Genomic DNA, 72,089 nt, shown 5'->3' on the forward strand with positions numbered 1-72,089 from the left:
GTGAAGTAAGAACATAACGATATCCACTACATGCCTCAGCACTCATTGGACTGCACACATCAAAATGTATTACTTCCAACAAGTTGCTTTCTAGTTCCATTTTACTGAAAACGAGGCTTTCAGTCATCTTGCCCATGTGGTATGATTTGCATGTCTCAAGTGATTCAAAATCAAGTGAGTCCAAACGGTCCATTTGCATGGAGTTTCTTCATGCATATACACCAATAGACATGGTTCGCATGCCTCAAACTTTTCAAAAACGAGTGAGCCAAAAGATCCATCAACATGGAGCTTCTTCATGCGTTTTATACCGATATGACTTACGTGGCAGTGCCACAAGTAGGTGGTACTATCATTACTATCTTATATCTTTTGGCATGAACATGTGTATCACTATGATCGAGATTCAATGAACCATTCATTTTAGGTGCAAGACCATTGAAGGTATTATTCAAATAAACAGAGTAACCGTTATTCTCCTTAAATGAATAACCATATTGCGATAGACATAATCCAATCATGTCTATGCTCAACGCAAACACCAATCTCGATGGTAGAGGGAGCGTGCGATGCTTGATCATATCAACATTGGAAACACTTCCAACACATATCGTCAGCTCACCTTTAGCTAGTCTCCGTTTATTCCGTAGCTTTTATTTCGAGTTACTAACACTTAGCAACCGAACCAGTATCTAATACCCTGGTGCTACTAGGAGTACTAGTAAAGTACACATCAACACAATGTATATCCAATATACTTCTATCAACCTTGCCAGCCTTCTCATCTACCAAGTATCTAAAGTAATTCTGCTCCAGTGGTTGTTCCCCTTATTACAAAAGCACTTAGTCTCGGGTTTGGGTTCAACCTTGGGTTTCTTCACTAGAGCAGCAGCTGAATTGCCGTTTCATGAAGTATCCTTTCGTGCCCTTGCCCTTCTTGAAACTAGTGGTTTCACCAACCATCAACAATTGATGCTCCTTCTTGATTTCTACTTTTGTGGTGTCAAACATCGCGAATATCTCAAGGATCATCATATATGTCCCTGATATATTATAGTTCATTACGAAGCTCTAGCAGCTTGGTGGTAATGACTTCGGAGAACTATCACTATTTCATTTGGAAGATCAACTCCCACTTGATTCAAGTGATTGTTGTACTCAGACAATCTGAGCACAAGCTCAACAATTGAGCTTTTCTCCCTTAGTTTGCAGGCTAAGAAAATCGTCGGAGGTCTTATACCTCTTGACGTGGGCACGAGCCTGAAATCCCAATTTCAGCCCTCGAAACATCTCATATGTTTCGCGACGTCTCGAAATGTCTTCGGTGCCTCAACTCTAAACCGTTTAACTGAACTATCACGTAGTTATCAAAATGTGTATGTCAGATGTTCGCAACATCCACAGACAACGTTCGAGGTTCAGCACACTGAGTGGTGCATTAAGGACATAAGCCTTCTATGAAGCAATGAGGACAATCCTCAGTTTACGGACCTAGTCCGCATAATTGCTACTATCAACTTTCAACTAATTTTTTCTCTAGGAACATATCTAAACAGTAGAACTAAAGCGCGAGCTACGACATAATTTGCAAAATCCTTTTGACTATGTTCAGGATAAACAAGTTCATCTTATGAACTCCCACTCAGATAGACATCCCTCTAGTCATCTAAGTGATTACATGATCCGAGTCAACTAGGCCGTGTCCGATCATCACGTGAGACGGACTAGTCAAGATCGATGAACATCTTCATGTTGATCGTATCTACCATACGACTCATGCTCGACCTTTCGGTCTCTTGTGTTCCGAGGCCATGTCTGTACATGCTAGGCTCGTCAAGTTAACCTAAGTGTTCCACATGTGTTCCGAGGCCATGTCTGTACATGCTAGGCTCGTCAACACCCGTTGTATTCGAACGTAAGAATCTATCACACCCGATCATCACGTGGTGCTTCAAAACGATGAACTTTCGCAACGGTGCACATTTAGGGGGAACACTTTCTTGAAATTTTAGTGAGGGGTCATCTTATTTACTACCGTCTTTCTAAGCAAATAAGATGTATAAACATGATAAACATCACATGCAATCAAATAGTGACATGATATGGCCAATATCATATTGCTCCTTTTGATCTCCATCTTCGGGGCTCCATGATCATCATCATCACTGGCATGACACCATGATCTCCATCATCGTGTCTTCATGAAGTTGTCTCGCCAACTATTACTTCTACTACTACAGCTAACGGTTAGCAATAAAGTAAAGTAATTACATGACGTTTATGTTGACACGCAGGTCATAAATAAATTAAGACAACTCCTATGGCTCCTGCCGGTTGTCATACTCATCGACATGCAAGTCGTGATTCCTATTACAAGAACATGATCATCTCATACATCACATATATCATTTATCACATCCTTTGGCCATATCACATCACATAGCATACCCTGCAAAAACAAGTTAGACGTCCTCTAATTGTTGTTTGCATGTTTTACGTGGCTGCTATGGGTTTCTAGCAAGAACGTTTCTTACCTACGCAAAGACCACAACATGATATGCCAATTGCTATTTACCCTTCATAAGGACCCTTTTCATCGAATCCGATCTGACTAAAGTGGGAGAGACAGACACCCGCCAGCCACCTTATGCAACTAGTGCATGTCAGTCGGTGGAATCGGTCTCACGTAAGCGTACATGTAAGGTTGGTCCGGGCCGCTTCATCCCACAATGCCGCGAAATCAAGATTGGACTAGTAACGGTAAGCATATTGAACAAAATCAACGCCCACAACTACTTTGTGTTCTACTCGTGCATAGAATCTACGCAATAGACCTAGCTCATGATGCCACTGTTGGGGAACGTAGCATAAATTAAAAAAATTCCTACGTGTCACCAAGATCTATCTATGGAGTCATATAGCAACGAGGGAGGAGTGGATCTACATACCCTTGTAGATCGCGCGCGGAAGCGTTCAAGAGAACGGGGTTGATGGAGTCGTACTCGTCGTGATCCAAATCACCGATGATCCTAGCGCCGAATGGACGGCACCTCCGCGTTCAACACACGTATGGAGCAGCAACGTCTCCTCCTTCTTGATCCAGCAAGGGGGGAGGAGAGGTTGATGGAGATCCAGCAGCACGACGGTGCGGTGGTGGAAGTAGCGGGATTCCAACAGGGCTTCGCCAAGCGCTGTGGGAGGAGGGAGATGTGTCATGGGAGGGAGAGGGAGGCGCCAGGGCTTAGGTGTTACTGCCCTCCCTTCCCCCCACTATATATAGGGCCAAGGGAGAGGGGGGCGCAGCCTTGGCCCTTCCTCCAAGGAAGGGTGCGGCCAGGGAGGAGTCCATCCTCCCCAAGGCACCTAGGAGGTGCCTTCCCCCTTTAGGACTCTTCCTTTCCCATATCTCTTGGTGCATGGGCCTCTTGGGGCTGGTGCCCTTGTCCCATATAGGCCAAGGCGCACACCCTTACAGCCCATGTGGCCCCCCGGGGCAGGTGGACCCCTTTGGTGGACCCCCGGACCCCTTTTCACACTCCCGGTACAATACCGATAATGCGCGAAACTTTTCCGGCGACCAAAACAAGACTTCCCATATATAAATCTTTACCTCCGGACCATTCCGGAACTCCTCGTGACGTCCGGGATCTCATCCGGGACTCCGAACAACTTTCAGGTTACCGCATACTAATATCTCTATAACCCTAGCGTCATCGAACCTTAAGTGTGTAGACCCTACGGGTTCGGGAACAATGCAGACATGACCGAGATGACTCTCCGGTCAATAACCAACAGCGGGATCTGGATACCCATGTTTGCTCCCACATGTTCCACGATGATCTCATCGGATGAACCACGATGTCAAGGACTTAATCAATCCCGTATACAATTCCCTTTGTCTAGCGGTACGATACTTGCCCGAGATTCGATCGTCGGTATCCCGATACCTTGTTCAATCTCGTTACCGGCAAGTCTCTTTTACTCGTTCCGTAACACATCATCCCGTGATCAACTCCTTGATCACATTGTGCACATTATGATGATGTCCTACCGAGTGGGCCCAGAGATACCTCTCCGTTTACACGGAGTGACAAATCCCAGTCTCGATTCGTGCCAACCCAACAGACACTTTTGGAGATACCTGTAGTGTACCTTTATAGCCACCCAGTTACGTTGTGACATTTGGCACACCCAAAGTATTCCTACGGTATCCGGGAGTTGCACAATCTCATGGTCTAAGGAAATGATACTTGACATTAGAAAAGCTTTAGCATACGAACTACACGATCTTTGTGCTAGGCTTCAGATTGGGTCTTGTCCATCACATCATTCTCCCAATGATGTGATCCGGTTATCAACGACATCCAATGTCCATGGTCAGGAAACCATAACCATCTATTGATCAACGAGCTAGTCAACTAGATGCTTAATAGGGACATGGTGTTGTCTATGTATCCACACATGTATCCGAGTTTCCTATCAATACAATTCTAGCATGGATAATAAACGATTATCATGAACAAGTAAATATAATAATAACCAATTTATTATTGCCTCTAGGGAATATTTCCAACATAGGCATCATGTCCGTGACAAGTAGATCGAAACGATTCTGCATCTACTACTATTACTCCACTGATCGACCGCTATCCAACATGCATCTAGAGTATTAAGTTAAAAACATAGTAACGCCTTAAGCAAGATGACATGATGTAGAGAGATAAATTCATGCAATATGAAATAAACCCCATCTTGTTATCCTTGATGGCAACGATACAATACGTGCCTTGCTGCCCCTTCTATCACTGGGTAAGGACACCGCAAGATCGAACCCAAAGCTAAGCACTTCTCCCATGGCAAGAACTACCAATCTAGTTGGCCAAACCAAACGGATAATTCGAAGAGACTTGCAAAGATAACCAATCATACATAAAAGAATTCAGAGAAGATTCAAATATTATTCATAGATAGACTTGATCATAAACCCACAATTCATCGGTCTTAACAAACACACCACAAAAAGAAGATTACATCGAATAGATCTCCACAAGAGAGGGGGAGAACTTTGTATTGAGATTCAAAGAGAGAGAAGAATCCATCTAGCTACTAACTATGGGCCCGAAGGTCTGAGGTAAACTACTCACACTTCATCGGAGGGGCTAGGATGATGTAGAAGCCCTCCATGATGACGACACTCTTCCGGCGGAGCTCCGGAACAGGCCCCAAGATGGGATCTCGTGGATACAGAAAGTTGCGACGGTGGAATTAGGTTTTTGGCTCCTGTTTTGATCGTTTGGCGGTACGTGTGTATATATAGGAGGAAGAAGTACGTCGGTGGAGCACCGAGGGGCCCACGAGGCAGGGGGCACGCCCTAGGGGGGCACCCCCCACCCTCGTGACCTCCTCTTTAATCCCTTGCAGTAGGGTCCAAGTCTCCTAGATCACGTTCGGTGAGAAAATCACGTTTCCGAAGATTTTATTCCGTTTGATATTCTGTTTATCCGAAACACTGAAATAGGCAAAAAACAGCAATTCTGGGCTGGGCCTCCGGTTAATAGGTTAGTCCCAAAAATAATATAAAAGTGGAAAATAAAGCCCAATATATTCCAAAACAGTAGATAATATAGCATGGAGCAATCAAAAATTATAGATACGTTGGAGACGTATCAGGCATCCCCAAGCTTAATTCCTGCTCGTCCTCGAGTAGGTAAATGATAAAAAGAGAATTTTTGATGCGGAGTGCTACTTGGCATAATTTCAATGCAAATCTTCTTAATTGTGGTATGAATATTCAGATTCGAAAGATTCAAGACAAAAGTTTATGTTGACATAAAAAATAATAATACTTCAAGCATACTAACAAAGCAATTGTGTCTTCTCAAAATAACATGGCCAAAGAAAGTTATCCCTACAAAATCATATAGTCTGGATATGCTCCATCTTCACCACACAAAGTATCTAAATCATGCACAACCTCGATGACAAGCCAAGCAATTGTTTCATACTCGAAGTTTTTCAAAACTTTTTCAATCTTCACGCAATACATGAGTATCACTATAGGTGGAATAGAATGGTGGTTGTGGAGAAGACAAAAAGGAGAATATGGTCTCACATAACTAGGCATATCAATGGGATATGGAGATGCCCATCAATAGATATCAATGTGAGTGAGTAGGGATTGCCATGCAACGGACATACTAGAGCTATAAATGTATGAAAGCTCAACAAAAGAAACTAGTGGGTGTGCATCCAACTTGCTTGCTCACGAAGACCTAGGGCAATTTGAGGAAGCCCATCATTGGAATATACAAGCCAAGTTCTATAACGTAAAATTCCCACTAGTATATGAAAGTGACAACATATGGGACTCTCTATATGAAGAACATGGTGCTACTTTGAAGCACAATATATGAGACTCGCTATATCATGGTGCTACTTTGAAGCACAAGTGTGGAAAAAGGATAGTAGCATTGCCCCTTTTTTATTTATTTATATTTTTTTGGGCCTTCTTTTTTTTCTTTCGCCTTTTTTTGGGACAATGCTCTATTGAATGATGATCATCACACTTCTATTTATTAACATCTCAATGATTACAACTCGATACTAAAACAAAGTATGACTCTATATGAATGCCTCCGGTGGTGTACCGGGATATGCAATGAATCAAGAGTGACAAGTATGAAAGAATTATGAACGGTGGCTTTGCCACAAATACTATGTCAACTACATGATCATGCTAAGTAATATGACAATGATGAATGTGTCATGATGAACTAGATGGTGGAAAGTTGCATGGCAATATATCTCAGAATGGCTATGGAAATGCCATAATAGGTAGGTATGGTGGCTGTTTTGAGGAAGGTATATGGTAGGTGTATGATACCAGCGAAAGGTGCGCGGTATTAGAGAGGCTAGCAAGGGTGGAAGGGTGGGAGTGCGTATAATCGATGGACTCAACATTAGTCATAAAGAACTCATATACTTATTGCAAAATTCTAGAAGTTATCAAAGAAAAGTATTACGCGCATGCTCCTAGGGGGATATATTGGTAGGAAAAGACTATCGCTCGTCCCCGACCGCCACTCATAAGGAAGAAAATCAATAAATAAATCATTCTCTGACTTCATCACATAACGGTTCACCATACGTGCATGCTACAGGAATCACAAACTCTAACACAAGTATTCTTTAAATTCACAACTACTCATCTAGCATGACTTTAATATTCTCACCTCCATATCTCAAAACAATTATCATGCTTCGATCTTTTCTTAGTATTCAACACACTCAAAAGAAAGTTTCACAAATCTTGAATACCAAGCATATTATTATTAGGCAAATTACCATGCTATTAAGAGACTCTCAAACTAATTTAAGTGAAGCATGAGAGATCAATAGTTTCTTTAAAACGAATCCACCACCGTGCTCTAAAAGATCTAAGTGAAGCACATAGAGCAAAATTATAATGCTCAAAAGATATAAGTGAAGCACATAGAGCAAAACTACTTAGCTCAAAGGATATAAGTGACGCACATAGAGCAAAACTACTTATCTCAAAGGATATAAGTGAAGCACATAGAGCAAAACTACTTAGCTCAAAAGATATAAGTGAAGCACATAGAGTATTCTATCAAATTTTAATTCATATATGGCTCTCTCAAAAGGTGTGTATAGCAAGGATGATTGTGGAATACTAATATACAAAGACACAAATAATACAAGATGCTCCAAGCAAAACACATATCATGTTGGTGAATAAAAATATAGCTCCAAGTAAATTACCGATGGAAGTGGACGAAAAGAGGGGATGCCTTCCGGGGCATCCCCAAGCTTTGACTCTTTGGTGTACTTGGATTATCTTGGGGGTGCCATGGGCATACCCAAGCTTAGGCTCTTGCCACTCCTTGTTCCATGATCCATCAAAAGAATTCACCCAAAACTTGAAAACTTGACAACACAAAACTCAAAATAGAAAACTCGTGAGCTCCGTTAGCGAAAGAAAACAAAAGACCACTTCAAGGTACTGTAATGAACTCATTCTTTATTTATATTGGTGTTAAACCTACTGTATTCCATCTTATCTATGGATTATAAACTATTTTACTAGCCATAGATTCATCAAAATAAGCAAACAACACACGAAAAACAGAATCTGTCAAAAACAGAACAGTCTGTAGTAATCTGTAGCTAGCTCAGAATCTGGAACCCCAAAAATTCTAAAATAAACTTATGCACGTGAGGAATTTATCTATTAATCATCTTAAAAAAGAATTAACTAAATATCACTCCTCAAATAAAAATGACAGCAGTTCTTGTGAGCGCTAAAGTTTCTGTTTTTTACAACAAGTTCAACAAGACTTTCCCCAAGTCTTCCCAACGGTTCTACTTGGCACAAACACTAATTAAACACAGAAAACACAACCAAAACAGAGGCTAGATAGTTTATTTATTACTAAGCAGGAGCAAAAAGAAAGGAATAAAAATAAAATTGGGTTGCCTCCCAACAAGCGCTATCGTTTAACGCCCCTAGCTAGGCATAAAAGCGAGGATAGATCTAGGTATTGCCATAGTAATAAGGTAGATTGGTGAAACTAATTTCATATTATCTACGTTCGGCAGCAAGTTTTCTTTGAGGCAAGAAAAATTAATTGAAAGGATTAAATTTAATAGGACAAAAGTCCCCAAGATCAACCTTGGTAGGTATAGGTTCCTCCTTTGGTCCTTCATAATGCACCACCAATTCATCATTATAAGCATTCTTTTGACAGAACTTTGTCAGCCTATATTCAAGAGAATATCCTAGTTCATTATTTCGAATAGCCAAATCATCATTAAGATCAGAAATTCTATCAACTAAAACATTGGTAGGAACCTTTCTTCTAAGATTTTCATTGAAAGCAACATAATCTAGAGATTGAAAACGCATTATTTCTTCTTGATCAAAGAGGATAGCCTCTATGGGAGGACGGCAAGCGTCCACCCTATAATGTGCAAAGATTTCTTTGGCTTCTCTTATTATGAATCTAAACTCATGAGCCAAAAAGATAGTAGCAGCACGCTTAACAGAAGAATGCTCAATATTAGAAAATTCTAGAAAAATCCTTTGTATGGAAGGATGCATGTGCATGAATTGTCTTTCAAGTTCAACTACAAGCATGGCAATAGCATCCGCAAGACTACTAGTTCTGTGAAGGATAGAACTACCCATAGAAGGTAAAGCACCGGCACAAGTAAAGAAATCTTGAATAACTCCTTTTCCAATAATATTACCACTACCAACATGGAATTTTTTTGTATGAAAGATGGTACGTTCTTTAGCCGGAGTATCAGAATTTTCCATGATATTGTTATCGCCCAAATTGGCGATAACCTCCCCAGTTTCAGACATAACGACAAGCAGGCAAACAAACTACCACACAAGCAAATAAAGAGGCAAGCAGAGAGGGAGGATAGAGAGAGAGAGACAGGGCGAATAAAATGGCAAGGGTGAATTGGGGGGAGAGGAAAACGAGGGGCAAATGGCAAATAATGTAATGCGAGAGATAGGGATTGTGATGGGTACTTGGTATATTGACTTTTTGCGTAGACTCCCCGGCAACGGCGCCAGAAATCCTTCTTGCTACGTCTTGAGCTTGCGTTGGTTTTCCTCGAAGAGGAAGGGATGATGCAGCATAGTAGCGTAAGTATTTCCCTCAGTTTTTGAGAACCAAGGTATCAATCCAGTAGGAGGCCACGCTCAAGTCCCTCGTACCTGCACAAAACGATAGCTACTCGCAACCAACGCGATTAGGGGTTGTCAAGCCCTTCATGGTCACTTACGAGAGTGAGATCTGATAGATATAATATTTTTGGTATTTTTGATATAAAGATGCAAAGTAAAAAGTAAAAGCAAAGTAAAAAAGCAAAACAATATTAAAGTGATGGAGATTGATATGATGAGAATAGACCCGGAGGCCATAGGTTTCACTAGTGGCTTCTCTCAAGAGCATAAGTATTCTACGGTGGGTGAACAAATTACTGTTGAGCAATTGATAGAATTGAGCATAATTATGAGAATATCTAGACATGATCATGTATATAGGCATCATGTCCGTGACAAGTAGATCGAAATGATTCTGCATCTACTACTATTGCTCCACTCATCGACCGCTATCCAGCATGCATCTAGAGTATTAAGTTAAAAACAGAGTAACGCCTTAAGCAAGATGACATGATGTAGAGAGATAAATTCATGCAATATGAAATAAACCCCATCTTGTTATCCTCGATGGCAATGATACAATATGTGCCTTGTTGCCCCTTCTGTCACTGGGTAAGGACACCGCAAGATCGAACCCAAAGCTAAGAACTTCTCCCATGGCAAGAACTACCAATCTAGTTGGCCAAACCAAACGGATAATTCGAAGAGACTTGCAAAGATAACCAATCATACATAAAAAAATTCAGAGAAGATTCAAATATTATTCATAGATAGACTTGATCATAAACCCACAATTCATCGGTCTCAACAAACACACCACAAAAAGAAGATTACATCGAATAGATCTCCACAAGAGAGGGGGAGAACTTTGTATTGAGATTCAAAGAGAGAGAAGAAGCCATCTAGCTATTAACTATGGACCTGAGGGTCTGAGGTAAACTACTCACACTTCATTGGAGGGGCTAGGATGATGTAGAAGCCCTCCGTGATGACGGCCCTCTTCCAGCGGAGCTCCAGAACAGGGCCCAAGATGGGATCTCGTGGATACAAAAAGTTGCGGCGATGGAATTAGGTTTTTGGCTCCTGTTCTGATCGTTTGGGGGTACGTGTGTATATATAGGAGGAAGAAGTACATAGGTGGAGCACCGAGGGGCCCACGAGGCAGGGGACGTGCCCTAGGGGGGTGCCCCCACCCTCGTGGCCTCCTCTTTGATCCCTTGCAGTAGGGGCCAAGTCTCCTGGATGACGTTCGGTGAGAAAATCACGTTCCCGAAGATTTTATTCCGTTTGGACTCCGTTTGATATTCTGTTCACCGAAACACTAAAATAGGCAAAAATAGCAAGTCTGGGCTAGGCCTCCAGTTAATAGGTTAGTCCCAAAAATAATGTAAAAGTGGAAAATAAAGCCCAATATAGTCCAAAACAGTAGATAATATAGCATGGAGCAATCAAAAATTATAGATACGTTGGAGACGTATCAGGTTCCTCCTACGAATATACCACGGAAGAATTTGAATATAAGGATAGTGTCCGACCCTGCAAAATAAGTTCCACATACCACCGTAGAGAGAATAATATTTCCACAAATTTAATTTGCTGACTTGCTTTGGCAACACGACATTACGTCACGGCCCGGTGATTATTCAAACCGTTTGTTTTAACTAGCCCCGCACATAACGCAAGGCAGTTTTTTGACACGTCTCGTCAAAGCAGAGATCATGTCCCCTTATCACGGGATTCTCATCAATACGGGCGTGGGTAACCCAACCACATCTAGGACTCCTAGATTATAGGCAAGTCCCAAACGGCCATGGAGAGGATGCTTGGTATTCACCCTCTTTATAAAGGGCCAAGGCTTTCACTTTTTTCCCTCCCGTGCTCAATCGAATCCTTCCCCTGCCTCAAGTTCTAACACCCAAAGCCCAGGTCAGGTGCTCAATCATGTCCGGATCCAGCCTTCAAGGCCGATGGATGCCCTCCTCCATTATGGAAGAAGACATCAAGAAGTTGAGGGAGGCCAGATACCTGACCGCCGAGGTTTCGCATTGGCTGCCTGCCCGAGGGCAGGTCATCCCTACTCCTGAACCCAACGAAGACGTCGTGTTCACCTCCCACTTCCTCCGAGGTCTAGGCCTCGCTCTGGATCCCTTTGTAAGGGGTTTGATGTTTTACTACGGACTAGACTTCCACGATCTAGCCCCAGACTCCTTCCTTCACATCTCGGCATTTATTATCGTGTGTGAGGCCTTCCTCCGCATTACCCCCCACTTTGGCCTGTGGCTCAAGACCTTTGATGTGAAGCCGAAGACAATCGAGGGATAGCATGTAGCGTGCGGAGGAGCATTAATAAGCAGGATTGGGGGAGCTCCATGGACAAAAGGTTCCTTTCCAGAGGTGTCCGGATTATGGCAACATGAGTGGTTCTATGTCACAGCTCCCCGAAGTGCCAAGTGGGTGGCTCCCCCCGCTTTCTGCACGGGCCCCCCACCACAACTAATGTCATGGATTAGCAGAGGGCTGAGCTGGGGTCCAGCCAAGGACGTGCCCATACTGCAAAGCCGCATTCAAGATCTCTTCGAGGGAGATTTTAATTTGGTTATGGTAATGCAAGTCATGTTGGTTCGTCGAGTCCAGCCTTGCAAACGCCGGCCCCTTTGCTTGTGGGAGTTCAACCCAAAAGGACCACGCGCTATTCAAAGTTTCCTCGGCCTGACGCACAAGGAGATGTACAAGTCATTCTTCGGACCTCAAACAGAGTGTCCGGACACTACCGAGGACGTGGGCTTGAGTAGCAACCGCACCGCCGAACAAGTAAGTAATCCTCAAGCTGAACACACCGTCTTTTTTTTATCATGACGTCATTTCTGAGAAATCGCCCTTTGACCAGGACTTGCTGACCAAGGCAAAGATGATTCGGTGTTCGGCCCCCCTCCCTGAGGGTTTGGAAAATCCGGTACTGGAAAAGATGCTCGAGCGCGCACCTTGCCCGGAGCCCTCAAAGGAAGATGCGGAGGGGGATAATATGGGCGCAAGCGGGCCCCCATCGCTGACAGTTCCAACCGAGGGAATGAGCGCCTCCAGAAGGGAGGATAACCAAGGAGAAGATTATGGCCTTCTCTCGCTACGGGGGAGGAAGAGGATTGCCTCTGAGGATCCGGTAACCGAGGCCTCCAAACAGGAGAAGAAGTCTCCAACAGAGGGTCCTGCCTCGGGGGGTGCTCTTGCCGCACAAAGTCCGCGCGGGGACCAGCCCTCCAACGAGCCGTAAGTGATCAAAAATACTTTAATAGTGAAGGTATACTACCTTTCTTCTGAGAAAAATAACCGAAGCATATATCTTGCTGTTCGGATCTTAGCCCTTCTCAGCTGAGCTCGTCTTCGGGGGATCTTCTTCCGGAGATGATGGAGAGCGAAACGCCTCCCCCGGACTCCCCCGCTCAAGAAGCGGGCGACCTCGAAGTGTCGTCACGGAGGGCCTCTCCGGGTCCGGTGAGGCCAGAACACAATCCCATAGTCACCCGAAGTCCCCAGCGTTCGGCTCTCGAAGAGAGCAAACAGAAGAGTCTGGCACCGTCTGGTATGTGGTCGGACGTTCTGAGGGAGCTGTTGGAGCGAGCGGCCATCTCAGAAGAACACCATACGTTGATGAGTACGGTGATGGAAAGAATTTCGTCCGCTGAAAGCGGATTACATGAAGCCTTTATGAGTCTACTGACGGGCTTTGAGGTACGTGAAATGATATACTTTTTGATAGTACCGCACATGTTAGGTGTGCCCTGTGTAGATAGTAGCCCCTGAGACTCTGGTTGTCGTCGAGAACGGCGGCGAATAGAGGATCATAGTCTTAGGTAATAACCAGACTGCCTTTATGTGCAGGTGGTGGAGGCTTCGGTGGCTAGCCGGACTAGTGAGTTTGCCGAACTAAAGCGGCAATTGGATGCGGCGGACGCCGACATCGAGCTTGTTAACAAGCGGCTTGACGAGTCACACGGTAAGTAATGTTTTCTGGTGAATGTCACGTAATAAGAGCAGCATGATGCCAGTATCTTTAATATGTTGTGGCTGCAGACGGAGCTGCCACCGTGGAGACCCTTCGGGCGAAACTTGCCCGAGCGAAAGAACAAGCAAGAGCTAGTAATGCGACTGCTTTGAAGGCGGCCGAAGAGCTAAGAGCCGAGAAGGCTGCGCATTGCGAAAGCAAAGAGAAGATGGCCGTCAAATTAAAAAGCACTGCCGACCATTGCTAGTTCCTTGAAGAAGAAAACCGAGTGAAGGCGGCGGACCTTGAAAAGGTCACGATGGCAACTAAATACACTCGCTCTGCTATGAGGGCGAAGAAGGAGGAGCTGCGCGAAGCCAGGGATATTATGGCTGGGAAGCCCTTTCTGCTGCAGAGGAAGTTCGGAGATCCGGGGTATGCCCCTCTGGATCGGCTGTGGAGTTCGGCAGATGCATATATGGACTTGGCTGCAAGCGCTATCGATGCGGCTGAATACTTCTAAGATCAGACAGATCGTTAAGTGGACAAGCTGTTCTAGTCGCAATTTAACATTCCAGAGCGTCTGCTTCCCTTGACCGATCAGCTAGCCGAATGGGCCGAACTTAATATGTTGTCCGGGCTTGCCATGAGGTCCATCGTAGATCATTTGTGGCCAGAGAAGCCAAAGCCGAACAACTATTTCAGCTTAGTACAACAATTCCTTGGTGCGGTGCCGCGCATCAATGCGATGAAGAGGTCGGCGTACATAGAAGGCTCGCGGATGGCCTTTGCCCATGTCAAGGCATACTGGGCTGAGATGGATGCTACCATTGTTGCGGCGCAAGGTTCGGCCATAGGCCGAGTAGCTGCCGAGCACAATTTTGAAGAGGTTCTTGAGGGTGCTCGTCTGATAGAGTCCCAGTGCTCGAAGAATATTATGTTTGAGTGACATGTATTCCCATTGTAAACACAATGTTTTTATGAAATGTAGTAAGGATGTATTTATACTTTTGCCGGAAAGTAATATGATGCCTCTTGTGCGGCCGTTTATGTATATATGTATATAACCTGAAAGATTGTAGTCGTCGGCTTCAACCCCCATGCATATAATGCAGGGGTGCTCGCAAAAAACATGTGTTCACACTTAACCCAACGTCTTGGTCCTGTTAAGGAGGTGATAGCGCAGCGAACGAGGCAACCGGACTATGATGCTTTAACACTTTCACTTAGCCATAGGAGTTTGACGGTGGGGCTACTATATAGCCTCTGGTGGCTCCGCACTCTCCCGAACTCGGGGTGCGTATATGCCTGGCCGGGAAACGGCCCTTCGTTAAAGCGGAGGAATTCTAACATTCTGATAGGTCATCGAGTGGTTGACCAGTCTCGCGCTATATCATGACAGTCAGTTTTTGGCTTTCTCTACTGAGGTGCTCGTCCGGACGAACCAGGGCACAATCGCAGTAGTTCTCCTGGTGCTGCCTTAGCCGATAGAGCGGAACGTAAGGCACCAAAACACAGGAGCCGGGCAAACCCAACATTTGACCAAAGACATGATTCGGAGCTGATGCATATAAGGCCAAACTCGCGACGCCAAACACTCCCTAAGGTATTTGGTCTTTATGGTATAAACCGGGCCCAAACAGTGCCCTTTGTAAGAAGCCCCTTCTGTCCAGGTACGTGCAGTATTCTAACGTGGCCACATGCTAAGACGTCAGCATCCTTCTCAATTGTACTGAGAATCTGAGGGATGTATATCAACAAGAGACAGTAAAAAAGGTTTACGCAGGGTCTTAATCTAAAAAGAATCCTTGGGGCGGGTCCCTACTGCATGTCTGCGCATGTGTCTCCGTTGTGCCGTATCCTGGACGGGTGTAGCACGATGATCATCTGTAAAAGAGAGGAACTTAAGTGAAAAGTTGTCGTGCAAAAAGGTATTTTTTTAATGAAACCATGTATAATTAAAGATGAGTAAAAATTGCCACTTGTCTGCGCGCGTTGAGCCCCTTATATTTGTAATAGGGGTGTGGCCATCAATCCGGTATGAATTACATATAGCTGAGCCGGACTCGTCTAACCATGTCCGTGGTCTTGACGACCTATTCAAATGCTTTAGTTAGTGAGGCCATTTTTAGTGTGCGGCTGCCAAGGCAGTCGCACTCTCTTCGGTGCGCAAATATCGTTCAATATTTCCATTCATTGTAATGATGCCACGTGGACCAGGCATCTTGAGCGTGAGGGAAGCGTAATGCGGTATTGCATTAAAGCGAGCGAAAGCTTCGCGTCCAAGTAGCGCTTGATAGACACTTTGGAACGGAGCAATGTGGAAGGTTAAATGTTCGCTACGGAAGTTACCAGGGAAGCCGAATATAACCTTTAGTGGCAGGGAGCCCATGCAGTGAGCCCCTGGGCCTGGCGTCACTCCTTTAAAGGTAGTGTTTCTATGGCAAACTTTTGTTGGGTCTATCCCCATTTCGCGGATTGTATCCTGGTATATCAGGTTTAGACTACTGCCACCGTCCATCAGGACTCGTGTGAAGTGGTATCCGTCAATTATTGGGTCTAATACCAGGGCAGCCCATCCTGCATGCCGGATACTTGCTGAGTAATCACGATGGTCGAAAGTGATCGGTTGAGACGACCAGTGGCAGGACTCCGTGGTGATAGGCCCTTGGGCATATTTTTCTGGGAGTGCCGCTTTGTTTCTCCCCTTGATCACGTAAAACATGTTGACTGTTTTGACTTCTGGTGGAAACATCTTTTGTTCCCCAGTGTCTTGCTTGAGAGGCTCATCCTCATCTTCACTTGGTGTATCCTCCCCCTTGTGTATGGTGTTGAGCTTGCCGGACTGCTTGAAGACCCAACATTCTTTGTGGGTATGATTAGCGGGTTTACCAGGGGTGCTATGGATCTGACATACTTGGTCCAGAATTTTGTTTAGGCTGGACAGTTCGTCTCTGGCGCCTTTAGAGGGCGGCTTTTGCTGACTTGGCCGAGAGCTTTTGAATCCGGCGTTTATTGTCGTGCTCTTCGTGCTGCCTTCTTTATTCCAGCATTTGTTATTGTTGTTGCGCCGTGATTTCCCGTTTCCATCTCTAGCTTCGGGTGTACTGGGGTCGCTGATGCTGCATCTGGCTAGCCAGCTATCCTCACCCATGCAAAATCGGGTCATGAGGCTTGTTAGTGTTGCCATTGTTCTCGGTTTTTCTTGGCCGAGATGTCTGGCGAGCCATTCATCACGGACGCTATGCTTAAAAGCTGCCAAGGCTTCGGCGTCCGGACAGTCGACTATTTGGTTCTTTTTAGTAAGAAACCTGTTCCACAGCTTTCAGGCTGACTCTCCGGGCTGTTGAGTTATATGACTCAAATCGTCCGCGTCCGGAGGTCGGACGTAAGTCCCCTGAAAATTTGCTCGAAAAGCATCTTCGAGCTCTTCCCAGCTTCCAATGGAACTTTCGGGGAGGCTCTTAAGCCAGTGCCGAGCTGGCCCTTTGAGTTTAAGGGGTAAATACTTAATGGCCTGGAGGTCATCTCCTCGAGCCATATGGATATGGAGGATATAATCCTCAATCCAGACACTAGGGTCTGTTGTTCCGTCGTATGCCTCTATATTTACGGGTTTGAATCCCTCTAGAAATTCATGATCCAGCACCTCATCGGTGAAATATAGGGGGTGTGCGGCACCCCTGTATCCGGGTGTACCGCATTCTTCGGATGTTTGTTGTGTTGCGTTGTATGCTGGAGCGCGCTTACGTGGTCCATAGATGGATCTGGTTGTGCCGTCCTTTTGATGCGAGTCCTCGCGTGGATCGTGTATTGGCTTATGTGCGGCATTGTTTGCTGCTCTATGTTGGCCGCGAGGTCGCTTATCTGGCCAGATGGCTGTTTTGATTTTTGGTTGCAGGGGATCTAAGGCCTCCTCATCGAATTCGGGTAGCAACTTCCGCTTCGGGTAGCTCTTGGTGGGGTGATTATCGCCGTTACTTTGCTACTGTGTTGAGTACTTTGTTCCATCTGATTTGGAGTGTGTCTTGCGTAGCCTTGAGCCTTTGCTTTTGCTTTTTTAGACTCCTCGCGGTGTCAACGAGCCTTTGATGGGCATTCTGTCGCTCCGGGTGTCTGTCCGGTGTGACGTCATTTGGACGATGATCTTTGACAGGGTCGGGTTGTTCAGCTTGATTCTCCGTGTTGCCGTGGTCCGGCAATGGTTCCCCTGCTCTAACACTGAGTCTGTATGATCATTGTTTCTATCGAGGCAGGATGTGGGGCGGCACTTACGCCACCGTTTTGACTGCTTCTCGAGGGAACAATCCTTTGTTGCGTCCTTCCGTTCCTCGTCATCGTTTTCCTTTGGTGTGTCCACCATGTGTACGTCATGTGGTGAAGTGGCTGTCCAGTGCCCAGTGGGCAATGGTTCCTCTTCGTCTCCCGCATCGTCGTCCATACCGTCGATGTCTTCGGAGACGAAGTCGAGCATGTCGGTTAAGTCATCGACAGTGGCTATTAAGTGGGTGGTTGGTGGGGCACGAATTTCTTCATCGTCCGCATCCCAGTCTTGCCGGACATAGTTCGGCCAGGATCCTCCTGACAAGGAGAGAGACCTTAATGATTTCAGTATGTCACCAAAGGGCGAGTGCTAAAAAATATCCGCGGAGGTAAACTCCATGATCAGCGCCCAATCGGATTCGATAGGAACGGGCGCAGGCGGTTCGGAGTCCGTGGCCGGAGAAGGATCCGGCAGTTTAACAACACGGCTCTCGTGCAAGGTAAGTCGATGTTTGGCTCAATCACTGCTGGGGGTAAGGCCTCCGTGGCGGGGTCTATCCACCCGTCCGTGGATGGCGCAACTGGCTCCGAATTGAGGGTCGGAGCGGCTGCTTGTGCGATCTCCTGAACACTGTCCGATGGTAGAGCTAAATTGTACTCATCGTGACCGTGTGACGCACAAGGCAGAGGCTCGAATCCGTCGAAGATCAAGTCTCCATGGATATCGGCCGTGTAGTTTAAGCTTCCAAACCTGACCTGGTGGCCAGGGGCGTAACTTTCAATCTGCTCCAGATGGCCAAGCGAATTGGCCCGCAGTGCAAAGCCGCCGAATACGAAGATCTGTACGGGGAGAAAAGTCTCACCCTGGACTGCATCGCTATCGATGATAGTAGGAGCCATCAAGCCTAACGGCGACGACACAGAGGAACTCTCAATGAAAGCACCAATGTCGGTGTCAAAACCGGCGGATCTCAGGTAGGGGGTCCCGAACTATGCGTCTAAGGCGGATGGTAATAGGAGGCAGGGGACACAATGTTTTACCCAGGTTCGGGCCCTCTTGATGGAGGTAGAACCCTACATCCTGCTTGATTAATATTGATGATATGGGTAGTACAAGAGTAGATCTACCACGAGATCAGAGAGGCTAAACCCTAGAAGCTAGCCTATGGTATGATTGTATGTTGTAGTTGTTGTGTCCTACGGACTAAAAACCCTCCGATTTATATAGACACCGGAGAGGGTTAGGGTTACACAAGGTCGGTTACAAAGGAGGAGATATACGTATTCGTATTGCCTAGCTTGCCTTCCACGCCAAGTAGAGTCCCATCCGGACACGAGACGAAGTCTTCAATCTTGTATCTTCATTGTCCAACAGTCCGGCCAATGGATATAGTCCGGCTATCCGGAGACGCCCTAATCTAGGACTCCCACACACGTGCACTATTATTATTATTATTATTATCCACACCATTCGGTCGTGCAAGTGAAAGGCAATAATGATGATATATGATGAAATGATTGAGATGAGGAAAAGCTGGTATGAACTTGACCTATATTGTTTTTGTAAATATGATTAGTTCATCGTTCCTGATTCGGCCTATTATAAATGAAACATGTTTGCAATGACAATTAGAGATTATAGTTACTCATGCCATGCTTAATTATCTAGGAGTTTATAATGGTTTACCTTGCGTGCCAACATGAAAATTAAAACGGTTGTGATGTAGTATGATAGGATGGTATCCTCCTTTGAATAATTCGAGTGGCTTGACTTGGCACATGTTCACACATGTAGTTGAAACAAAATCAACATAGCTTCCACGATATTTATGTTCATGGTGATTTATATCCTACTCATGCTTGCACTCAATGTTGGTTAATCTCAATGCATGTTTATGACTGTTGTCGCCCTCTAGTTGGTCGCTTCCCAGTCGCTCTATAGTGATAAAGTACCTTTATCTAGTGGTAGAAGTGGAAATGGCATCTTTGACCATGTTGGACCTCCAATTACTTATGGAGGACCGGTTCCCTCCACTCATTTGAATCATGTTGGTCCTCCTCCTAAGTTTGTGAAAAATGAGGATTTTGCCTCTTGGTTCTATCGCTTTAAACAACATTTAAATCATAGTAATACTAATCTTTGGAGAATTATTGAGCAAGGTTTCTACCCGCATGACCCAAGCAAGTTCACCCCTAGAGAAGCCGCGGATAATCAATTCAACGAGTCCGCTCTCTTCATCATCCAAGATGCAATTCCACCCGAAGATATTGCGCATCTCCGTCCCTTCACCATGGCCAAGGAAACATGGCAACATGTTGTTTCCATTTACAAGGTAAGCGCAAGTATTCAACGCTCCAACTATGAAGTGGTGCAAGATGAAGCCGATGAGTTTGCGATGAATGAAGATGAAGAACCTCGTGATCTCTACCGAAGATTAACCACTCTCACGGTCTCACTCCGAGATCATGGGAGCAAGGATACGGATGACAATTGGATCAAGCGCAAGTTTCTAAAGGCCATGATGCCCTACCATAAGGCCATGTCATCCGTCATCCCTCAAAGGCCGGACTTTCATACCTTGTCCTCAAGTGAAGTGTTGGATGAGTTTGTTGCTATGAGAATCTTAGACAAGACCGCCGACAATGTGGTGTTGCGTTCTCAACGGGTAAACAAGCCCAACCTTGCTTTGAAGGCCAAGGCTAGTCTGGAAGAAGAGGATGAAGAGGAAGAAGAGGAGAGTAACCCCGAAGATACAAAATATGCTTATCATGAGCACATGGCTCTCGCTTCAAGGAAATTTTGGAGCAAGAAGAACTCAAGGCCCAACTTCAACAAGAACAACTCAAGTGGCGCTAAGGGCAAGCAATGTGTGAGGACATGATATAAGTGTGGCAATGTGAGCCACTTTGTTGCGGAGTGCCCATATGAGAAGAGGGAAGACAATGGTGGCAAGCTCATCCGAAAAGACAAAGCCAAGTCCTTCCCCAACAAGAACAACTTCACCAAGAAGACTCCTCCCAAGGGGTTGGTGGCTCAAGAGGAGTACAATGAGGATAATGATGAAGATGGCGAAACGGTTGCCATGGCCTCTATTGCCATTGCCACAACTCCATGGGTGTCCCTCTTCGATTCACCCAACAAGAACATCACCGCCAAGTGCCTCATGGCCAAAGCCAACAACAAGGTAACCCCCAACATCAAAACCACCATCACTACTAATCCCTCTTTGACGGATTGCATTGATGAAAGTGAGGGGTCTAATGAGGAAGAAAATGAATTTGAGTCTTTTATGAGTAAGCTCAAGGGTAAATCCAAGAAGCACTTTGTTGCTCTCTTAGAACAACTTGGTGAGGCCAATGACAAGATCGAGGCTCACGAAGAAACCATCTCTAAGATGGAGGGGCATAGTCATGACTATGCCGATGAGATATCAGATCTTTCTAATGCGCTTGAGGAAGAGCGTGGTCATCGTTTGCTAAATTAAAGAAATATCTTGATCATGCTCTTGTTGTCTCTCGTGTGCTCAATTCCGAGAAGGCCAAACTTGGGATTGATCTTGCTAGACTCAAGGAGGAGTTTGATATACTTGAGAAGGCTCACAAGGCCTTGAAGGGTACTCATGCTAGCCTTAAAGAGTCTCATGATCAACTCCAAGTGAAGCTAACCAAGGAGAAAGCCACATTTCCTCATATGGTTTTAATTGAAAATGCAAATGCTACTAACCCGTGTTGTGAGCATGTGCATCTTGTGGATAAGAATGCAAAGTTGAAGGAGCAACTTGAAAAGGGCCTTGTGTCTTGCATACAAGGTGAGAAGAACTTCAACGACCTTTTGAGCAATAAAAAGGAAGTTCTGGCCAAGGAGGGAATTGGGTTTGAACCCAAGTCCAAGAACAAGAAGAAGAATGACGAGGCCAAACGACCTCCTCCTCTCAAGAAAAATTGTGTGAAGGAGGGAGAAGGTGCTTCTAAGGAGAAGAAGAACCTTGTGAAGGGTGGTGGTGTCAAGAAGAGCAATGCCACCCCTTCCAACAAAGCCGACGACTTTAACCCTTCTTATATGTTATGTCGTGCTAGTGATGGGCATGTTTGTGGCAAATTTGTTGGTTCTCCTTATGAGTACATTGAGTGGTCTATTTGGGTTCCGAAGACCCTTGTTACTAACATCAAAGGACCCGTTACAAAATGGGTACCTAAAACCAAGCATTGATCTCCTGTAGGTGTTTGCTTCCGGTGGGGGATCATGGTTGCTCTATAGTGGAGCCACAAATCATATGACTGGAAGAAAGGACTTGGTGGTCGACGTCCACAAGATTTCATCTATTCTAACCAATGTCGAGTGGGGTGAAGCCTCATCTTCTAAGATATTGGGGCTTGGCAAGGTTGTCATTTCTCATGATCTCACGATCGAGAAAGTCATGCTTGTTGAGTCCCTTGCATACAACTTACTTTCCGTTTGTCAACATGCACTCATGGGTTTTGCCACTTTATTTGATATTGATATTGTGGCCCTCTTCTAGAGCAAGACTCTTAAAGTAGCCTTTGTTGGGCATGTCGAGAACGATCTTTATGTGATTAACTTTTCGGAGTGACCCACTAAGACCATGACATGCCTAATGGCTAAATTTGATGTGTGATGGCTTTAGCATCACCGTTTAGCCCATGTAAATATGAGATCTTTGCAAAGTATTCTCAATGGGGACCATGTCCGTGGACTAAAAAATGTTAGTTTTGCCAAAGATTGTGCTTGCATTGAAGGAAAGCTACATGAGAAGGCTCACCCTCCCACGACTATCATCTACTCAAAGAGGCCCTTGGAGCTCCTTCACTTGGATCTCTTTGGACCTCCATCCTTTGATAGTATAGGGGTAGAAAGTATTGATTGGTGATTGTGGATGATTATTCAAGATACACTTGGGTATATTTCTTCAAGAGGAAGAGTGAGACCCAACAAACCTTCATCGACTTTGCAAATGAAGCTCAACGTCAACACAATGCAAAGATCTTGACGATAAGAAGTGACAACGGCACCGAGTTCAAGAACTACACCTTGGATGAGTTTCTTAGTGATGAGGGAATCAAGCATCAATATTCCGCACCTTACACCCCTCAACAAAATGGTGTAGTGAAGAGGAAGAACCGGACGTTGATGGGGCGGCAAGGACCATGATGGTGGAGTTCAAGTCTCCATACAACTTTTGGGCCAAAGCCATCAACCCGCTTGTCATGCATCCAATCGGCTCTACCTCCGCAAAGGCTTGAACAAGACTCCATATGAGATACTCACCGGTAACAAGCCCAATCTCAAGTACTTCCGGGTGTTTGGGTGTAAGTGTTTCATTCTCAAGAAAGGTGTCCGTTTGTCTAAATTTGAGGTTGGAGCTCATGAGGGCATATTTTTTGGTTATGCTACAAACTCTCATGCTTACCGTGTCCTCAACAAGTCCACCGGACTCATTGAGGAGACGTGTAACATGGAGTTTGATGAGAATAATGGCTCCCAAGTGGAGCAAAGTGGTACTTGTGACGTAGGTGATGGAATTCCTCCCCAAGCCATAAGAAAAATGGGTGTTGGTCATATCCTACCCATTGAGGAACCCCTTGTGGCCGAAGGAGAAGGACAATGTTCCACTCAAGTGGAACCATCACCAACCCAAGACCCACATGCTTCTGAAGAACAAAGTGAAGGCCCTCTACCAAATGAACAAGATCAAGGGCAAGATCAACCTCAAGATGGTGGTGAACCACCAAGTGATGCCCGAGGTCAAGTTCTCACCACCGATCAAGTTCAGGATCAAGAACAAGCTCAAGACGACGCTCAAGATGAGTTACCGCTCCTCAAATCTCTCCTGAGGAGGAATTGGAGCGTCGTGCCGCCAAGATTGCATCCAAGCTCACCACCAATGACAATCTCATGACGAATGTGCTTGGAAGCTTAAGAAAGGGGGGAAGCACTCGTAGACAATTAGCAAACTATTGTGAACATCACGTGTTTGTCTCTTGTGTTGAACCCCAAAAGGTCTATGAGGCGCTCGAGGATCCGGATTGGCTCAATGACATGCATGAAGAACTCAACAACTTAGAGCACAACAAGGTGTGGAGATTGGTGCCAAGGCCATCAGGGAACCATAATGTCATTGGAACTAAGTGGATATTCAAGAACAAGCAAGATGCTCATGGAATTATCGAACGCAACAAGGCTCATTTGGTAGCATAGAGTACTCCCAAGTCGAGGGCACTATTCAAGATATCTTCTGATATGCCGATAAATCGGCCGATTTATCGCTTACCCCTGTCAGACCGATAAGATAAATCGGCCGATAAATCAGCCGATATGGCAATAAATCAGCCGATATGCCGATAAACTGGCCGATTTACCCCTTATCATGGGTCGACCGATAAGTTCCCGATAAGCGATATCCCCAACATTGGTGGAGGGTATCGACTACGGTGAAACATTTCCTCCCGTTGCTCGCCTTGAATCTATTTGTTTATTGATTGCTTATGCTTCTCATCATAACTTCAAGTTACAACAAATGGATGTGAAGAGTAATTTTCTTAATGGTCCTATTAATGAGTTGGTGTATGTCAAACAACCCCCGGGGTTTGAGGATCCCGAGTTCCCTAATCATGTGTACCAACTCGATAAGGCACTCTATGGCCTTAAACAAGCCCCACGTGCGTGGTATGAGCACCTTACCCAGTTGTTGCAAGATCGTGGGTTTGAAATTGGGAAAATCGACCCCACTCTTTTTACTAAGAGGGTCAAAGGGGAGTTGTTTGTATGCCAACTCTATGTTGATGATATTATGTTTGGTTCCCCTAACAACGCTTTCAATGAGGAATTTGCCGCTATCATGACCTCGAAGTTCAAGATGTCCATGATGGGAGAATTGAAGTTCTTTCTCGGGTTCAAAATCAAGCAAAGAAGAGATGGAACCTTCATCAACCAAGCCAAATACACTCAAGAAATGCTCAAGAGATTCAAGCTAAGTGATGTCAAGCTGGCTTCCACTCCAATGCCCGTCAAATGCCAACTTGACATAGATCCCAAATGGTAAAGCAGTGGATCAAAAGGTATATCGCTCCATGATTGGCTCCTTCCTTTACCTTTGTGCATCTAGACCAGATATCATGTTGAGTGTGGGAATTTGTGCATGGTTTCAAGCCGCACCTAAGGAAAGCCACTATGTGGTGGTCAAGCGAATCTTTCGATATTTGGCTCATACCCCAAACTTTGGCTTATGGTGCCCAAGAGGAGCCAACTTGAACCTTGTGGGCTTTTCGGACTCGGATTGGGCGGGAGACAAAGTGGATAGGAATTCAACTTCCGGAGGGTGCCAATTTCTTGGTTGCTCTTTGGTGAGTTGGTCTTCTAAGAGGCAAAGTTGTGTGTCTCTCTCGTCCACCGAAGCGGAGTATGTGGCCGCTGGTAGTTGTTGTGCTCAACTTCTATGGATGAGGAAAACTTCAAAGGATTACAGTGTCATTTGTGACAAAGTGCATCTTTGGTGTAACAATGAAAGTGCCATCAAGATTTCTCTCAACCCGGTGCAACACTTCAAGACAAAACATATTGAGATTCGGTATCACTTCATCCGGGATCACATTAGGCAAGGGGATATCAAGCTCAACTATGTCAACAATCATGATAAGCTTGCAGATATCTTCACAAATCCCTTGGATGAAGAAAGATTTTGTGAGTTAAGGCATGAGCTAAAAATCATATTGATTCGAGCAATTTGGCTTGAACCTTTGCACACCCCACCATACTCATCGTGATGTCTTGTTTAGGTCTAAGCATGGACATAGGGGGAGTGTTGTTCTCTCAATGAACTCTCCCTCCCCCCATTATGCATAAATTGATCAAGTCTTTCACATTAGCCATTTTTATGGTACTTGTGCTTCAAAGATGAGTTTTGGTCATGGGCCCCAAGGTTAAAATCTTCGCGGTGCCATACCACTTGACTCAAACATAGGTGGCCTCGGCCATCGCCCTCTCTTTGAGAGTTGTGTATTTCTTGTCCTCTCGTGGGTGTTTTTCTACCTTTGTGTTTGCTCCTTCTCCTCGTCGTTTCTTTTTCTTGCTTGAGCTAAGCCGTTTTTGTCTAGTCCTTCAGTACTTAGCTGATTGGTACTACCGCTGGAGGCGTGCAGTACTACCGCTGATTGACATTAAGTGGTACTACTGCCCTCCCCAGCGGTACTATCGCCACAGGGCAGGACTGGGGGGTATGTCAGGCAGGGCGAGTTTCTTTCTCCCCCACACCCATTCACTCACCTCTCTCATCCCCCTTCGTGCTTCAGCATCGCTCTTGCCGCGGGAGGGCTCTAGCGGGCCGCCGTCTCCGGGCCGTCCCTCTCCATTTCCTTCAGTGGAATCGATCCCCACCCCGTCCTCTTGCCATGGATGCCAGTATTGCCCCTGTTCCTCTTCTCTTTGTGTCTAGGTTTCAGATCTAGTCTTTAAGGGCAATAGTTGTTGCATTTCTCGATTTTTGGCTAAATCAAGGCATGAGTAGGTTGGAGAAGGCATCTAAACTGTTTGGATTGATATTTGGTAGGCTTATTTTTGAATTTGGCATCCCGGTACTGTCGGATTTGGCCACGGCAGTAGGGAACTGACGGTCCCCCGCCTGGAGTGGTACTACCCTATCCTAGAGCGGTACTACCATTGGATGCCCACTTCCACTGTACTCGTACCAAATATCGATCTGTGTTGCTTTTTCTAGTGGCTTATGCTCGTTCTTTCGTGTTATTTCTTGTGTCCGTTTGTTTGGCTCCAGGTGATGGCCCTTCGGAGCAACATGTCCGCCGTGTCAACCCCGGGCGTTCTACTTCAAAGCGCTATCGCACCTATGAGACAGCGGCTGCTTCCTCAAGTGCTCCTCCTCCTTCTCAGCCCAAGAAGACTATTGTGAACAAGCACAATCCTAGGGCCAAGTCCATGACAGAGATGACTGCAAAGGAGTTCTAGGAAAGGCACCGACAGAACCCATATACGGAAGATGAAGAACCCACTTTGGTCAACCGTCCTTTCTAGAACCGTTTCCAATGGGCAATCTACTTTGATTTGATCAAAGAAAAGAAGAATCTCTATGTTGATGTTCGCGCCATTGACACTGACTATATGTAGAAGGATCCTGCCTACTTTGGGGAAGCCCTATAGATGTGTACTTAGCTAAACATTCTTAGGATCATGCAGTTCAACAAGGACTTTGATGCAGATTTGGTGGCTCAGTTTTATGCCACGATCCATCTTGGAACAGATGAGGAAAGAACTCTGACTTGGATGACAAATGGCAAGCTTCTTTCGGTCAAATGGAAGGCATTCATGGAGTTACTTGGGATTGAAGATCAAGGACTTGAGAACCTAGTTGGCTTTCTCCCTCACCGCAATACAACTTCCACTCGCAAGAAATCTCTCTGGCTCTATTGTACTTTAAAGATTCACCCCGAGACTCAGAAGGAGACCTATGAGTTGCTTGCCTTTCTGGACATACTTCATTGCATCTTCAGAGAGACTCTCTTCCCTCGCATTGGGAACTTGGATATGGTTCACTCCTTTCTCATGGACATGCTTCTTTTCGCTAGCATGAGGAGGGAGAAAACACTGGAGAATCCTTGGATATCTCTCATGTCATGTGGTCTGAACTTGTCTCCGCTATCTCTGAGCGTAAGTGCCCTATCTATGTTCCGTTTATCATGTTGCTTATTGAGAAGGCTTGGGAGCACGTTTATCCTAATGTTGTGCCAGAGACTAGCGAGTTGATCACTCATGAGATCAAGCATCTGAGGAAGAAGGAGAACTGGGGCACCTTGGTTCCGAGGTCTGGTGTTCCATCTGGAGCTGCTGACATTGAGACAGAGGCTGATGCTGCTGCTGATGATGACTATGAGCCCTCTGGAGTGGAGCCCTCTGGAGTGGAGCCCTCATGGGCAAAGAAGCTCAAGCGCAAAATGAAGAAACTTTTTTACATGGAATCTCATGGACAATACATGGCTCATGTGTCTAAGAAGAAGTCCAGGAGCTATCACAAGGAGCTCATGCGTCAGTTAGGTTCAATAGTTGCCAGCGGTTCTAAGGGCAAGATCACAGATGAGGAGGAGTGGGTTCAGCAGCACTGCCTGTGGTCAGACTCAGACACTGAGCTGCCCCCTGCCGATGAAGGAGGAGCAGACGATCCCGCTGGGATGTGATGTTGGAGTTCTTCAATTCTGCTACACCTATGGCCGTAGTAGCACTCTTTGCCCTTTTGGTGTCTCGATGCCAAAGGGGGAGAGAGTTTAAGGATTTGTCGTTGTCGAGTTGCGAGTGTCTTATTTTCCTGGTCTTCTCTCTCTCTATCGCAAACTCTCTTTTCTCGTCAGTTGCTTTGGTTTGGTTTGTGCTCATGAGACCTGGTACCCTATCATATGGTGTGAGACATATGCTATCCTATTATTATCTTTGTATGTCGAGTACTTTAGTAGTTTGTGAGCTCATGATTATCTCTTATGTCTACCTTGCTCACTTGCCACTCTATTGCATCCTAGCTCATATATGTCCTATCTTTGATGCAAATGTTGTCAGACTATAAAATATAGGGGGAGTGTTGATCCTAATGTGTGTACTTTGCAATCCAAAGGCATCTCTAATTAAGTGCACACATCTAGGGGGAGCCCGTCTATATTTTGTAGTTTTGAGATTCGCTTACTCTCATGTCATTACTTTGTGCAAATCCCGTGATATCATCAATCCACCAAAAAGGGGGAGATTGTTAGGGCATGTATCTCTCTAAGTAGTTTGGTGATTGATGACAATGCTTTTGCGGACTAATCGTGTGCTGCATTGAGTATTTTAGAGATTCATTCATTGGCATGAGATGATTCCTTCCCCTCGGAGCTTTATGTGAAGACGGTGTAGTCTCTTTCTTTTCAGGTTGGTGGACTTGAGTCGTAGGAGACACCGTACTATCAAGAGGGGGTGCGCATTGGAAAGGCTAGGGTGGAATCATCACGTACACGTCTTTGTTGCACCCCCAGCTCCTTTCCTGACCTTGGAGTTTGATGTTTTAACAGAAGTGGAAACTGTGAGGAGAAAGCCGTAGTGCTGCCGCCAGAGCGGTAGTACCGCCCATGGTCCTCAAGCAGCAGTACCGCTGTCCAACAGCGGTAGTACCACTTCGGGGCATCGACGGCAGTACCCCACTGGTTCAGCAATGCTACCTCCTCGATTCGAGGATGCCTTTTCTCATGTCGGTTTGTGCGGCACTAGTAGCGGCAGTAGCAGTGGTAGTACCTCCCACGAGAGGTAGTACCGCGGCTACCACCGCTACTAGTACCACCCATACCCCCTCTCTCTCTCCCGTTCTCGCTCTGCTTCTTCTACTCTCAGTCTATGTGGTAGTACCGCTGGTGGTCGCGGTAGTGCCGCTGCGACCAGCAGTAGTACTGCTCTGTGCGGGCTGAAGAAGGGGTAACGGTTGGATTGGTTCCCCCACTATAAAAGGAGGTCTTCTTCTCCAAGTTGACTTACCTCTCCCCCCCCAAGCTCCATTGTTGATTTGAAGCTCATTTTTGCCCGATCTCTCTCCCTAGCCAATCAAACTTGTTAATTCTTTAGGGATTAGTTGAGAAGGCCTGGATCTACACTTCCGCCAAGAGAAATTTGATTCCCCCACTAATCCCTTGCGGATCTTGTTACTCTTGGGTGTTTGAGCACCCTAGATGGTTGAGGTCACCTCGGAGCCACATTCCATTCTGGTGAAGCTCCGTGGTATCGTTGGGAGCCTCCAATTGAGTAGTGGAGATAGCCCCAACCTTGTTTGTAAAGGTTCAGTCGCCGCCTTCAAGGGCACCAAGAGTGGAATCACGGCATCTCACATTGTGTGAGGGCGTGAGGAGAATACGGTGGCCCTAGTGGATTCTTGGGGAGCATTGTGTCTCCACACTACTCCAATGTAGTCATACTTCCTCTCAAAGGAAAGCAACTTCGGTAACACATCCTCCTCTCCACCAACTCCGCTATTGGTTATCTCTCACCTTTACTTGTGCAAGCTTATATTGTGCTGTATCCCTTGCTTGCTTTGAAGGAAATATGCCCTAGAGGCAATAATAAAGTTATTATTCATTTCCTTATTTCATGATAAATGTTTATTATTCATGCTAGAATTGTATTAACCGGAAACATAATACATGTGTGAATACATAGACAAACAGAGTGTCACTAGTATGCCTCTACTAGACTAGCTCGTTAATCAAAGATGGTTATGCTTCCTAACCATAGACAAAGAGTTGTTATTTGATTAACGGGATCACATCATTAGAAGAATTATGTGATTGACATGACCAATTCCATTAGCTTAGCACCCGATCGTTTAGTATGTTGCTATTGCTTTCTTCATAACTTATACATGTTCCTATGACTATGAGATTATGCAACTCCCGTTTGCCGGAGGAACACTTTGTGTGCTACCAAACGTCACAATGTAACTGGGTGATTATAAAGGTGCTCTACAGGTGTCTCCAAAGGTACATGTTGGGTTGGCGTATTTCGAGATTAGGATTTGTCACTCCGATTGTCGGATAGGTATCTCTAGGCCCTCTCGGTAATGCACATCACCTAAGCCTTGCAAGCAATACAACTAATGAGTTAGTTGCGAGATGATGTATTATGGAACGAGTAAAGAGACTTTCCGACAACGAGATTGAACTAGGTATTGAGATACTGACGATCGAATCTCGGGCAAGTAACATACCGATGACAAAGGGAACAACATATGTTGTTATGCGGCCTGACCGATAAAAGATCTTCGTAGAATACGTGGGAGCCAATATGAGCATCTAGGTTCCGCTATTGGTTATTGACAGGAGACGTGTCTCGGTCATGTCTACATTGTTCTCAAACCCGTAGGGTCCGCACGCTTAAGGTTTCGATGACAGTTATATTATGAGTTTATTAGTTTTGATGTACTGAAGTTAGTTCGGAGTCCCGGATATGATCACGGACATAACGAGGAGTCTCGAAATGGTCGAGACATAAAGATTGATATATTGGACGGCAATATTCGGACACCGGAAGTGTTCCGGGGAAGTTTTGGATAAAACCAGAGTACCGGGGGGTTACCGGAACCCCTCGGGGGGTTAATGGGCCTCATGGGCCTAAAGTGGAGAAGAGGAGGGGCGGCTAGGGCAGGCCGCGCTCCCCCTCTCCCCCTAGTCCGAATTGGACATGGAGGGAGGGGCGGCGCCCCCCTTTCCTTCCTCTCCTCTCTCCCTTCCTTCCCCCCTCTCCTACTTGCACAAGGAAAAGGAGGGAGTCCTACTCCCGGTAGGAGCAGGACTCCTCCCTGGCGCGCCTCATCATGGCCGACCGCCCCTCCCCCTTGCTCCTTTATATACGGGGGCAGGGGGCACCTCTAGACACAACAATTGATCCTTGAGATCTCTTAGCCGTGTGCGGTGCCCCCCTCCACCATAATCCTCGATAATATTGTAGCGGTGCTTAAGCGAAGCCCTGCGACGGTAGAACATCAAGATCGTCACCACGCCGTCGTGCTGATGGAACTCTTCCCCGAAACTTTGCTGGATCGGAGTCCGGGGATCGTCATCGAGCTGAAAGTGTGCTAGAACTCGGAGGTGCCGTAGTTTCGGTGCTTGATCGGTCGGGCCATGATGACGTATGACTACATCAACCCCGTTGTCATAACGCTTCTGCTTTCGGTCTACGAGGGTACATGGACAACACTCTCCCCTCTCATTGCTATGCATCACCATGATCTTGCATGTGCGTAGGAATTTTTTTGAAATTAATACGTTCCCCAATAGTGGCATCCGAGCCTAGGTTTTATGTGTTGATGTTATATGCACGAGTAGAACACAAGTGAGTTGTGGGCGATATAAGTCATACTGCTTACCAGCATGTCATACTTTGGTTCGGCGGTATTGTTGGATGAAGCGGCCCGGACCGACATTACGCGTACGCTTACGCGAGACTGGTTCTACCGACGTGCTTTGCACACAGGTGGCTGGCGGGTGTCAGTTTCTCCAACTTTAGTTGAACCAAGTGTGGCTACGCCCGGTCCTTGCGAAGGTTAAAACAGCACCAACTTGACAAACTATCGTTGTGGTTTTGATGCATAGGTAAGATTGGTTCTTGCTTAAGCCCGTAGCAGCCACGTAAAACTTGCAACAAACAAAGTAGAGGACGTTTAACTTGTTTTTGCAGGGCATGTTGTGATGTGATATGGTCAACACATGATGCTAAATTTTATTGTATGAGATGATCATGTTTTGTAACCGAGTTATCGGCAACTGGCAGGAGCCATATGGTTGTCGCTTTATTGTATGCAATGCAATCGCGCTGTAATGCTCTACTTTATCACTAAGCGGTAGCGATAGTCGTGGAAGCATAAGATTGGCGAGACGACAACGATGCAACGATGGAGATCAAGGTGTCGCGCCGGTGACGATGGTGATCATGACGGTACTTCGGAGATGGAGATCACAAGTACAAGATGATGATGGCCATATCATATCACTTATATTGATTGCATGTGATGTTTATCTTTTATGCATCTTATCTTGCTTTGATTGACGGTAGCATTATAAGATGATCTCTCACTAAATTTCAAGATAAAAGTGTTCCCCCTGAGTATGCACCATTGCCAAAGTTCGTCGTGCCTAGACACCACGTGATGATCGGGTGTGATAAGCTCTACGTCCATCTACAACGGGTGCACGCCAGTTTTTGCACATGCAGAATACTCAGGTTAAACTTGATGAGCCTAGCATATGCAGATATGGCCTCAGAACACTGAGACCGAAAGGTCGAGCGTGAATCATATAGTAGATATGATCAACATAGCAATGTTCACCATTGAAAACTACTCCATTTCACGTGATGATCGGTTATGGTTTAGTTGATTTGGATCACGTGATCACTTAGATGATTAGAGGGATGTCTATCTAAGTGGGAGTTCTTAAGTAATATGATTAATTGAACTTAAATTTATTATGAACTTAGTCCTGGTAGTATTTTGCAAATTATGTTGTAGATCAATAGCTCGCGTTGTTGCTTTCATATGTTTATTTTGATATGTTCCAAGAGAAAATTGTGTTGAAAGATGTTAGTAGCAATGATGCGGATTGGAACCGTGATCTGAGGTTTATCCTCATTGCTGCACAGAAGAATTATGTCCTTGATGCACCGCTAGGTGACAGACCTATTGTAGGAGCAGATGCAGACGTTATGAACGTTTGGCTAGCTCAATATGATGACTACTTGATAGTTTAGTGCACCATGCTTAACGGCTTAGAATCGGGACTTCAAAGACGTTTTGAACGTCATGGACCATATGAGATGTTCCAGGAGTTGAAGTTAATATTTCAAGCAAATACCCGAGTTGAGAGATATGAAGTCTCCAACAAGTTCTATAGCTAAAAGATGGAGGAGAGTCGCTCAACTAGTGAGCATGTGCTCAGATTGTCTGGGTACTACAATCACTTGAATCAAGTGGGAGTTAATCTTCTAGATAAAATAGTGATTGACAGAATTCTCTAGTCACCATCACCAAGTTAGTAGAACTTCGTGATGAACTATAATATGCAAGGGATAACGGAAACGATTCCCAAGCTCTTCATGATGCTAAAATCATCGAAGGTAGAAATCAAGAAAAACATCAAGTGTTGATGGTAGACAAGACCACTAGTTTCAAGAAAAGGGCAAAAGGAAGAAGGGGAACTTCAAGAAGAACGGCAAGCAAGTTGCTGCTCAAGTGAAGAAGCCCAAGTCCGGTCCTAAGCCTGAGACTAAGTGCTTATACTGCAAAGAGACTGGTCACTGGAAGCGGAACTACCCCAAGTGATTGGCGGATAAGAAGGATGGCAAAGTGAACATAAGTATATTTGATATACATGTTATTGATGTGTGCTTTACTAGTGTTTATAGCAACCCCTCAGTATTTGATACTAGTTCAGTTGCTAAGAGTAGTAACTTGAAACGGGAGTTGCAGAATGAACAGAGACTAGTTAAGGGCGAGGTGACGATGTGTGTTGGAAGTAGTTCCAAGATTGATATGATCATCATCGCACACTCCCTATACTTTCGGGATTAGTGTTGAACCTAAATAAGTGTTATTTGGTGTTTGCGTTGAGCATGAATATGATTTGATCATGTTTATTGCAATACGGTTATTCATTTAAGTTAGAGAACAATTGTTGTTATGTTTACATGAATAAAACCTTCTATGGTCATACACAACAACGAAAATGGTTTGTTGGATCTCGATCGTAGTGATACACATATTCATAATATTGAAGCCAAAAGGATGCAAAGTTAATAATGATATTGCAACTTATTTGTGGCACTGCCGTTTAGGTCATATTGGTGTAAAGCGCATGAAGAAACTCCATGCTGATGGAATTTTGGAATCACTTGATTATGAACCACTTGATGCTTGCGAACCATGCTTTATGGGCAAGATGACTAAAGACTCCGTTCTCCGGAACAATGGAGCGAGCAACTGACTTATTGGAAATAATACATACTGATGTATGCGATCCGATGAGTGTTGAGGCTCGCGGCAGGTATCATTATTTTCTGATCTTCACAGATGATTTGAGCAGATATGAGTATATCTACTTGATGAAACACAAGTCTGAAACATTTGAAAAGTTCAAATAATTTCAGAGTGAAGTGGAGAATCATCGTAACAAAAGTTAAAAGTTTCTACGATATGATCGCAGAAGTAAAATATTTGAGTTACGAGTTTGGTCTTCAGTTAAAAACAATGTGAAATAGTTTCACTACTCACGCCACCTGGAACACCACAATGTAATGGTGTCCCCGAACGTCATAACCGTACTTTATTAGATATGGTGCGATCTATGATGTCTCTTACCGATCTACCACTATCGTTTTGGGGTTATGCATTAGAGACAGCTGCATTCACGTTAAATAGGGCACCATCTAAATCTGTTGAGACGACACAATCTGAACTGTGGTTTGGCAAGAAACCAAAGTTTTCATTTCTTAAAGTTTGGGGTTGTGATGCTTATGTGAAAAAGTTTCATCCTGATAAGCTCAAACCCAAATCAGAGAAATATGTCTTCATAGGATACCCAAAGGAGACTGTTGGGTACACCTTCTATCATAGATCCGAAGGCAAGTTATTCATTGCTGAGAATGGATCCTTTCTAGAGGAGGAGTTTCTCTCGAAAGAAGTGAGTGGGAGGAAAGTAGAACTTGATGAGGTAATTGTACCTGCTCCCTTATTGGAAAGTAGTTCATCACAGAAATCTGTTCCTGTGACTACTAGACCGATTAGTGAGGAAGCTAATGATGATGATCATGTAACTTCAGATCAAGTTACTACCAAATCTCGTAGGTAAACCAGAGTGAGATCCGCACCAGGGTGGTACGGTAATCCTGTTCTGGAAGTCATGTTACTAAACCATGACAAACTTGCGAACTATGAGGAAGCGATGATGAGCCCAGATTCCGCGAAATGGTTGGAGGCCATGAAATCTGAGATAGGATCCATATATGAGAACAAAGTTGACTTGCCCGATGATCGGCAAGCCATTGAGATTAAATGGATCTTCAAGAGGAAGACGGACGCTGATAGTAGTGTTACTATCTACAAAGCTAGAATTGTCACAAAAAGGTTTTCGACAAGTTCAAAATGTTGACTACGATGAGAGTTTATCACTCGTATCTATGCTTAAGTCTGTCCGAATCATGTTAGCAATTGCCGCATTTTATGAAATCTGGCAAATGGATAAACAAAGTTGCATTCCTTAATGGATTTCTTAAAGAAGAGTTGTATATGATGCAACTAGAAGATTTTGTCAATCCTAAAAGTGTTAACAAAATATGCAAGCTCCAGCGATCCATCTGTGGACTGGTGCAAGCATCTCGGAGTTGGAATATGCGCTTTGATGAGATGATCAAAGTATATAGTTTTATACAGACTTGTGGTGAAGCCTGTATTTACAAGAAAGTGAGTGGGAGCACTACAGCATTTCTGACAAGTATATGTGAATGACATATTATTGATCGGAAATAATGTAGAATTATTCTGCAAAGCATAAAGGAGTGTTTGAAAGAAGTTTTTCAAAGAGAGACCTCGGCGAAGCTGCTTACATATTAAGCATCAAGATCTATAGAGATAGATCAAGACGCTTGATAAGTTTTTTCAATGAGTACATACCTTGACAATATTTTGAAGTAGTTAAAAATGGAACAGTTAAAGAAAAGAGTTATTGGCTGTGTTACAAGGTATGAAATTGAGTGAGACTCAAAGCCTGACCACGACAGAAGATAGAAAGAGAATGAAAGTCATTCCCTATGCCTCAGCCATAGGTTCTATAAAGTATGCCATGCTGTGTACCAGATCTATTGTATACCCTACACTGTGTTAAGCGAGGGAGTACAATAGTGATCTAGGAAGTAGATCACTGGACATCGGTCAAAATTATCCTTAGTGGAATAAGGATATGTTTCTCGATTATGGAGGTGACAAAAGGTTCATCGTAAAAGGATTACGTCGATACAAATTTTTGGCACTGATCCGGATGACTCTCAGTCTTCATTTGGATACATATTGAAAGTGGGAGCAATTAGCTAAAGTAGCTCCGTGAAGAGCATTGTAGACATAGAAATTTGCAAAATACATACGGATCTGAATTTTGGCAGACTCGTTGACTAAGCTTCTCTCACAAGCAAAACATGATCACACCTTAGTACTCTTTGGGTGTTAATCACATATAGATCTGAACTAGATTACTGACTCTAGTAAACCTTTTGAGTGTTGGTCACATGACGATGTGAACTATGAGTGTTTGTCACATAATGATGTGAACTATTGGTGTTAAATCACATGGCAATGTGAACTAGATTATTGACTCTAGTGCAAGTGGGAGACTGAAGGAAATATGCCCTAGAGGCAATAATAAAGTTATTATTTATTTCCTTATTTCATGATAAATGTTTATTATTCATGCTAGAATTGTATTAACCGGAAACATAATACATGTGTGAATACATAGACAAACAGAGTGTCACTAGTATGTCTCTACTTGACTAGCTCGTTAATCAAAGATGGTTATGTTTCCTAACCATAGACAAAGAGTTGTTATTTGATTAAAGGGATCACATCATTAGAAGAATGATGTGATTGACATGACCCATTCCATTAGCTTAGCACCCGATCGTTTAGTATGTTGCTATTGCTTTCTTCATAACTTATACATGTTCCTATGACTATGAGATTATGCAACTCCCGTTTGCGGGAGGAACACTTTGTGTGCTACCAAACGTCACAACGTAACTGGGTGATTATAAAGGTGCTCTACAGGTGTCTCCAAAGGTACATGTTGGGTTGGCGTATTTAGAGATTAGGATTTGTCACTTCGATTGACGAAGAGGTATCTTTGGGCCCTCTCGGTAATGCACATCACCTAAGCCTTGCAAGCAATGCAACTAATGAGTTAGTTGCTCATATTGACAGAATGAGTAAAGAGACTTGCCGGCAACGAGATTGAACTAGGTATTGAGATACCGACGATCGAATCTCGGGCAAGTAACATACCGATGACAAAGGGAACAACGTATGTTGTTATGCGGTCTGACCGATAAAAGATCTTCATAGAATATGTGGGAGTCAATATGAGCATCCAGGTTCCGCTATTGGTTATTGACCGGAGACGTGTCTCGGTCATGTCTACATTGTTCTGAACCCGTAGGGTCCGCACGCTTAAGGTTTCGATGACAGTTATATTATGAGTTTATTACTTTTGATGTACCGAAGTTAGTTCGGAGTCCCGGATATGATCACGGACATAACAAGGAGTCTCGAAATTGTCGAGACATAAAGATTGATATATTGGACGGCAATATTCGGACACCGGAAGTGTTCCAGGGAAGTTTCGGATAAAACCGGAGTACTGGGGGGTTACCGGAACCCCCCGGGGGGTTAATGGGCCTCATGGCCTAAAGTGAAGAAGAGGAGGGGCAGCCAGGGCAGGCCACGCGCCCCCTCTCCCCCTAGTCCGAATTGGACAAGGAGGGAGGGGCGGCGCCCCCCCTTTCCTTCCTCTCGTCTCTCCCTTCCTTCCCCCTCTCCTACTTGCACAAGGAAAAGGAGGGAGTCCTACTCCCGGTAGGAGCAGGACTCCTCCGTGGCGCGCCTCATCATGGCCGGCCGCCCCTCCCCCTTGCTCCTTTATATACGGGGGCAGGGGGGCACCTCTAGACACAATAATTGATCCTTGAGATCTCTTAGCCGTGTGCGGTGCCCCCCTCCACCATAATCCTCGATAATATTGTAGCGGTGCTTAGGCGAAGCCCTGCGACGGTAGAACATCAAGATCGTCACCACGCCGTCGTGCTGACGGAACTCTTCCCCGACACTTTGCTGGATCAGAGTCCGAGGATCGTCATCGAGCTGAACGTGTGCTAGAACTCGGAGGTGCCGTAGTTTTGGTGCTTGATCGATCGGGCCGTGAAGACATACGACTACATCAACCGCGTTGTCATAACGCTTCCGCTTTTGGTCTACGAGGGTACATGGACAACACTCTCCCCTCTCGTTGGTATGCATCACCATGATCTTGCGTGTGCGTAGGAATTTTTTTTGAAATTAATACGTTCCCCAACATGCTTGTGTGCTTGTTGTTGTTGCATCATATAGTTTGCTCACCTAGTTGCATATCGAGGCAACTTACTTTGATGCAAATTTTAATTAGGTAAAGAAAAGCTAAAAATTGTTAGTTGCCTATTCACCCCCCTCTAGTCAACTATATCGATCCTTTCACTTGTCTTCTCCTCTGAATAAATGTTTGTAGATTCTAGCTTAGTCCAATGCACGTGCACTATTATTATTATTATTATCCACACCGTTCGGTTGTGCAAGTGAAAGGCAATAATGACGATATATGATGAAATGATTGAGATGAGGAAAAACTGGTATGAACTCGACCTATATTGTTTTTGTAAATATGATTAGTTCATCGTTCCTGATTCGGCCTATTATGAATGAAACATGTTTGCAATGACAATTAGAGATTATAGTTACTCATGCCATGCTTAATTAGCTAGGAGTTTGAAAGATCGAGGATGTCGCCTAGAGGGGGGTGAATAGGCGCTTTAAAATAATTACGGTTTAGGCTTGAACAAATGCGGAATAAACCTAGCGGTTAATTTGCCAAGCACAAAACCTAAAACAACTAGACTCACCTATGTGTACCAACAACTTGTGCTAAGCACGATAAGCAACTATGTGATAGCAAGAAATATGACAAAGAACAATCTGGCTATCACAAAGTGCATAAGTAAAGAGCTCGGGTAAGAGATAACCGAGGCACGCGAAGACGACGATGTATCTCGAAGTTCACACACTTGCAGATGCTAATCTCTGTTTGGAGTGGTGTGGAGGCACAATGATCCCCAAGAAGCCACTAGGGCCATCGTAATCTCCTCACGCCCTTGCACAATGCAAGATGTTGTTATTCCACTAAGGGACCCTTGAGGGCGGTCACCGAACCTGTACAAATGGCAACCCTTGGGAGCGGTCACTGAACCCGTACACTTTGGCAACCCTTGGGGCGGTCACCGAAACCCGTCAAATTGCTCGGGGCGATCTCCACAACCTAATTGGAGACCCCGACGCTTGCCCGGAGCTTTACACCACAATGATTGAGCTCCGAACACCACCAACCGTCTAGGGCGCCCAAGCACCCAAGAGGAACAAGCTCAAGGGCACCAAGCACCCAAGAGTAATAAGCTTCTCAACTTGTAACTTCCACGTATCACCATGGAGAACTCAAACTGATGCACCAAATGCAATGGCAAGGGCACATGGAGTGCCCAAGTCCTTCTCTCTCAAATCCCACCGAAGCAACTAATGCTAGGGAGGAAAATGAGAGGAAGAACAAGGAGAACACCAAGAACTCCAAGATCTAGATCCAAGGGGTTCCCCTCACATCGAGGAGAAACTCATTGGTGGAAACGTGGATCTATATCTCCTCTCTCTTTTCCCTCAAAACTAGCAAGAATCCATGGAGGGATTGAGAGTTAGCAAGCTCAAAGAAGGTCAACAATGGGGGAAGAACTCAAGCTCAAAGGATAAGGTTGAATGGGGAATAAGACCCCCTTTTATAGGAGCTCTCGAATCCAACCGTTATGTGCTCAGTCCGAGCACGAGCGGTACTACCGCCCGGGCGGTAGAACACGGAGAGCGGAGCAAAACAGAGGGCGAGGCAGAGCCATATGAGCAGCTCTACCGCTGGAGCCAGCGGTACTACCGTAGGCCACAGCGGTACTGCCGCTTGGCACAGTGGTACTACCGCTGGGACTGCGCATAGTGCCTACCACGAGCACAGGGAGAAGGAACAGGGAGGAGGCCCATTGAGCGGCACTAGGGGCGGTGGTAGCCGCGGTACTACCGCACACGAGTGATACTGCCGCTCCTACTGCCGCTGAACCCGACACGAGAAAACCACGTCCCAAGTCGAGGTGGTACTAGTGCGGAATCGGAGCCGTACTACCGCTTATGGCCATAGGCGGTACTACCGCTGTGGGATAGCGGTACTACCGCTTGCGGCGATACACGGTACTGCCGCTCCGGCCTAGCGGTACTACCGCTTGCGCCATCCTTATTCCACTTCCACGAAAACAAGTATACTCCAAGGAAAACTAGAACTGCCGAAACTTCTACAAATGAGCTCCGAATTGAGAAAACTCAAGCTTGTTGGATACAAGACGACGAGTAGCGTCAAAACAATGACTGGTTATTGTCGGTGGGAACGACACCTATGGGATCACAAGAATCCCTACTACGGTTAGCGGGGCACGGGGTCGTGAGAAGAGCGGATCAAACAGATAGTACACAGTTTGCTTATCCAGGTTCGGGCCGCGAGGATGCGTAAAACCCTACTCTTGCTTTGGTGGATGGATATTCCTGTTCTTGAGCTAGCTTTGGGGCATTAGGAGCTCCAAAAAGCCGAATCCCTCTCCTGGTCGCCTCGGGCCTCCTTTTATAGTAAAAGGGGTCGCCACAGTGGCACACAAGAGATGGAAAGGGTAAAGTGATGCGAGGTTATACCTCACATTACATGACAAGGCGCATTTAATGCGTCTTGCTTAGGTGTCCTTGCTTTATCGGGGACGGGGGAGAAACCTTTCTCGTCCGTCGCCGCTCCTTCTTGTGTCGACACGCACCCTGGCCAGCGATGCCTGTGATGCCATGTAGGTAGGCAGGCAGCTGAGGTGGCGCAGTGGTGGGTCTTCATGAAGATCTGCATGCCGCCACGCAGGTGCCTGCCCAACTGGTTGGGTCGGCAGCTGCATGCGTATGGTGGTGGAGGTTTAGTTGGCGTGGGCCTCATGGCGGCCCTGCGGATGTCCTTGGCAAGGGCCTTGCTGGGGCCCCGGCAAGGGTCTTGCCGAGGCACCTGCTGTCATCCCCGGCAAGGCACTTGCCGGGGGTCTCGTGGTCTTCCCTGGATGGTATCTCGCCAAAGGTCGTCGTCTTCTTAGTGCGTATCTTATCTTTAATGTCTTCACAAAGATCTGCATGCCACCACAGGGATGTCTCCCGAATCCTTGCCCCTTGGGGGCAGTGGACTCAAGGGTAATTTGCTCCGTAGGCGTGGGGCGAGTCGCCGCGGCAAGGGTCTTGCCGGGGTTGCCAAAGCTATCTCCCAGCAAGGATCTTGCCAGGGGAGTCCGCTTCGTCCCTTTTGCTCTTCGTGGTCTTGGCCTTGGCGTCGTCCTAGTTCCCTTGAGCTTCAATCTTACCCTGGCTCACCTCCCTTGCCTTGCTTGGTGTGGTGGTGCCCGTGGCTCAGACTGTCCGTGCACAGTTATAGGGGTACAAAAAAGTGTACCTCTCTTTTTGTACACCGACAGGAGCCCCCGGGCCTGGGCCACACATAAGCGCAATGCGTTGTTGGGCTAGGCCCAAAAACGGTGCGCGGACAGGCGGGGCGGTTTTTTTACCGCGGTAAGATTTTCGCGCATTGCGCTTCCCACGACTCCCGCGCGTGGCGTGGCGTGGGGAGGCGCGTGTGATGTGGGCGGCATGCGCGGGGTTGGTTCCCGCATGCATGCGTCACATCACAGTTAATGTGAAAGGAGGCGGCCCGTGTTTTCCCCCATAAAAAAGGAATAACCGTGGGCGCGCTGCTCACTTTCTCCTCTTTCCTCGTGCCTTCTCCAATCTCAGAGCCGCCGTTTCCTCTGTTCCTTCCTTCCTAAGCTTCCGCCGTCGCCCGCCGTTGTTGCTTCGCCATCCCCCTCCCTCAGTCCTCTACTTTCTTAGCCACCAGGGCGCCCAAATCCGTCAAGGGCAAGGGGTTGGCCAAGGGCGCTGGGACTGTGGAGCTGCCGGAGAGTGCGCTATTGGGGGACCGGATGAAGTCCGCCTTCTTCTTCCCCTCGACGGTTGATGTTCGTGAGCTCCGGGCCTCCTTCAGGCCTCTATGGGGAGTGAAGACGGGGGGAGAGAATTTGGGACATCCGGCGACGCGTGTCATTCCTGCCGCTTGCGCCTTTCCTGCCCCAAATCGGTATCCCTTTTTCGTCGATTATCTTTCTTGCGGGTTATGCCCCCCTTTTTCTGATTTCTTCTGCAACATTATGCACACCTTTGGCTTTCGCCTCTTGGATTTTACAGAATGCGGTGGCGTGCATGGATTTCTTTGCGCATCTTTGCGAAGGCTTTGCCGGGGTGCAGCCCAACACGACACTCTTCCGCCATTATTTCTCCCCTCGGATCTGGCCGGGAGGTGTCGTCTCTGGTTGCGTCACCTGGATCCCAAGATCCAAGGGGGCGTACCCGGATGGTGCCGTGAAGGAGAGGTGGGAGGAAAGGCGTGGCCGGTGGTGCTGGATTGAAGATGAAGACCCGCCGGAATTCTGCAAGGTCCGCCGAGTGCCGCCGGTTCGCAGCAGCGATTGCGGTGATGTCGACGCCGCCGATGGGAGGCTCACTATCACCACCACCAGGATTCTCCGGCTAACCCAGGCTGGACTCACCCTTGAGATGACCAGGGCGGACTTCATTCGCCGCCGGATCGCCCCGTTGCACAACAAGGGCAGGCCAGCCTGGCTCTTTACGAATCCGGCTGACATTATGCGACTCCGCCCTGGCCTCGACCATAATTTCACGGTGATGGTGCATGCCCACTTCTGCCAGCGGCTTTTTCAGCTTGATGTGGGTCGCGACGGCGAGGTCGAACGGACCGGCAAGGCCGCGAGGGCTGTCGCAAAGGTCGGCAAGGCCCTCAAGGGGCCGTTTTTCAAGTTGCCAGCGGGGGTGGTCCCGTTGTGCAATAATTCACGTCGGTCCGAGATCATCGCTATGATGCCGGACTGTAATGCGCACGGCCCTGTCCTAAGCTGGAAGGAGCCGAAGGATGCGGATGTGCAGCAATTCTTTGACACCCTGATCGAGGTATATGTCAATGCTGACGCCGAGCGGTGGCTTGTCATGGACACTACCCAGGCAGAGCTGGACTACATCGCCACTAGGGCGAGGGAGGCACAGCTTGCCATTGAGGCCGGCAGTGCCGGGGGTGTGGAGGACAAGGCCGCAACAGCTGTAGAGGAAGAGGAGCTCACACGGTGGTTGGCGGCCTCCAGGGAGGTTAGCAGCGCCGACACGGGAGCTCTGCTTGTCGAAGATGCGGCCGACGAGTCGTCACGGGAGGAGGATGTGGCGGCGGGCTCGACACCAGCCAGGGGAAGAGGGCGAGTCCTGCGGCGGTCTGGCTCCGGCGAGCCGGTCCGGCCCGGCAGGGCTACGCGGCCTCAATTGACCCTGGAGGGGTCCGGGCGTCACACGAGGGCCACGACAGCAAAGAGGCTAACGAAGGCCGCTGAGAAGAAGAAGACAACAGCCCCTTCCTCATCTGGGCGCACACAAACCCCGCCTTCTTTGCCTCCTCCGGCAGATGTCGACGCGGAGGTCGCTTTTGAGCTCGGGCCTCTCAGCCCGAAGAGGAAAAGGAAAGTGGTGGAAGAGGAGGATATGGATGACGAGTAAGTACTCTGTTCCTTACTGCCATTTCCATTCCCCCAAATTAAGTCACCTCTCTTGATCCGTTTTTGCTTTTGCAGGGATGCAGAGACATTGGCCCAGAGGGTGAAGAGGGCGAAGGCCTCGGCGAGCAGTTAGCCCCCGACTGGGGCTTCAAATACGCCACTAGTGGTGTTCAGCAGCCCGGACAGCAGCCCCCGGCACAGCCCCCAGCGTAAGTTCGTCACCCTCCTCTTATTCGACATGTGGTAGGCGTTCGATGCTATGGTGTTGACCTTGTCGGGTTTGCCGGAGGGGAGCGGCAGCAGGAGGAGCCGCAGAGGGCTACCCCCAACACACCACCCCCATCGACTATGCCGCCGCGAGGGGCGTCCCCGGCAAGGGCATCAAGCACGGAGCCCACACCCATGGGGGAAGAGGGGAACTTGGGCGCTGGTGACTCTGCCACGGCGCCAAATGCTGGCGGGGATGGGACTTCTGCTTCACAGCCTGGCACTAGTGAGTCACCTGTCCTCCGTCTCTGTTTTTCCCTTATTCTTTTTCTTGGCTTCATTGCTCCCATTACTGCCCAGGCCCTCCTTCAATAGATATGGAGGACGTGGATACTGTTGTTGGGAATATTGCTGAGGAGGCCGCGGCGGAGGCCGACAGGATTGCCGCCGAGGAGGCTGCCAGAGATGCTGACGAGGTCGCCGCCGATGAGGCCGCCAAGGATGCTGCCGAGGACACCGCTGCGAGGGCCGCCAAGGCGACCGGCGAGGCTTCTGCCGAGGGTGCCAGCGGTGGGCCTGCCGGGGGAGCCGGCAAGGCCACCGCCGAGGAAGAGGTGGTTGATGATTAGCCTCCCTCCTCCTCAACCTCGGGCCCCAGCAGATATCTGAAGGTGGGCGACGATCTTTTCTTCCATCTTCTAGGGGCGTCAAGTTCCCGAGCGCCCGCCGAAGGGGAAGTCTTTGACGGTGAGGTGCTTGCTGCCACCGGGCTCGAGGTGGTCGATGAACCGAGCGTTGGCGGTGATGGTTCTCCAGAAGAGCAGCTTTTCTGTGCCATGGGGGCCAATTTCCGAAAGCTCCAAGTGCTCTACTGTGCTCGCCTGGACAAGGTCAAGTCCAGGATGGCAACGATGGACAAGGTGGAGGTGGACTTCAAGGCGCGCGTTGCTGAGACGCAGACCTGGTTTCACCAGACTCACGAGGAGCGGAGGGCCTTTCAGGGGGAATTGGCCAAGCGGGATGTAGAGTTCACCATCAAGATGGCTGACATCGAGAAGGCCCAGGAAAAGGCGGCGAACTTGGCTGCCCCGGCCGAGGCCACCCAGAACCAGCATCAAGCCGCATTGGATTCCCAGGAAGAGGACCTCTCCGTGCGTGAGGCGAAGCTTGCCGCAATGCTCCGCGACAAGGATGAGGAGCTTGAGGCCCTTGTCATGCGACGGACTCGTGAGCTGGAGCAGAGGCACAAAGAGGCACTCGATGCCCAAGCTCTGGCCCATGCCGGCAAGGTGAAGGAGTCAGAGGTAGAGCGGGACGAGCTGAAGGAGCAGGCCCTCAAGCTTTCCAATGAGAAGAGCACGCTCAACAGCGCCTTGGTAGAGGCGTAAGGAGCGGTCATCAGCAGGGCTGGGGAGCTCTTTGAAGCGTAAAACTCCATCAGAGATCTCAAGGTGAAGCTGGAGAATCTCGAGAAGATGTTGTCGGGGAGCAGAGCTCGGGAGGAGACCTTGACCAGGAGCCTGGAGGAGGAGAAGCAGCTGTGGGCGAACGAGGCCGCCTTCCACCAGGAATATGTGGCGGGCGAGAACAGATGGATCAGCCGTCTGGAGGACATCGCTGGCAGGGTCACCTCGCAGTTGGCCACCATGGGGATGCCAAACGTGAGGTATGCCCCTGAGCGCAGCGGGACCGTCAACGCCAAGCTGACCAAGTTCTTCGAGGGCGTCCTTGGAGCCTTGGCTTATCTTCACTCCAACAGAGCGGCCACGTTGGCCAAGGAGGCCCGACGACTTTGCCGGGGGATCACGACCAAGGTCCTCACCAAGATGGCGTACTGAAATCCCGACCTCGACTTCGAAGCCGCGATGGATAGCTTGTCAGATGGTACTGACCTCACGATGCTCAAGGAGCGCATCAAGCCCATCATCAGTAGTATCAACGAAATCAAGAGGGTGGAAGGCCAGCGCCGGGATTAGGCATCCCGTTCTTCTTCGCCGCTGCAGGTTCCCGACCAAGACAAATTTTATCTTTAGTTAGAACCGCAGCAATGATGTGATGTAACATAACTTTTGCAGTACTCTTAATTTTCATGCACGTTATTTCCCCGTTCAATTTCTCTTTGTATGCGCGCCCTACGTAGATTGGGTAGGTTTGCCGGTGCGGAAGCCCCTAGTGGCGTTTTGGGGACGGATCCCCATGGGCCTGCCGGGTATGCGTGCTGCCGGACGAGCCACCTTACCGTTCTGAACGCGACTGCTCGAACTGTCGAGCTTGACTCGAGTCAGAATCGAGAGCATTGTTGATCGCGGAAGGCTACTCTGCCATTCTCGACGCAGCCTCTTGAGCTGTTGAGCGGACTCGAAATAGGGCAAGGGCGTTGCCGATCGTGGGAGAGCCCCCTGGCGTGCATGTTTCTCATACAAAGGCGTGACATCTCCGGGGGGGAATAATCTCATATAAGAAGGATAGAACAAATAAGGGTTCAGTGCAACTTAGTTTCTGTTTGCAGTCGCTCGAGTGCTGATCTTCTGGCCTCCTTTCTTCTCCAAGGGCCACGAAGACGAAGGAGTGGGCTAACTGCTAGAGCCAATTCTCACAACTGCGCCCCCTACCTGGCGTGCCAAAGATGTCGGTGGGAACGACACCTATGGGATCACAAGAATCGTTACTACGGTTAGCGGGGCATGGGGTCGTGAGAAGAGCGGATCAAACAGATAGTACATAGTTTGTTTATCCAGGTTCGGGCCGCGAGGATGCGTAAAACCCTACTCCTGCTTTGGTGGATGGATATTCCTGTTCTTTAGCTAGCTCTGGGGCATTAGGAGCTCCAAAAAGCCGAATCCCTCTCCTGGTCGCCTCGGGCCTCCTTTTATAGAAAAAGGGGTCGCCACAGTGGCACACAAGAGATGGAAAGGGTACAGTGATGCGAGGTTATCCCTCGCATTACATGACAAGGCGCATTTAATGCGCCTTGCTTAGGTGTCCTTGCTTTATCGGGGACGCGGGAGAAACATGTCTCGTCCGTCGCCGCTCCTTCTTGTGTCGACACGCGCCCTGGCCAGCGATGCCTGTGATGCCATGTAGGTAGGCAGGCAACTGAGGTGGCGCAGTGGTGGGTCTTCACGAAGATCTGCATGCAGCCACGCAGGTGCCTACCCAGCTGGTTGGGTCGGCAGCTGCATGCGTACGGTGGTGGAGGTTTAGTCGGCGTGGGCCTGATGGTGGCCCTGCGGATGTCCTTGGCAAGGGCCTTGCCGGGGCCCCGGCAAGGATCTTGCCGAGGCGCCTGCTGTCATCCCTGGCAAGGCGCTTGCCGGGGGTCTCGTGGTCTTCCCTGGCTGGTATCTCGCCAAAGGTCGTCGTATTCTTAGTGCGTATCTGATCATGAATTTCTTCACAAAGATCTTCATGCCACCACGGGGATGTCTCCCGAATCCTTTCCCCTTGGGGGCAGTGGACTCAAGGGTAATTTGCTCCGTAGGCATGGGGCGAGTCGCCGTGGCAAGGGTCTTGCCGGGGTTGCCAAAGCTGTCTCCCGGCAAGGATCTTGCCGGGGGAGTCCGTTTCGTCCCTTTTGCTCTTCGTGGTCTTGGCCTTGGCGTCATCCTAGTTCCCTTGAGCTTCGGTCTTACCCTGGCTCACCTCCCTTGCCTTGCTTGGTGTGGTGGTGCCCGTGGCTCAGACTGTCCGTGCACAGTTATAGGGGTACAAAAAGTGTACCCCTCTTTTTGTACACCGACAGTTATAGTAAGAAGAGGCAGGGGAGGTATGCCTAACAAATAGAGGAGTGAAACCTCCAAAAAGGAAGAACCGACATAACCTCCAACATCGAAAACATCATTGAAGATGCACGTGGAATCCGTTTTCGATGAAAACGGGCTTGTCATGAAAATTACCATAAGCTCCAAATGTCACAAGGAGAATAACCAAACAAGAACCAAAAAAGATGATGCAAGGATGCAATGGTTTGAGCTCTCTACGAACGATATGATCAAGCTACTCATCGAGAGCCCCCTTGATATTACGACAATCGATCCTATAACCCGGTCTCCCAACTACCACCATGAGACCGGAAAAATAGAAAACATATCAAGGGCAAACCTTTGGCTTGCACATGGTCCACTTGAGCAAGATGATGACGATCTTGACTCCCTCAGTTGGACCACCTGTCTTGATTGCGTTGGCTCGATGAAGACTAGTTGATTGCTCCCCATACTCCATTATGGGTGAGCCACTCTTCCACACATCTTCATGAATCCATTGTTACCACAATGCACAGCAAGCTTCAAGCATTTGATCTCTTCATGATGCTCCACTTGAACATGCACACCGCAACCTAACCCCACAATGAACTCTCACGAAGACCATGGGTTAGTACACAAAGCGTAATTGACAATGCTTACCATACCATGGGATCACTTGATCCCTCTCGGTACATCTTCTACGCTTTGTGGGTTGATCAACTTGATTCACTCTTTGACTTAGTCTTGATCAACCTCTCACAAGACCAATCTTTAGGAACTTCCTTGAATAGCACCTTGGTCGACACAAACTCTCCTTGAAACCAACACATTACTCCAAGAAAATCCTATGGACAAAACCTTCAAATATAACTCAAGGCAACCATTAGTCCATAGAGATTGTCATCAATTACCAAAACCAAACATTGGGGCACCGCATGTTCTTTTAGAGTTTATAATGGTTTACCTTGCGTGCCAACATGAAAATTAAAACGGTTGTGATGTAGTATGATGGGATGGTATCCTCCTTTGAATGATTCGAGTGGATTGACTTGGCACATGTTCACACATGTAGTTGAAACAAAATCAACATAGCTTCCACGATATTTATGTTCATGGTGATTTATATCCTACTCATGCTTGCACTCAATGTTGGTTAATCTCAATGCATGTTTATGACTGTTGTCGCCCTCTAGTTGGTCGCTTCCCAGTCGCTCTATAGTGATAAAGTACCTTTATCTAGTGGTAGAAGTGGAAATGGCATCTTTGACCATGTTGGACCTCCAATTACTTATGGAGGACCGGTTCCCTCCACTCATTTGAATCATGTTGCTATGAACTTGACCTATATTGTTTTTGTAAATATGATTAGTTCATCGTTCCTGATTCGGTCTATTATGAATGAAACATGTTTGCAATGACAATTAGAGATTATAGTTACTCATGCCATTCTTAATTAGCTAGGATTTTATAATGGTTTACCTTGCGTGCCAACATGAAAATTAAAACGGTTGTGATGTAGTATGATAGGATGGTATCCTCCTTTGAATGATTCGAGTGGCTTGACTTGGCACATGTTCACACATGTAGTTGAAATAAAATCAACATAGCCTCCATGATATTTATGTTCTTGGTGATTTATATCCTACTCATGCTTGCACTCAATGTTGGTTAATCTCAATGCATGTTTATGAGTGTTGTCGCTCTCTAGTTGGTCGCTTCCCAGTCTTCCCAGTCGCTCTCTAGTGATAAAGTTCCTTTATCTAGTGGTAGAAGTGGAAATAGCATCTTTGCCCATGTTGAACCTCCAATTACTTATGGAGGACCGGTTCCTTCCACTCATTTCAATCATGTTTGTCCTCCTCCTAAGTTTGTGAAAAATGAGGATTTTGCCTCTTGGGTCTATCGCTTTAAACATCATTTAAATCATAGTAATACTAATCTTTGGAGAATTATTGAGAAAGGTTTCTACCCGCATGACCCAAGCAACTTCACCCCTAGAGAAGCCGCGGATAATCAATTCAGCGAGTCTACTCTCTTCATCATCCAAGATGCAATTCCACCCGAAGATATTGCGCATCTCCGACCCTTCACCGTGGCCAAGGAACCATGGCAACATGTTCACTGGTGCGCCTCGGTCCTAAACAAATGGTTTTTAACCCCTTTCTACGATGGCATTTGGAACCGTCGCCAAGTGAGTGTGCGCGATAGGGTGTCCTTCCCACACGACCCAGAAGTCGTCGGGGATAGGCCCTCCTGGGACCCAGGCTGGGGCCGTGTGCAATCAGGCGAGGCATCGAAACCCAATCATTTCCATAGGTATGTACATCCCACATGGTAATCCGAGAAAATCATTTCCGTAGGTATGTACATCCCACACGGTAATCTGAGAAAATCATTTCCATAGGTATGTACATCCCACACGGTGAATCCCAGAAAAACATTTCCGTTCGTATGTATATCACACACAGTCAATCCAAGGAATATGTTTCCGTTCTTATGTACATCCCACACAGTCAATCCAGGGAAAACGTTTTCGTTCGGACGTACGTCCCACACAGTTCTATGTGTAGGCTCGTGTCTAAAAGGTGTAACTATCACACATGATCTTCCTTGGTTAACTGTTTGCTTTTATCAACTATATCACACACGATTTGATGAAGAAAACTGTGTGGCATTGGGCTATCCATCGCAAGCGCTTTTACTGCTAGAAGCATTTGCAAAGATCCATGACACATGTAGCAGGTTTATTAGTTTACAATTAATAATTCCAGTATTATGCAAATTCACATTTCATATCGAACAACTATTTGCCAATTTCATATCAGGCACATAAATATATTATAACATCACAGTATGGTAGCTACGTGAAAACAACAAAGTACAACATATAGCTAGTTCAACTTCATAAGAACAATATATTTATTTCCCTAATCGATATCATCTAGGCTCATCTTATCCACCTCTGCTTTCAGTTCAGTAAGAACCCGTTTTGCACAGGACAACTGGGAAAGTGCCTCCTCCTTCGCCAACACCATCTTAGCAAAGTCTGATTTAAAAAATCTGAGCTCATTCTTCACCTTCAACTTTTCATCCCGCATCTTGAAATATGCTTCAACGTTGACAAGACATTCTCTAAGACTACGTGTGTTCTCTTCCTCATACATGCTCCAGAGCTTCGTTAGGCACATCTTCAAAGACTGTGGCCACTCTTGATCAACCCACTCCAAGTAAGAACACTTATATTCATCCTATAATATTTAAAACTAGATCGGTAACAATTGTAGGGGAAATGGGTTTATAGTAACATAGAAAATCACCAATGCTTATTTTGAAAAACTAAAGAAACATGTTAATTATGACATATCTTCTCAAAAATATCAATGTGCAAATGAAATAATTGGTACCGAGACAACAAGCAAATTCTAGAACATCAAAAGCTATAATTAACTACAACGATGCTACAAGTTCTTACTGATGTACAATAAATAAAAATTTGAACATTTTATGAGCAAGGTAAATATAATTGCAATAGCATAGCGACAGTGTTTGGATGACAGCAAATTGGTACAAACAGGTGTGTACATGCACAAATTTAGTAACATAGAACTAATAGCACTAAGGTCGTCCACTATGTATGCGAAAACTAGGGTAAAGACAATTGTTCCTACATCTCGCACCGATGCCCTGCACTGGCGAGCCGATTCAGCGGAAAAATAATCAGGGACCCGGACTCCGGAGCACGTAGTTGCTCCGATGCCCAGTTCCTTCGTGCCATAAAGATTTAGTATTTTACTACTTGGCTGCTCGGATGTGTGGACCAAAGTTGGTTGCACAAACTGTTGAAGCAGTGCCAAATAATTTTCTAATGGCACTTCTGATGAGATGGCAACAATTTAAGATAATATGTACAAACTGTGACACTGTCTCATGATGCGTTTGGTTGAAGGTGTGGTATGAATGGGTTGGGACCATGACAGTGTCTGAATCACATCTAACAAATGATTTGTAACAATGAAAGAGGGTCTAACCTTCTCTACACATGCCAGAAACTTCCTCCCACTATCCATAGAATCAATCGCAACTAGCTTCATGCATGGATATTGATGGTGACAACGAGCAGATAGATCTTCAGCCACCCCGCTCCATTCATTGCCACTGATGGTCTTAGGGAGCTACAAGAGGAAGAAACGACTCAAATCAACCTCCGGGTAAAAATCCTTCATTCTAAGTCATAGCTCGAGAGAGAGAAGAGAGGCATACCCGGGTGGTGAAGGAGTAGTCACCGGAGGAGGAACCGCTGGAGATGTCTTTGAAGAAGACCATGGCGACCCCGGCGGTAGGATGCGAGACGACGAGAGAGAGGAGGCGGCTATAGCTTAGCAAGGAAGTAAGGAAGGAGGAAACAAGGGAAATGTGACTTGTGATCGGGGATAAAAGGGGGTGGGGAAGGGAGGAAGGGGGTGGGGTAGATATTTTGGTGGTAGGCCAAAATTTTGGAAATGTGGAGGGAAACTTTGCACGCGGTGCCACCGAACCATTCACTTTGAATGATTGTGTGCATCGCAAACGATTCTTCTTTTTCTACATGCATGGTATGAGTTTGATAATTCAAATTTTGGTCTCATGGCATGGGCACATTCACTTTGAACGCACGCGGTGCCGCCAGACCATTCACTTTGAATGATTGTGTGCATCGCAAATGATTCTTCTGCTTTACGCGCATGGGATGAGTTTGATAATTCAAATTTTGGTGGAAATTTCCGCGGGTACGTCATTGCATAATTTAACATCGCTTGATAATTTTGGCACACAAAAGAGCATACAGCAAACAGGCCACACTTACTGAATCGAGCAATTTTAGTAATTACACAGAGCCAGTTGACCTAAACATTGCTCTAACAAAAGACCAGCATTAAAAACAAAGCCTAAGTATGCATAATTAAAAATCTGCCGTTGCGCCGGCCTTTGCATCACCGGTATGAGATGAGACGTCGATGACTTGTCCTAGCGACATGCCGCTATTGGTGGACTCCGCGTCCCCTGCTGAAGTCAACCGCGTCCTCGTCCTTGGCGCCGCCCTCAAGGTTGTAGTACTCCTAGTAGTGGCTGCGCCAGAGCTCACATTGGTACTCCACCGCCGATTCCTTGACGGACAGACTCTTCTCTACCTCGACCTCGGCCACGCGCAACTCCTCCTCCCGGCGCTCCTCGATCTCCGCCCCTCCTGCATCTCCAGCTCCCGCTCGGCGACCTCATGACGAAGCAGGTGCTCCATGGCCACCGCCGCCTTTTTAGACGTGGGTTGCATGCTGGAGTCTGAGGTGGCCTGGAATATCTTGGCGTGTGCATCCTCGATCTTGCCGTGGATGGCCTCGACCCGGGCCAAGGCAACATCAGCAGCACGAATGGCAGCTCGAGCGCTCTTGGCGTTTGCAGCCGCCGTCACAGCAGCAGCTGCAGCCGTCTCAGCTACTGCAGCTGCCCGGTCGGCTGCCGCAGATGCCCTCTTGGCGGAAGCGGTTGCGCTCAATGCGGATGTGGCGGCACTCTCGGCGTAGGCGGCAGCGCTCTCGGTGCAGGCGGCGGCGCTATCGGCAATCGTACTAATACAACTGTCATGTCAAATTTTGGAAAATTTCAGGGGTCATTTGACCTTCTAATACATTTAAGTGATTTTCTAGCCACTTAATGACCGTAATTTAAATTTGAACTACATGTACATGCAACAGCTAACCATAATAGTTTGAAAACTCATATTTCGTGTACCTGTGTGTGATTTAATTCCATGTGCAGTAAATTGGAAGGAATTTTCAAACATATTGGTCTAACGGCTATGACACAATTAAGCATGGAGTGACATGGCATTTTAATTCCAAAAAATAAAAAAATCAGAAACACATGAAACCTTGCTTGATGTAATGTCATGCCACCAAGATGATGTGGTAAAAAAATTGGCATGTTTGACCAAAGTTTGGACACACACCCCTCACAAACTGGAGCAACTCACTAGAAGGCTCGTCGTTCCGAGAGGAAACAATGCATGTTTGATGACGAATGGGAGATAGCTTCCTCTTACGGCCTTCAAATTTTTTTTGTACGTCTAACATGCACTACTACAACTGTAATGTGAATTTTTTGAAAATTCTAGGGGTCATTTGAACTTTTAAAGATATTTAACTGATTTTCTACCCATTTAATGACCATAATTCAAATTTGAACTATATCTACATGCAACGTCTAACCAAAATGGTTTGAAAAATCATATTTGTGTACTTGTGTGCGAGTTAATTCCATGTGCAGTAAACTAGAAGGAATTTTCAAACATATTTGTATCACGACATGGACACATATGCATGAATATGTATGCATGGAGTGGCATGGTATTTTAATTCCAAAAAAAATCAGAAACACATGAAACCTTGGTTGATGTAATGTCATGCCACCAAGATAATGTGGTAAAGAAATTGGCATGTTTGATGAAAAGTTTGGACACACACCCCTCAGAAACCGGAGCAACTCGCTAGAAGGTTCATGGTTCCGAGAGGGAACAATGCATGTTTGATGACGAACGGGAGATAGCTTCCTCTTACGACCTTCAAATTTTTTCTATGTCTAATGTGCACTACTACAACTGTAATGTGAAATTTTGGAAAATTCTAGGGGTCATTTGACCTTTTAAAGACATTTAAGTGATTTTCTAACCATTTAATGACCGTAATTCAAATTTGAACTACATCTACATGCAACGCCTAACCAAAACGGTTTGAAAAATCATATATGTGTACTTGTGTGCGAGTTAATTCCATGTGCAATAAATTAGAAAGAATTTTCAAACACATTGGTCTCACAACATGGACACATGCATACGTATGCATGGAGTGACATGCATTTAATTCAAAAAAAATAGAAAAATGATCAGAAACACATGAAACCTTGGTTGATGTAATGTCATGCCACCAAGATGATGTGGTAAAGAAATTGGCATGTTTGACGAACGTTTGGACACACCCCTCACAAACCGGAGCAACTCGCTAGAAGGTTCGTGGTTTCGACAGGGAACAGTGCATGTTTGATGACAAACGGGACATAGCTTCCTCTTACGGCGTTCAAATTTTTTCCTACATTTAACGTGCACTAATACAACTGTCATGTGAAAATTTAGTAAATTTTAGGGGTCATTTGACCTTTTAAAGACATTTAAGTGATTTTCTAACCATTTAATGATCGTAATTAAAATTTGAACTACATCTACATGCAACGCCTAACCATAATGGTTTGAAAAATCATATTTTTGTGTACTCGTGCACGAGTTAATTCCATTTGCAGTAAATTAGAAGGAATTTTCAAATATATTGGTGTCAAGGCATGGCACATGCATCGAGTGCATGCCATGGCATTTTAATGTCAAAAAATTAAAAAATGATTAGAAAAACATGAAACCTTGCTTGATTTAATGTCATCCACCAAGATGATGTGGTAAAGAAATTGGCATGTTTGACGAACGTTTGGACACACGCCCCTCACAAACCGGAGCAACTCCCTAGAAGGTTCGTTGTTTCGAGAGGGAACAATGCATGTTTGATGATGAACGGGAGATAGCTTCCTCTATCGGCCTTCAAATTTTTTTCCCTACATATAACGCTCAATTGTCATGTGAAAAATTGGTAAATTTCATGGGTCATTTGACCTTGTAAAGACAGTTAAGTGATTTTCTAACCATTTAATGACCATAATTCAAATATGAACTACATCTACATGCAACGCCTAACCAAAACGGTTTGAAAAATCATATTTTTGTGTACTTCTGTGCGAATTAATTCCATGTGCAGTAAATTATAAGGAACTTCAAACATATTGGTGTGAAGGCATGGGCACATGCATGGAGTGCATGCCATGGCATTTTAATTCCAAAAAATAAAAAATGATCAGAAAAACATGAAACCTTGCTTGATTTAATGTCACGCCACCAAGATGATGTGGTAAAAAATTGGCATGTTTGACGAAAGTTTGGACATACACCCCTCACAAACCGAAGGAACTCACTAGAAGGTTCGTGGTTCTGAGAGGGAAGAATGCATGCTTGCTGACGGACGGGAGATAGCTTCCTCTTATGGCCTTCAATTTTTTTCTATGTTTAACGTGCACTAATACAACTGTCATGTGAAAATATGGAAATTTTCAAGGGTCATTTGACCTTTTAAAGACATTTAAGTGATTTTGTAACCATTTAATGATCGTAATTCAAATTTGAACTACATCTACATGCAACGCCTAACCAAAACGGTTTGAAAAATCATATTTTTGTGTACTTGTGTGCGAGTTAAAAAATCATCAGACGATGTAAATATCTGGTGTTCAAAAAGGAAAATGTAAAGATCTGGCAAGACAACCGCCCCCCACATGATTGGCAGTCTATCTCGTAGCTCGAGGTTTGGTAGGTGAATGGCGGGGATCATTAATCAGACACGGTTCTGCATTGGAAAATGTCAGCTATTATGTTCACACGCGGATTTTGGCTATTATGTTCACACTCAGACTTTGCTGCGGGAATCGTGTGTAATTCAAACTACAGTACACATAAATTCTAGCGACCGGCATTTGTACTATCCCTGTCGATCTATATTCTGGCCGCCAATAAATAATACGTTGCTCACATCGTCCCGCCTGCATTCTCATCTACATCCTCCCCTCGCTCGCCCTCTCTCTCTCCCTCAAATCTCTGCCATGGCGCCGCCGGTCTGCCCATTCGTCGAAGAGGAGTCGCCACCCCCCAAGGACGCTCACTCGATTAGCAGCGACAAGGACCCCTACGCGCCGCCTGACGAGGTTGCGTCGGACCCCCCAACTATGGATTGGTTTTGGGGCCAGTCACTACAAAAAAAATACACTTCCGTGATGATACGTGTTTGTCACAGTAGGTCACTTTTCTGTCATGCATATACATCCATGACAAATTTATGACAGAATCAAGATAGTCATACATGTGCTGTTGTAAAAGTGTTCCATGACATTACCAAAATTATCATCACGGAAGTGTCCACTTTCATGACGATAAACCGCGCGTCACAGAAGTGCTTTCGTCAAGGGTGACCGACACGTGGCATCCACCGTAACGGAACGCCATTACGCTATCAGGTCCGGTTTTGGATTCGATAACCCATTAACAGCCCCGACCAATGGGGATTTTCCACGTGTAAAATCATCATTGACTGGAGGAAACACGTGTCGGCTCTCCATTGCGACAGATGTCATCCACTCATTGGACACAAAGCGCCTATGATACATCGACATGTGGCACGGCCCAACAGAGGCCCATTCCTATGAAAAGGACAGCCCGTTTGACTTGGTCAAAAGGTGGCGAGCCGGCCCACGGCAAGCCTGTTAACGGCTTGTTTGCATATAGCCCATTTATAGCCCGCTATCCCAGGGCCCGTTCACGGCCTATCCGAATTAGGCCCAGTAGTGTTATCTGGGCCATCCAATATAACTCTAGCTTGTTTTAACTTCTGGCCCATGTATGGCCCATGACGTCTTTCGGCCCATATGAGGCCCTTAGTAACCCTCGGCCCCTTAACGGCCCGTGGTAAAACTGGCTCGTAATGAACAGTGTATCACTTTATACCCATTAACGGCCCATTATTCCATTGGGCCTTTTCCAACCCATGTTATCTTTCGGCCTTCTCAAGGCCCATTTATTCTTGGGCTCATTTCCAGCATCCGGTTACTTAGGGCCCGTTTCTGTCATTTCTGCTTGTGGGCCAAATTCAGCCCATGGTTACAGTCGGCCCGTTTGTGGCCCGTTAATATGTTGGGCTGTTTTCATGTCAAAAAACCCATTGGGCTATTTTCATAGTTATCAAATACGGCCTATTAATGGCCCGTTATTGTCCATGAATAGTACGGCCCATGATTGGCGAAATGATGATATGCCCCGTAGAAGGCCCATGGATCCTACGGCCCGTAAAAGGCACATGGATCGTACGGCCCGTAGAAGGCCCATGGATCCTACGGCCCGTATAGAAGGCCAATGGATCCTACGGCCTGTAGAAGGCCCATGGATCATACGGCCCGCAGGAGGCCCATGGTTACAACAGCCCGTGTGTTGCCATGATTATTTTGGCCTAGTTTCCAAAAATAGGTTATTGTGGCCACTAGAAAAACACAGAAGAAGAACTACAGTGACTACAAGCAAACAACTAAACAAGACAATACGGAAATAAATAAACAAGCAATTAACGCTAGCCTATTACCGCTATTACACATATTACATCCACTGGGCATCAAAGTTCGCCACCAGTGCAAATATAGGGAACGAACCAGCATATTACATACACTGGTTGTCAAAATTGGCCACCAGTGCAAATAAACCCGGCAGCAAAACAAGAGCATAACTAAAACAACTTTAGAAGAGCTCAAGAAACGTGGTATCCACCATGCTGGCAATAAGCTTAGCAAGCTTATTAGCTTTATCATGTTTGGTGCTAAAATCCTCCAACGCTTGCTATTGCACCAGAAAGTATGCATCTGAATGCTCCGGGGACTTCCGCAGTCCTTCCACTTCTTGTCGCAGCACAGCTGATCGATGTCTTTCAGCTTGTAGTTGAGACTCAAGAAACCAAACTAATTTGGACAGTGAGTTTGAATAGCTTGTGCAAGCAGTAGTGGCCAGTAACTCGAACACTAAACCAAGACAGGACTTTGGGGTTGTCTCACTGTCTTCGAGATAGTCTTCCTTAGCTATTTTATCAGCTTTGTTGGAGACCAACAAGGATGTGTCACTATCCTGAACCTTATCTGCATTACTTCCTTTACCATTGCTTAATAAGGCACTCTTCCCCAATATTCTATCAGCATTCTAAAACAAGAAACAAGCAGACACATAACAGGTTTAGCATGTACTAGTATATGAAACTCATTTCGGTGAACCAGTTCATTAGTAAGGTGGAAAGGATTAAACTACCAAGTCTTCTATTGCCAAGTACTTGTACATAATAAAAGCATCAAACAAACATATATCTATGTCCTATGGTCACTTCATTGTCTTGCCAAATCAAAATAGAGACACGGTTCAAATCATATCAGTTCAAGACAAAGCAGAGTGAGAGAATACAAAGCGTGGGAAACTACACGGCACAACAAGATTTCAGATGGGTACCACGGGTCTACATGTACAACAACACTATTGGCTCTGTTGTCATGCTAGTAATGTGCATGATATAAGAAGTCAACTGTATACACAATTGAAATTGAAATCAACAGAGCTATTGATAAGAGCAAGCCTGTTAAAGAAACATGCGTGAACATACCTGATGTGCCATTGGAGTTTCGATTGGAACCTTAAATTTAAAAATAAGTTTGTATGAGTAAATACAGTGATACAAGAGAAAAGCAGTATGCACGATAGCAATCATAGTTAAAAAAGGAGCGCCTAAGCGAGCACTTAAGCGCGCCTAGGCTCTAGGCGTTGGCGAAACGCATTGCGCATAACTATGCTTAATATGTGCATAACTGCGCATAAGCATGCGCTTTGGTCAGTAAAGCGCAAGGCGGTGGCAAAACGCACAATTAACGCCTGGCGCTTTTTTGAACTATGATAGCAATGAAATCTTAAATTAGAACTGTTGTTCTTCAGGTTTAGGCACTTATTCTACATGAACAGAGGACAGTAAGACGCAAAAATATAGTACTTAAAAATAGAAAATGAGCTCATAGACCTTACCACATTCTTGGTCCGGGACCAGTACAGAACAAGGCGTTCCCAGTCCTTGTCTAGTAAATGTGTCTCAGGAGAACATAAGGGAATTTGATGAGTTTCTTTGCCGGTGAAGTATGTTTTCTTCAGGTAATTCTGATACTGCCACCAAGCATTCTTGAAGATAGCAGAGGTATTAGCATAGGTTACCTCATCCTGAGTTTCCAAATCGGTCCTTCTCTATAGAGAAAAATGGGAAAATTTATTGTATTATAACCATCATGGAGGTAGGATGTATGGGACAAAGTAAAGTAATTGCCATGAATAACATTACTTACACATAACTCCTGGACAAACACCTGCAACTAGCATTTTCCTTCATCTTTAGTATAATATTTCCAAGATGGGAAGATACGCACATACGATTTAACAACATCAAATGCGATAGATGCTAAACTATGACTAGCTGGTTGTGCTTCCTCCACGGGAATAGGCGTACTAACTGGTGGAGTAGGGGTTCGCCATGGTAGTACTGGCCCTTTGGGCACTGGAGCTGCCTTGCTAACTGCTCTTGTTTGGGAGCACTGTGGTGGAGATGGTGTTGTGTCAACAGGAACTGGGTTACTATCTGCTGGGGTTGGGGTTAGATTGGGTGAAGCTGGTTCTCTGTCCATCGCAGTAGGGGTACAATCTGCGAGAGTTTTGGGTTATGTGTGGTAGGGCTGGTAGATACATCTCCAACGTATCTATAATTTTTGATTGCTCCATGCTATTATATTATCTATTTTGGATGTCAATGGGCTTTATTTTACACTTTTATATCATTTTTGGGACTAACTTACTAACCGGAGGCCCGGCGCAAATTGTTGTTTTTGCCTATTTTAGGGTTTCGCCGAAAAGGAATATCAAGCAGAATCCAAACGGAATGAAACCTTCGGGAACGTGATTTTCTCAACGAACATGATCTAGGAGACTTGGAGTGGGCGTCAAGAAACAAACAAGGAAGCCACGAGGCAGGGGGCGCGCCTAACCTCCTTGGCGCGCCCTCAACCCTCGTGGGCCCCTCGTTGCTCCACCGACGTACTTCTTCCTCCTATATATATCCACGTACCCCCAAAACATCTAGGAGCACCACAAAAACCTAATTCCACCGCCGCAACCTTATGTACCCGAGAGATCCCATCTCGGGGCCTTTTCCTGAGCTCCACCGGAGGGGGCATTGATCACGAAGGGCCTCTACATCAACTCCACGGCCTCTCCGGTGATGTGTGAGTAGTTTACTTCAGACCTACGGGTCCATAGTTATTAGTTAGATGGATTCTTCTCTCTCTTTGGATCTCAATACAAAGTTCTCCTCGATCTTCTTGGAGATCTATTCGATGTAATCTTCTTTTGCGGTGTGTTTGTCGAGATCCGATGAATTGTGGGTTTATGATCAAGTTTATCTATGAACAATATTTGAACCTCCTATAGATTCTTTTATGTATGATTGGTTTACCTTTGCATGTCTCTTCGAATTATCAGTTTGGTTTGGCCTACTAGATTGATCTTTCTTGCAATGGGAGATAGCTTTGGGTTCAATCTTGCGGTGCTCGATCCTAGTGGCAGAAAGGGAAACGGCACGTATTGTATTGTTGCCATCGAGGATAAAAATATGGGGTTTATATCATATTGCATGAGTTTATCCCTCTACATCATGTCATCTTCCTTAAAGCATTACTCTATAATAATGAACTTAATACTCTAGATGCATGCTGGATAGCGGTCGATGTGTGGAGTAATAGTAGTAGATGCAGAATCGTTTCGGTATAATTGTCGCGGATGTGATGCCTACATACATGATCATGTTGGAAATATGCCCTAGAGGCAATAATAACGTGATTATTATCATATTTCCTTATTCATGATAATTGTCTATTATTCATGCTATAGTTGTGTTATCTGGAAATCATAATACATGTGTGAATACATAGACCATAACATGTCCCTAGTGAGCCTCTAGTTAACTAGCTCGTTGATCAACATATAGTCATGGTTTCCTGACTATGGACATTGGATGTCATTGATAACGGGATCACATCATTAGGAGAATGATGTGATGGACAAGACCCAATCCTAAGCATAGCACAAGATCGTGTAGTTCGTTTGCTAGAGTTTTTCCAATGTCAAGTATCATTTCCTTAGACCATGAGATCGTGTATCTCTCGAATGTCGTAGGAGTGCTTTGGGTGTACCAAACGTCACAACGTAACTGGGTGACTATAAAGGTATACTACATGTATCCCCGAAAGTATCTATTGGGTTGACACGGATCGAGACTGGAATTTGTCACTCCGTATGACGGAGAGGTATCTCTGGGCCCACTCGGTAATGCATCATCATAATGAGCTCAATGTGACCAAGTGTTTGGTCACGGGTTCATGCATTACGGTACGAGTAAAGTGACTTGCCGTTAACGAGATTAAACGAGGTATTGGGATACCGAGAATCGAATGTCGGGCAAGTAACGTACCGATTGACAAAGGGAATTGAATACAGGATTGATTGAATCCTCGACATCGTGTTTCATCAAATGAGATCATCGTGGAACATGTGGGAGCCAACATGGGTATCCAGATCCCGCTGTTGGTTATTGACCAGAGAGTCGTCTCGGTCATGTCTGCGTGTCTCCCGAACCCGTAGGGTCTACACACTTAAGGTTCGGTGACGCTAGGGTTGTAGAGATATTAGTATGCGGTAACCCGAAAGGTGTTCGGAGTCCCAGATGAGATCTTGGACGCCATGAGGAGTTTCGGAATGGTCCGGAGGTGAAGATTTATGTATTGGAAGTCCAGTTTCGGCCATCGGGAAAGTTTCGGGGGTAATCGGTATTGTACCGGGACCACCGGAAGGGTCCCGGGGGTCCACCGGGTGGGGCCACCTATCCCGGAGGGCCCCATGGGCTGAAGTGGGAGGGGAACCAGCCCCTGGTGGGCTGGTGCGCCCCCCATGGGCCTCCTCCTGCGCCTAGGGTTGGAAACCCTAGGGGTGGGGGGCGCCCCACCTGACTTGGGGGGCAAGTCCCCCCTTGGCCGCCGCCCCCCTTGGAGATGGGATCTCCTAGGGCTGGCACCCCCCTAGGGGCCCTATATATAGTGGGGGGAGGGAGGGCAGCCACACCCAAGTCCCTGGAGCCTCCCTCTCCCCTCGTAACACCTCTCCCTCTTGTTGGAGCTTGGCGAAGCCCTGCCGAGATCATCGCTGCTTCCATCACCACGCCAGCGTGCTGCTATATCTCCATCAACCTCTCCTTCCCCTTGCTGGATCAAGAAGGAGGAGACATATTCCCCAACTGTACGTGTGTTGAACGCGGAGGTGCCGTCCGTTCGGCGCTCGGTCATCGGTGATTTGGATCACGACGAGTACGACTCCATCAACCCCGTTCTCTTGAACGCTTCCGCTCGCGATCTACAAGGGTATGTAGATGCACTCCCCTCTCCCTCATTGCTAGATGACTCCATAGATTGATCTTGGTGATGCGTAGAAAATTTTAAAATTCTGCTACGTTCCCCAACAAATCATACCTAGATATTCTCATAACCATGCTCAATTCTATCAATTGCTCGATAGTAATTCGTTTACCCACCGTAATACTTATGCTCTTGAGAGAAGCGACTAGTGAAACCTGTAGCCCCCGGGTCTATCTTCCATCATATTAATCTTCCAACACTTAGTTATTTCTATTGCCGTTTATTTTACTTTGCATCTTTCTTTCTCTTTATCATAAAAATACCAAAAATATTATCTTATCATATCTATCAGATCTCACTCTCGTAAGTGACCATGAAGGGATTGACAACCCCTTTATCGCGTTGGTTGTGAGGTTCTTATTTGTTTGTGTAGATGCGTGGGACTTGAGCATGATCTCCTACTGGATTGATACCTTGGTTCTCAAAACTGAGGGAAATACTTACGCTACTTTGTTGCATCACCCTTTCCTCTTCAAGGGAAAACCAACGCAGTGCTCAAGAGGTAGCAAGAAGGTTTCTGGCCCGTTGCCGAGGAGATTCGCGCCAAGTCAATTCATGATTTGACTCCCGACAACAAGCCATTACTGGCGCCGTTGCCAAGTCAAGACATACCAAGTACCCATCACAAACTCTTATCCCTCGCATTACATTATTTGCCATTTGCCTCTCGTTTTCCTCTTCCCCACTTCACCCTTGCCGTTTTATTCGCCCTCTCTTTTCTGTTCGCCTCCTTCTTTCTTTTGCTCCTCGCACTTTCTGCTGTTATGTCTGAGATTGGGGAAATTATTGTCGATATGGACAATAATAATAACATGGAAAATACTGATGCTCCTGCTAAAGAACCCCCTATATTACATACAAAAAAATCGAATTGGTAGTGGTAATATTATTGGAAAAGGAGTTATCCAAGGTTTCTTTACTTGTGCCGGTGCTTTTCCTTCTATGGGTAGTTCTATTCTTCATAGAACTATTAGTCTTGCGGACGCTATCGCCATGCTTGTAGTTGAACTTGAAAGGCAATTTATGCACATGCATCCTTGCATACAAAGGATTTTCCTAGAATTTTCTAATATTGAGCACTTTTCTGTTAAGCATGCCACTACTATCTTTTTGGCTCATGAGTTCAGATTTATAATAAAAGAGGCCAAAGAAATTTTTGTGCACTATAGGGTGGACGCTGGCCGCCCTCCCATAGAGGCAATCCTCTTTGATCAAGAGGAAATAATGCGCTTTAAATCTTTAGACTTTGTTGCTTTTAATGAGAACCTTAGAAAAAAGGTTCCTACCAATGTTCTAGTTGATAGCATTTACATACTTAATAATGATTTTTCTATTCGAGATAATGAGCTAGGATATTCTCTCGAGTATAGGCTCATGAAGTTTTGCCAAAAGAATGCTAATAATGATGAATTGTTTGTGCAATATGAAGGGCCAAAAGAGGAACCTATACCTCCCAAAATTGATCTTGGGGACTTCTGTCCCATTAAAATTAGCCGTTTTGATTAGTTTTGCTTGCCTCAAAGAAAACTTGCTGCTGAACTTAGAGAATATAAAATGAGTTTTCGTGATCTATCCTATTATTATGGCAATACCCAGATCTATCATTGCTTGTATGCCTAGCTAGGGGCGTTAAACGATAGCGCTTGTTGGGAGGCAACCCAATTTTATTTTTGTCCCTTGTTTTTTTACTGTTTAATAATAAATAATTTATCTAGGCTCTGTTTTGGTTGTGTTTTTTGTGTTTAATTAGTCTTTGTGCCAAATAGAACCATTGGGAAGACTTGGGGAAAGTCTTTTTTGATCTTGCTGTAAAAAACAGAAACTTTAGTGCTCACGAGAATCGCTGCCATTTTTATTTGGAAAGTGGTATTTAGTTAATTATTTTTACATATGATTAATAGACAAATTCCTCACGTCCATAAATTTAATTTAGAATTTTTGGGGTTCCAGAAGTTTGCGTTAGCTACAGATTACCACAGACTGTTCTGTTTTTGACAGATTCTGTTTTTCGTGTGTTGTTTGCTTATTTTGATGAATTTATGGCTAGTAAAAGAGTTTATAAACCATAGAGAAGTTGGAATACAGTAGGTTTGGCACCAATATAAATAAATAATGAGTTCATTACAGTACCTTGAAGTGGTGTTTTTTTTTCGCTAACGGAACTCACGAGATTTTCTATTTTAAGTTTTGTGTTGTGAAGTTTTCAAGTTTTGGGTAAAGATTTGATGGATTATGGAACAAAGAGTCGCAAGAGCCTATGCTTGGGGATTCCCATGGCACCCAAAGGTAAAATTCAAGGACACCAAAAAGCCTAAGCTTGGGGATGCCCCGGAAGGCATCCCCTCTTTCGTCTTCATCCATCGGTAACTTTACTTGGAGCTATATTTTTATTCACCACATGATATGTGTTTTGCTTGGAGCGTCTTGTATGATTTGTGTCTTTGCTTTTTAGTTTACCACAATCATCCTTGCTGTACACATATTTTGAGAGAGACTCAGATGATTTGGAATTTATTAGAATACTCTATGTGCTTCACTTATATCTTTTAGAGCACGGTGGTGGATTTGTTTTATAGCAACTATTGTTCTCTCATGATTCACTTATATTATTTTGAGAGTCGTTTAGAACAACATGGAAATTTTCTTTTAGGAATAATATAAAAACTTTCATAGAAGTGCATTGAATACTATGAGAAGTTTGATACTTGATAATTGTTTTGAGATATGGAGATGGTGATATTAGAGTCATGCTAGTTGAGTAGTTGTGAATTTGAGAAATACTTGTGTTGAAGTTTGTGATCCCTGTAGCATGCACGTATGGTGAACCGTTATGTGATGAAGTTGAAGCATGATTTATTTATTCATTGTCTTCCTTATGAGTGGCAGTCAGGGACGAGCGATGGTCTTTTCCTACCAATCTATCCCCCTAGGATCATGCGCGTAATACTTTGTTTCGATAACTAATAGATTTTTGCAACAAGTATGTGAGTTCTTTATGACTAATGTTGAGTCCATGGATTATACGCACTCTCACCCTTCCACCATTGCTAGCCTCTCTAGTATCGTGCAACTTTCACCGGTACCATAAACCCACCATATACCTTCCTCAAAACAGCCACCATACCTACCTATTATGGCATTTCCATAGCCATTCCGAGATATATTGCCATGCAACTTTCCAACGTTCCATTATTATGACATGCTTCATCATTGTCATATTGCTTGCATGATCATGTAGTTGACATCGTATTTGTGGCAAGGCCACCATTCATAATTCTTCATACAGGTCACTCATGCATCATTGCACATCCCGGTACACCGCCGGAGGCATTCACATAGAGTCATATTTTGTTCTAAGTATTGAGTTGTAATTATTGAGTTGTAAGTAAATAAAGTGTGATGATCATCATTATTAGAGCATTGTACCAAGTGAGGAAAGGATGATGGAGACAATGATTCCCCCACAAGTCGGGATGAGACTCCGGATGAAAAAAAGAGAAAGGCCATAAAAAAGAAGAAAGAAGGCCCAAAAATGAGAGAAAAAGAGAGAAGGGACAATGCTACTATCCTTTTTCCACACTTGTGCTTCAAAATAGCACCATGTTCTTCATATAGAGAGTCTCCTATGATATCACTTTCATATACTAGTGGGAATTTTTCATTATAGAACTTGGCTTGTATATTCCAATGATGGGCTTCCTCAAAATGCCCTAGGTCTTCGTGAGCAAGCAAGTTGGATGCACACCCACTTAGTTTCTTTTGTTGAGCTTTCATATACTTATAGCTCTAGTGCATCCATTGCATGGCAATCCCTACTCACTCACATTGATATCTATTGATGGGTGAGGGAGTCCTGGATTAGGGGGTCTCCGGACAGCCGGACTATATCCTTTGGCCAGACTGTTAGACTATGAAGATACAAGATTGAAGACTTCGTCTCGTGTCCGGATGGGACTCTACTTGGCGTGGAAGGCAAGCTAGGCAATACGGATATGTATATCTCATCCTTTGTAACCGACCTTGTGTAACCCTAGCCCTTTCTGGTCTCTATATAAACCGGAGGGTTTTAGTCCATAGAATAACATACAATCATACCATAGGCTAGCTTTTAGGGTTTAGCCTCTCTGATCTCATGGTAGATCAACTCTTGTAATACTCATATCATCAAGAATAAATCAAGCAGGACATAGGGTTTTACCTCCATCAAGAGGGCCCGTACCTGGGTAAAACATCGTGTCCCCTACCTCCTATTACCATCCGCCTTAGACGCACAGTTCGGGACCCCCTACCCGAGATCCGCCGGTTTTGACACCGACATTGGTGCTTTCACTGAGAGTTCCTCTATGTCTTCATCATCAGGCTTGATGGCTCCTTCGATCATCGTTAGCGATGCAGTCCAGGGTGAGACTTTTCTCCCCGGATAGATTTTTGTATTCAGCGGCTCTGCACTGCGGGCCAATTCGCTTGGCCATCTGGAGCAGATTGAAAGCTACGCCCCTGGCCATCAGGTCAGGTTTGGAAGCCTAAACTACACGGCCAACATCCGCGGTGACTTGATCTTCAACGGATTCGAGCCCCTGCCGAATGCGCGGCACTATCACGATGGGCATGATTTAGCTCTGCCACCAAACAGTGTCCTGGAGACCGCACTTGCAGCCGCTCCGACCTTTAATTCGGAGCCAACTGCGCCATCGGAGGGCGGGTGGTTAGACCCCGCCGCGGAGGCAGCAGCCTCAACGGAGATCGAACCGAACACCAACCTTATCCTTTGCGAGGCCCGTGACTCCCCATTGCCGGACTCTCCTCCGGACTCTGGACCATCCGCGCCCCTGCCAATCGAATCCGATTGGGCGCCGATCATGGAGTTCACTGCCGTGGATATCTTTCAGCACTCGCCCTTCAGCGACATACTGAATTCACTAAGGTCTCTCTCTTTGTCAGGAGAGTCCTGGCCGGATAATGACCTGCAGGATTGGGATGCGGACGACGAAGATATTCGATGCCCACCCACCACCCACTTCATAGCCACTATCGATGACTTGACCGACATGCTCGACTTCGACTCCGAAGACATCGACGGTATGGACGACGATGCAGGAGACGAACTGGAACCAGCGCCTATAGGGCACTGGAAAGCCACCTCGTCGTATGACATATATATGGTGGACACACCCAAAGAAGGCAATGGCAATGGAACAGTGGAGGATGACCCCTCCAAGAAGCAACCTAAGCGCCGGCGTCAGCGGCACCGCTCTAAGTCCCGCCAAAGCAAAAACGGTGATTCCGGCACATGAGATAATAACACCCCGGACAGTGCCAAAGACAACCCCCTCCAGCAAGATTCAGCACAGGAGGATGGAGAAGCCATCCCTCATGAGAGAGCGGCAGATAGAGAGGAAGAGGATGATAATTACATACCTCCCTCCGAAGACGAGGCAAGCCTCGGCGACAACGAATTTGTCATGCGTCGGGATCCCACTGAGCAAGAGCGCTTCAAGCGCCGGCTTATAGCCATGTCAAATAGCCTTAAGAAAAAGCAGCAGCAGCAGCTTAGAGCTGATCAAGACTTGCTAGCCGACAGATGGACTGAAGTCCTTGCGGCCGAGGAATATGAACTCGAACGCCCCTCCAAAAGCTACCCAAAACGCAGGTTGCTACCCCGATTAAAGGAGGAAGCATCTAAACCTACGTCCCCAGCGTATGACGCGGCTGACCGGCCACCTCGTGGCCGCGACAGAGAGGCCTCTCGGCCCACAACTCAAGCCGCACCCCGGCGCCACTCAAAAAATACCAAGGCTCAGGGAAACGCGGTAGACCTATGAGATATATTGGAGGACAAAGCAAGGCAAACAAGATCGATCTACGGATCGCGTGGGCACCCCACGACACGAGATGATAACCGTCACGCTGGATACAGCAAAAGTAAATCCGGTCGGGCCGAACACAATAGACAAAACTCATTCGAGCCGCGTCGTGATATAGCCCAGTACAGAGGCACCGCACACCCGTTATGCTTCACAGATGAAGTAATGGATCATCAAATCGCAGAGGGTTTCAAAACCATGAATATCGAATCATATGATGGTACGACAGATCCCGCGGTATGGATTGAGGACTATCTCCTTCATATCCACATGGCCCGTGGTGACGATCTACATGCCATTAAATACTTCCCACTCAAGCTTAAAGGACCAGCCCGGCATTGGCTCAACAGCTCGCCAGCAGAATCCATAGCTTGTTGGGAGGACCTGGAAGCCGCATTCCTCGACAACTTCCAGGGCACCTATGTGCGACCACCAGATGCCGATGACTTGAGCCACATAATTCAACAGCCAGAGGAATCGGCCAGGCAATTCTGGACACGGTTCCTAACTAAGAAAAATCAAATCGTCGACTGTCCGGATGCAGAGGCCCAAGCAGCTTTCAAGCATAACATTCGTGATGAGTGGCTTGCCTGGCACCTTGGACAGGAAAAGCCGAAATCTATGGTAGCCCTCACGACACTCATGACCCGCTTTTGCGCGGGAGAAGACAGCTGGCTAGCTTGTAGCAATAACATGTCAAAGAGCCCTGGTAATTCGGATACCAAGGACAACAATGGCAGGTCACGTCGCAACAAGCACAAGCGCCGCATTAACAGCGACAATACCGAGGGTACGACAGTTAATGCCAGATTCAGAGGCTCTAAGCCCGATCAACGGAAAAAGCCATTCAAAAGAAGCACTCCGGGCCCGTCCAGTTTGGACCGTATACTCGATCGCTCGTGTCAGATACATGGCACCCCTGACAAGCCAGCCAACCACACCAACAGGGATTGTTGGGTGTTCAAGCAGGCCGGCAAGTTAAATGCCGAAAACAAAGACAAGGGGCTACATAGCAACGACGAGGAGGAGCCCCGACTGCTGAACACCGGAGGACAGAAGGGGTTTCCCCCACAAGTGCGGACGGTGAACATGATATACGCAACCCACATCCCCAAGAGGGAGCGGAAGCGTGTGTTAAGGGACATATATGCATTGGAGCCAGTCGCTCCAAAGTTCAACCCATGGTCCTCCTGCCCAATCACTTTCGATCGCAGGGACCACCCCACTAGTATCCGCCATGGCGGATTTGCTGCATTGGTTCTAGACCCAATCATTGACGGATTTCACCTCACTCGAGTCCTTATGGACGGCGGTAGCAGCTTGAACCTGCTTTATCAGGACACAGTGCACAAAATGGGCATAGATCCCTCAAGGATTAAACCCACAAAAACGACCTTTAAGGGCGTAATACCAGGTGTAGAGGCCCATTGCACAGGCTCAGACACACTAGAAGTGGTCTTCGGATCCCCGGATAATTTCCGAATCGAGGAGCTAAACTTCGACATAGTCCTGTTCAGCAGTGGCTATCACGCACTGCTTGGACGAACCGCATTTGCTAAATTCAATGCGGTGCCGCACTACGCATACCTCAAGCTCAAGATGCCAGGACCTCAGGGGGTCATCACAGTCAATGGAAACACAGAGCGCTCTCTCCGAACCGAGGAGCACTCTGTGGCCCTCGCAGCAGAAGTGCAAAGCAGCCTATCAAGGCAATTCTCCAGTCTGGCGATCAGACGTCCGGACACCGTCAAGCGTGCCCAAAGTAATCTGCAACAGGACCGCCTGGCACGTTCTGAGCTCGCATAGCAATGCCGCCCCTACCCCAGCCCCATCCAAATGGCGACACACGTGCCACGCATACACAATTACGCATTAAAAATACCATGGTCACAGGGGAGGGGCACGACTACGGCACGCCCCGAAACGCGGCTCAACCGCACTAGGGGCTCCCTACTTTGTTATTTTTTTCTCTCTTCCAGGACTTCACTCTCTGGAAGCCCTGTCCGGCAATATAATCGCCGAGCACATGATGCAAGGACCAGAGGGGCCGGAAGCTACGTCGCATCATGGAACTCCCAGGTGGTCCCTATATCGAGAAAAATACCCGCTTTCACTACCATTCCGCAGCTTACCCTTGGAAGAGACATGTCAAATAGTCCCATTTTCTGCTTATCGCACCACTTGTATCATTTTGCTTCAATGCATCTTTTCAAATAAACAATGCATAGCTTCAGTCTGTTTTTGCATTTTTATTTTATATATGTGTTCATTAATGACACCTTGCAACCGTACACTTTGGTACGGCCAGTACACCAGGGGCTTAAGTACCCCACAATATGGTATGAGAAGTCCGAACACTTTCACAAGTGCGGCACCCCGAACTTATAGCATTATATGCATCAACTCCGAATCATGTCTTTGGTCAATAGTTGGGTTTGCCCGGCTCCCATGTTTTGGTACCTTACGTTCGGCTATATCGGCTAAGGTAGCACTGCGAGAACTACTGCGATTGTGCCCCGGTTCAGCTGGGCTAAGCACCTTAATAGAGAAAGCTAAAACTGACTGTCATGATAAGGCGAGAGACTGGTCGCTGTTCGAGAGGTTTTCGACTCCCTAAAGACTTATGCCGCTTAGAGCGAGGAGTCGGCCCTGTCCGGCTTAAGGTGTGTATCGCGCCCCGAATTCGGCCTTCCGAATACTAGGGGCTTCACCTAAATTTAAAATTATAGAATTCTATGGCTAAGTGAGAGTGATAACGCATTATAGTCTGATTGCCTTGTTCGTTGTGCTGAGCACCTCCTTCGAAGGACCCAACAATGGGAACAAGAGTGCTCAGGTTAATCCCAAACACCCCAGCACTCGTGGTATGGGGGCAGAAGCCAACGACTAGCCATCTCTGAGATTTGATAAACAGCCAAACAGAAGGTAATATTTTAAATTCAAACAAACGTTGCATAGCGCATATGAACAAGTTTTCATAACTACAGGATTACACGAGCAAGTTTACTCGAATATTATATCTTTCGTACACTCTTCCGCTACAAGACGAGCACCCTTCAGGACACCCTCATAGTACATCTCGGGGTGGCGATGCTCCTTGCCC

Source organism: Triticum aestivum, chromosome 1A, assembly GCF_018294505.1.
Source record: "Triticum aestivum cultivar Chinese Spring chromosome 1A, IWGSC CS RefSeq v2.1, whole genome shotgun sequence".
Lineage (NCBI taxonomy): Eukaryota > Viridiplantae > Streptophyta > Magnoliopsida > Poales > Poaceae > Triticum > Triticum aestivum.